This window comes from Lonchura striata, chromosome 32 (assembly GCF_050655825.1).
Source record: "Lonchura striata isolate lonStrDom1 chromosome 32, ASM5065582v1, whole genome shotgun sequence".
Lineage (NCBI taxonomy): Eukaryota > Metazoa > Chordata > Aves > Passeriformes > Estrildidae > Lonchura > Lonchura striata.
The window spans coordinates 2,711,299-2,781,677 of NC_140734.1; the positions used below are offsets into that span (position 1 = coordinate 2,711,299).

At 48.6% G+C, this 70,379-nt stretch overlaps 3 protein-coding genes across 3 annotated transcripts; 1 reads left to right on the plus strand and 2 right to left on the minus strand.

The window, feature by feature from the left end:
- Positions 1-1,649: 1,649 nt before the first annotated feature.
- Positions 1,650-14,680, minus strand: LOC146764613 (EF-hand and coiled-coil domain-containing protein 1-like). Its single transcript, XM_085564054.1, has 6 exons — positions 14,592-14,680; positions 11,546-12,203; positions 11,425-11,514; positions 6,146-6,179; positions 3,629-3,736; positions 1,650-1,750 (listed from the first exon to the last, which is right to left on the minus strand). The coding sequence occupies exons 1-6, from the start codon at positions 14,678-14,680 to the stop codon at positions 1,650-1,652; spliced, it is 1,080 nt and encodes a 359-aa protein (XP_085420180.1).
- Positions 14,681-29,437: 14,757 nt separating this feature from the next.
- Positions 29,438-39,986, minus strand: LOC146764614 (EF-hand and coiled-coil domain-containing protein 1-like). The gene is made up of 5 exons (XM_085564055.1): positions 39,333-39,986; positions 39,212-39,301; positions 33,934-33,967; positions 31,417-31,524; positions 29,438-29,538 (listed from the first exon to the last, which is right to left on the minus strand). The coding sequence occupies exons 1-5, from the start codon at positions 39,984-39,986 to the stop codon at positions 29,438-29,440; spliced, it is 987 nt and encodes a 328-aa protein (XP_085420181.1).
- Positions 39,987-45,370: 5,384 nt separating this feature from the next.
- LOC146764615 (endogenous retrovirus group K member 113 Gag polyprotein-like) lies at positions 45,371-52,300 on the plus strand. The gene has a single exon (XM_085564107.1). It carries the CDS (start codon positions 45,676-45,678, stop codon positions 47,065-47,067), a length of 1,392 nt encoding a protein of 463 aa, XP_085420233.1. The 5' UTR covers positions 45,371-45,675; the 3' UTR covers positions 47,068-52,300.
- Positions 52,301-70,379: the final 18,079 nt, after the last annotated feature.

Here is a 70,379-nt window from a genome sequence, read left to right on the forward strand (position 1 = left end):
AGATGTTCCCCAGCAGAAATCTCTTCTCATGCTTTTCCAGATTTTGTCGGCACGTGTTGAGGTGCCAGCTGCATCTTGGGAGCAATGGGAAGAGTGAGCCATTGCTATGCTGCACTGCTGAGCTGGCAGCACGGTGGATATGGCCAGCACATTCTCCCTCTCTGTTTCCCCCAGAGCTGGGGCCTGCAGGCACCTTGCCGCCTCTTGGCACAGGACTGCTCAGTGCCCAAAGCCCTGAGCCTGCATGCCATAATTCCTCTCTGCTGTGCTCTTCTGCTCCCAGCAATACTTGTCAAAGAGGTGGATAAAGACAAGGAAAATGCCCAGAGTTTTGGAGCTGCTCCAAAACTCCACCCTTCAGTAAACAGCTGCCTCTCTGCATCTCCCCAGAGAGCAGGAAATTGCAGGCATCTAAGGCCCATGGCGCAATTTGAGCTCCTTATCAGCTGGTGCCAAATGCCTTCCTGCAGAGGCTGGGGAGAAGCTGCAGCCAGCCCAGGCTGGTAAACAGCCCTGCAGGTCCTGAGAGCAGCAGCGGGGCAGCAAGGCTGCCATGGATCCGTTCCCACTGTCCCGGGCACGGCCTGTCCAGATGTGCAGGGAAGGGTCCCAGCTGCTGAGTCCAAGGGGAAGGGGGAGGGAAATGCACCCACCATGCTGTCTCTCCAGCCACGCAATTCAGGGTGCGGCTGTAGGGCACAACTGCTCTATGGCACAGGAGCAAAGTGTCAAGAGCAGGGACAAGGAATAAGGAGAGGTCTTCTGTATGATTGCTAACTGCGTTTATTGCCAGGAGAGTCAGTGACAGAAACACACAAATGCAGGCTGCGGGAGGGTTTTTAAACAGGAGAGGGTACAGAGCTTTAACCAACTGGGAGAATCCTGGGGAGGAGCACAAGGCGGGGATTACAATGTTTAAACCAATAGGGAATTAGAGGGGAGGGAAACAATTGAAACAAACCAATGGAGCCTCGAAGGATACAAAAAGGACAGGGAAGTTTCTGGAGAAAGGGGCAATTATGAGAAGGGATTGACATTCAGTGGCACGAGGAACAGGGAACATTCGGCTACAAAGGGCAGGTCTTTGGGAAGTTGGACAACCAGGGCAAAACCAACAACACAAGGGGAAAGGAACAATCCATTAAGGATAAAATATGCTATAGCAACACAAAAGTGGGAGGTTTATAGAACCGAGCATTGAAACAGAATTGCAATTGAAAACACAATAGAAACAACACCTCAAGACCTCAGTGCTCAAGAGAAGAGCTACAGACACCACCACACTGGATATATCTATATCTATATCTATATCTATATCTATATCTATATCTATATCTATATCTATATCTATATCTATATCTATATCTATATCTATATCTATATCTATATCTATATCTATATCTATATCTAATTTATATATCTATATCTGTATCAATCTAATCTATGTCTATAATCAAGTCACTTCAGCTTTAAATAAAATCTCTTCATTTATCCTTTTCCTATGAATTGTGGTTAGAAAGAAGTTTTATTTTATACAGATACATTTAGTAAAGACAGTAAATAACAGATGCTTTTAAGGTGTCTAATACAGGAACTGCAGCAAATTCCTCCCTGATTTCCATTCATGAGTGCCTGCTGTCAGGGAGGGATCAGAAGTTCCTGTCTAGAGGGTGGGAGCAGATGTATGCGCCCTTTTCCAGGATCTGCTTTGCAGCTTTTTTAATGGAGCCATCCAGGTTTTCATCGGCACCTATGGTGAAAGAGATAGAAGTCAACTAAGGCACCGTAAAGAGCTGTTGTAAATCTCTTTCAAGATGTCTTTTTGAATACAAATATAAACGTAATGCCAGGAAGATACTGAACATTCTCTTCTGAAAAAGACTGATTATTACAGAGTGAGCTTCAGAGAGCCAATGTCCAACTGGTCAGTACTTCCCAAAGAGTCCAAATCCCTAATTTCCATCGGTTACTTGTCAGGAATATATACAGAAAAGATAGATTTTATATTCCTCAATAAAGAACCCTGGAAGTTTGCTTCAGCTATGAAGTGAAGAGAGTCTTCTCAACAGGTTCCGAGGCTGCTTCTTCTTTGAACTAAAAGCAGAGCAAAACTCTTCTGTTGGTCACATCAAGCCAACATAAGTTTCATGAGTCTGTGAAAGACATAGGAGTGTAAATATTATTTCATATTATTGTACTTACTGTTTTCTAATTCAGCCATGGGGTAAATAGGCCATAATTCACTTTATCAAATAACTGGAATAAGCTCTGGAAAATAAGGTTTTTTTCAAACTTTCAAGTTTTCAACTTTTTCAAACTTTCAAGTTTTAAAAAAGGGAAGGAATTCCGTAAAGAAAACGATGTAGAAAAAAAGACTGTAATTTAAACTTCTCAGAGCCCTTTGATAATCCAGCCCTAAACCCCCGTCATGTGCAGTGCAGCATTGATGGTCCCTTTGAGCCCAGAACTGCCAAGAGTCAGGGCCGGGATGAGCCTTCACCCCAAACTGGCTCCAAGACTGAGTGGGAATCAATCCAGAACAGAGCTCACACAAAGAGCAAAGCCTCAAGGCCAAAGCCAAACCTTCATCAGGTTGGATTTCTTTAAACACGGAACGGGAACAAATTTACTTGTGCGGTAAAATCACTGTTACCATGAAACTTTACATGAGCTACTAAATAAGCAGTGTCCTCTCCTGAACTGTGTTGCCCAAATACTGTTGAGAACTTGCTGTGCCTCTGCCCTGTGCCCCTGGGGCTGCTCCTGGCCAGGCAGCCTCAGGGGGAGCCAGCACTGGCTGCAGCCCCAGCGGCCCCCCAGGACAAGGCCCAGCAATGAAGAGGCCAAGGAAAGCACTGGGCAGCAGCAGAACCCTCAGCAGAGTTCTTTGCACAGCCATGGACTGGCCACAGCTCCACTGCAGCATGACTACAAGTTCAGTACCAGTGCTATGAGCAGAGTTACAAGAAAACTGTGGAGAAAAATGAACTACTGACTGCTCTCGTACAGCTTCCGAATGCCAAGATAGCAGCCCATCAGCACAAGTGGCACAGTGAACAGTGTCACCACCGTGCCTATCATGCAGGACCTGTGCACATGCTGGGGGCAGACAATTCTTGGGATGCGCACTGGATCCAGGACATATATTCCTGTTTCAGTGATAACGTCTGTGCGAGCAATGGGGAGCGTGAGCCCGCGCTGTGCTGCACTGCTGAGCTGGCAGCACGGTGGATACGGCCAGGACGTTCTCTGTTTGCCCAGAGCTGGGGCCTGCAGGCACCTTGCCGCCCCTTGGCACAGGCTGTGCCCCCCAACAAAGCCCAGCAGGCCGGCAGGAGAGCCCGGGGCCAGCGCAGCTGCTTGGGCCGTCGCTGCTTGGAGGGACAGGGGCCAAACCCATCCCTGAGCAGCCCCTGCCAGCCCTGGCCCTCCCTGCCCTGTGACAGCTCCCCCAGCCCCAGGGGACAGAGTCAGGCCCTGTCAGGACACACTGGAGCCTTGCTCTCCCTCTCCGGCCTTTCCCCATCCTGGGCACCCCGTGCAGCCACTCCCAGGTTTCAGGATGTGGCTCCCACAGAGGGACCCCACCAGGACTGCTCAGGCTGGCTGAGCCTGGCACAGCAATCACCTTCTGTGGCACTGTCTGGCATCTCCCTCATTCGTGCATCGGGGGCTGGCATGGAGCCATTGCTTCCTCCAGAGAGTGCTGCGTTCAGCAAAGCCCTGTGGTCCATCTCTGGAGAAAGGAAAAGGGTCAGCTGGATCAGGTGTAACCATTCCCCACTGGGGAGGTGGCATCCTCAGGATGCAATACTTGTCAAAGACATGGATAAGGGTCAGGAAGAGGCCAAGGCTCTTGGGGCTGCCACAGGACCCACTGTTTTACAAACAGCGCCCTGCCTGAACTGCCTGGAGGCCAGGAAATTGCCGGGGATTGCAAGCCCGTGGTGCAGTTGGGGCTCCCTGTACCAAATGCCTTCCTGCAGAGGCTGGGGAGAAGCTGCAGCCAGCCCAGGCTGGGAAACAGCCCTGCAGGCTGTGAGAGCAGCAGCGGGGCAGCGAGGCTGCCATGGATCCCTTCCCACTGTGCTGGGCAGGGACTGTCCAGATGTGCAGGGAAAGGTCCCAGCTGCTGAGTCCCAGGGAAAGGCTGAGGGAAATGCACCCACCACGGCGTCTCTCCAGATCACTCAGGATTTGTTCCAGATGTTTGGATTCCTCCAGGGACTTACTCTCTCCTGTAGGTTTGTTCTTTCTTCTCAGGGGACCTTAAGAGAAATATTTCCATTTTCCAGGAATGGATTGCACAAAACCAGAGCTCAGCCTGTGGGGTGAGCAAGGACACATTACTCACCCCTGCAATGGGAGCTGGACTTGTGTGCAGCATCCAGCCGTGGAGTAGGGAAAGTCCTCCCTGCAGCCCCACCTGTAATGACCAGGAGCACAAAGCAGGGAGAAATTGATAGATTTTAATTAAGACTGAAAGTAGCTGGATTGGGCTTTGTTGGCTTTTTTTTTTTTGATCACATAGAGTTGATCAGCAACTAATGCTACTTGACCTTTGCCAAATACTGAGGACAAGGAAACAATATCTGGAAAGTAGATTTTAATACCTAGCTATGCATTCACTTTTCAAACTACTCACTATTATGTTATTGCACAAGTTTCTGTATACCTGTAATGTCATCACTATGGTCTGTACTTAGGAGTCAAGAAGTTTGCTGAAAAAGATTTCCAATGAAGTTGTGTTCAGACGAAGAGGGCAGGGAGCAGCTGGGGGTGTTCTGGGGCTCTCCTCTTTGTAGTTTTCATTCTTCCTGGGACCTCAGACTGGTGACTTCATGGCTGCTGCTGATTTCCTTTCCCTTTTTTAGATGCAAATGGTGAAAGTGTCTTTGACCTGCCTTGCTGGACATTGTGAAGAGAACAGTCATCTACTGCAAGTGGAAGTGTCACAGGTGGAGCAGGGTTCTGTGAGTGCTGAGTATCAAATCAGACCTGGTCAGACCTGGTCAGAGCTGCCAGAACAATCGGTTCATGCTGCCCTTCCCTGCTCTGCCTGTTCCACGCTATTTCATGACAGAGTAATGGAACTGCTGTTAAGTGTGTCACTCGAGCCAGGATAGCAGAACCAGCAGAAGCCAGCCCCAGAATTAATGGGGCTCTGCAGAGGAGCCCCAGACTATTAATCAGTCTGCCTGCAGAACTGGCTCCAACTCTGAACTCTTGTGACCACACTCTGAAGAAAACATCCTTCCAATATTTCTTATAGGCACTTCTGACGGAGACACTGCATCTGCTTGTGCAGGTAAGAATCCAAAAGTTCTGACTTCAGGAAAAACCCTGTGGTGGTGCACATCCAGCAAATGCTATCAGCACATCCTGACTGCACATGCAGTAGAAGAAGCAGCAGCATTGTACACGTGGGTTTGTTTAGCTGAGCTCCCCTACACTTTAAATAGAGTGCTATCCATAACTATAGTTAATGGCACACCGGTGCCATACCTTGCTCCTTAAAGCCTCCCTGTAACTCAACTTTATAAAAAAAAGTTAATGCCAAGGCTGAATGAACAACTGCGGTCTCGGTCCAGCAGTGGAGGGGTGACAAACACTGACTGTGAAAAACTGCATTGCCTTGTTTGTTCATCAAGAGTGTGAAATTAGGGTAGAGGAAAAGGGTGGGGGTCAGGGTATAGAACTTGCAGGATTAGGCAAGGCTAGGTAACTGCAAGCAAATACTGTAAAACAATGTGATAACTATATATGGAAACAAAAAAAAATAGATCTTGCAGGACTGGCTGGAACTGATAACCTCAAGTGGAGGAGACCCATCACCCCTCTTGTGAAATCAACTGTTGCCAGCACAACTCAGAGAAGATACGAAACAGAAAAGTATAAAAAGGGACTGAAGAGAAGGAAGGGTGTCAGCCCTTGGCGGAGCGGAGACTCCCCAGCTGCACCCAGCACTGTTTGCTTGCTATTGCTTGCTGTAATTAATAAAATTATTAATTTAACTTAAAAGGCTGAATCAAATTATTCGTCTCAATTTATAACAAATTTGGTGCCGTGACTCGGATCGGAACACCTGGAGAGGGGGCCTCGCTAAGGAGGCGCCCCACTGCCTTTGCTTTAACAGTGGCCTTACGGGGACACTCCTCCCCGGACTCCGACCGATGAACCTAAAATCCGATAGCAAGCAAAGAACTGCCAGCGACCCCCTTAATCTTTGTGCACGAAGCCCCGGGCAAAGACACCGGATGGTGTAAGTATTTTCCGAAGGACCTGGTGTCCGGAGGAGGCCTGTTCTGGGAGAACAGGACCGCCTGGTCGGGGGTCGGGAATCCTGCAGTGTGACGAGTGTGGTGTATGAGAGGGGGGCCGGCAGCTCGGACTCCCCAGGCAAGTGCGGACCTCATAGTAGTGCGGTTCCCATATCCGGCGACGGACTGGGCCACGAATTGAGGGAAGCAAGTGTGTGTGTGTTAGAAGGCACTCCAGAAAATGGGTCAGAGGAAAAGCAAGCCTGCTGAACCCATGGGTGGGGGAATCCCTGTAAAACTTCCCCATATTTCAGAGAATAGTCCATTAGGCTCAATGATTAAATACTGGAATGCCTTTCCTTCTAGGAAGGGAAAAGATAAAGAAAAAATGGCTCATTACTGCATGGAAGTTTGGGGGGGGAAACAAATAAGAGGGGATCAGTTATATTGGCCGATATTTGGGTCTTTTGAGGATTGGATCTGTCAGGCCTTAAATATTTACATTAATTCAAAAGAACCCCTTAATTTAGAAAAAAGTAAATATGCAGTCCTCTAGATAAGAGGATAGACAAGGACAAAATTATTTGCTCTCAATATCAAGAGGAAGAAAAAGAGGCCAAAAGAAATTGAATTACCCCCAGGTATCCCCCCTCCCTATATACCGCCACCACCACCCTCTCTTCCATTGCCACCTCCACCGCCACAACCTTTATACCCCCCGCCCCCGGATCCTTTGCTAGTAGACCACCCGGGTCCCTCGGCACCCACCCAAGAATTATCGGAGGATGAGGGTCCAGAAGGTGAAAGGTTGGAGGAAAGTATCCCTGAGGGTTCTCGGCGAGTAACCCGAAGCCAGACCCGACAAAAGGGAAAGCAAGAATTGGCTATATTTCCCCTTAGGGAGCATGGAATGGGAATGGTGCCTAACCCAAATGCAGCGCAACCAGGACAGCCTGCCCAGATTCTAGGAATAGGGTACATATCCGTCCCATTAAACTCGGGGAATGCTAGGGAATTTAAAAAGGAACTCGGAAATTTGTTAGAAGATCCTTTAGGGGTGGTGGAGCGGTTGGATCATTTTTTGGGACCTAATATTTATACTTGGGAGGAGATGCAATCCATGTTAGGGATTTTGTTTTCTGCAGAAGAAAGGAGAATGATTAGGGAAACGGGCATGAGAATCTGGGATGATGAACATCAGCAGGGACCATTAGCAGATACTAAATGGCCCCTACAGAATCCCCAGTGGAATAATCAAGACCCGTTACACCATACCCATATGGGCGATTTGCGAAATATAATAATACAGGGAATAAGGAAGGCTGTCCCTCATGGACAGAATGTACAAAAGGCATTCAAGGAACAACAGAAAAAGGATGAAGATCAACTGAGTTGTTGGAGAGGCTGAGAAAAGCCTTTCAGTTATATTCAGGAGTGGACCCTAACACTCCTGAAGGGGAGACACTGTTGAAAGTTCATTTTGTGGTAAACTCATGGATGGATATTAGAAAGAAGTTGGAAAAGTTAGAAGGGAGGCAAGCGAGGGGGCTGGATGAGTTACTGCGGGAGGCTCAGAAGGTTTATGTTAGGAGGGAGGATGAGAACTACAAGAAGCAGTCTAAGATTATGTTAGCAGCTGTAAGGGAAGGACAGAGGCAATCTCCCCAAAGAAGGGGTGGTGGCCACCCAGGAGGTTTGAGGGGAGCTGGTCGGCAGGTGAATGAAGGAAGACAAGGTAGAGGAGATAGGATTGTTTGCTTTTACTGGGGGAAAAAGGGACATATGAAGCGGGAATGCCGACAAAGGATGGCTGATGAAGAGCAGTTTAAGGAAGATTAGGGGTGTCAGGGGCTCTATCTGCTGGGGACAAGAGAAAGAACAGAACCCCTGGTAAAATTAAAAATAGGTCCCCAGAAGCAAGAATATGAGTTCCTTGTGGACTCAGGGGCGGAAAGACCGAGTATCCGGACCCTTCCCCAAGGGTGTAAGATTTCATCTGAAATAATACAAGTGATTAGAGCCAAAGGGAAACCCTTTGGAGTACCTGTAATCAAGGATGTCCTTTTAGAAAGTAACTCCAAATTAGTAATTGAGTAATTTTTATTAGTTCCAAAAGCAGATTATAATTTACTGAGAAGAGATTTGATAGTTAAATTTGGGATAGGGATAGAGATTAGCAAGGGAGAACTAACAGTAAAATTGTGTCCTCTCCAGGCTGAGGATGAGAAAAAGATTAATTCAGAGGTTTGGTACTCCCCTAATAGTACAGGAAAATTAAACATTGAACCCTTTGAAGTAACTATTAGGAACCCGGAGATACCTGTCAGAATTAAGCAATATCCTATACCTAAGGAGGGGAGGCAAGGACTGAAACCAAAAAAAAAAAAATTTAGATGGACAGTCCTTCCCCAGAGATTTACAAAATCCCCAAATCTGTTTGGATAAGTTTTAGAACAAATACTGGCAAGTTATTCTTTAGGGGAAGGGACAGTGTTATTACAATATGTGGATGATTTATTAATTGCAAAAAAAAACCCCAAACGAACAAACAAACAAAAAAACCCCAACACATACAACAAAACAAAACAAAACAAAAAAAAAAAACAAAACAGTAGCATATCTCTCCAAACTCCTTGATCCCATTAGCCAGCCACTGCTCTTCTGATAGAGGAAGCTGGGAAGATAACCTTTGGAAGTGAGCTAAAAGTCTTATCTCCCCATAACATTCATGGAGTTTTGCAACAGAAGGCCGACAAATAGATAACGGATGCCAGATTCCTAACGTATGAAGGCATCCTAGTCTCCTCTCCTAAGTTAAGAAACCACGGGCCTGAAAAACCCGGCCCAGTGTTTTTTTATATAAAGAACCAATTACAGAACTAACACATGTTTACCTCCAACAGATAAAGGAACAAACAAAAATAAAGCCAGATCATGAGGAAGAAAAACTAAAAGAAGAAGCTCAATTATATGTAGACAAGTTCTCTCGAGTTCTGAAAAAAAAAAAAATTAAAAAAAAAAAATCGGGTATGCTATAATAGATGAGAAAACATTTAAGACAGTAGAATCTGGTCCCCTTAGCCCCAGCTGGTCAGCCCAAGCATGCAAATTATATGCTGTGCTTAAAGCTCTAAATTTATTGAAAGGAAAAAGTGGGACTATTTTTACTAATTCTAAATATGCCTATGAAGTAGTTCCTACTTTTAGTAAAATCTGAGAAGAAAGAAAACCACAAGAACTGTGATACGGACGGCCGAGAAAGAGTGGACGCATGCCAGTCGAGTTAAAAGTCCAGCCACCATGGATGACCAGTGGAAAGTAGACAGCCAGCCTAGGAATTTGAAGGTTACCATTAAGAAAAATCTAGGAACTCTGTGTGCATCATTTAAGTCGGTTGCAAAGGAGAACAAAAAGGGATATAATTACCTACTTATTAGTAATTTTTTAGTAGTTTATAATAAGGTAGATTATACTTATTATCCTTTTGTGTGTGTTAGTAATTATTTTAATGATTATTTGATAATTTGTAATAAGGTAGATTGTGATTGTTGTCCTTTCAGGTGCTTTGCATGTAAAATTTGCCAAGAACGGTGGCAGGTCCATTGCCAAGGGGGGAGGCCGCCAACTGGGGTCTGAACAGAAATTGTGTTAAAATCAAGAAAATTGAAAAATCAGTAGATTTGTTTCGAGTCTGAGGACTGGTAAAAAATATACACCAAAGGAGTGCATCAGGAAACTTTTGTTTCCATACTAACGAACCCACTCCATTTGTTGCCCAAATTCTAAAAAGGTGTTGTCAGAGGGAACTAAAGGGGGTCCCGTGCGACCCACCCCCGGTCAAAGATAAAAATTGGGAACAGTATGAAGTTAGGCGGGAGCAGGGGAAAGGACGCCCAGGCGAGTACCGCTGCTGCCGAGGAGATAATTCACCTCGCGGCTTGAAGCACCGGAGACAGCGAGCGAGGCAGAGGGGAAAAAGCCAGGTCCCCCCCAAATAGAATAATGCTGAAATGCTCCAACTATTGCCAACCGAGTACTAGGCTCCCCCAGACGACCGGTCTGATTGCCTCTGAAACACCAGAAAGGCAACAAACCCAAGAGGGGAAAACAAGATATTATGCAATAAAAACAAGGTCATAACCCCACCCTTATTGGAAAATAATATGTTAGTGCTTTGTACTGTATACCAAAGAGAGGGTTCCCCAGCTTTGCACCAACCCTTTAAGTAGACAATAACTGGAGTACATAGTAGAGTAATTCAGAGTCAGATAACATCCAGACCCCCTAGATTTACCCCACGATTATGCAAACTAGCCCCTGTAGAGCCCTGTTTTAATAACATAGGATTTTATATGCGTCCAGCATCAAACCCAGGGAAAGGGTATTGCAATTACCCTAGGGAATATTTCTGTAGGTACTGAGAGTGTAAAACAATAGCCTCAGATTGGCAAACAGCAGGAGATAAAATTGGAATAGCAAAAAGAAAATTGAAGGCAGCACACCTGATGCTGATCAAAGCCAAATATGAAACTCTCCCTAGAAATCCTGAAGTAGGAGAGACTTTAATTCTAGCCCACCAAGAAATAAAACGATTTGATGAACAAAATGGTAGAAGAAAAAAAAACGGGGGAATGTGAAAAACTGCATTGCCTTGTTTGTTCATCAAGAGTGTGAAATTAGGGTAGAGGAAAAGGGTGGGGGTCGGGGCATGGAACTTGCAAGATTAGGCAAGGCTAGGTAACCGCAAGCAAATACTGTAAAACAATGTGATAACTATGTATGGAAAAAAAAAGAAAGATCTTGCAGGACTGGCTGGAACTGGCTGGATAACCGCAGCAGAGGAGACCCATCACCCCTCTTGTGAAATCAACTGTTGCCAGCACAACGCAGAGAAGATACGAAAAAGGAAAGTATAAAAAGGGACTGAAGAGAAGGAAGGGTGTCACCCCATGGCAGAGCGCAGACTCCCCAGCTGCACCCAGCGCTGTTTGCTTGCTATCGCTTGCTGTAATTAATAAAATTATTAATTGATCTTAAAAGGCTGAATCAAATGATTCGCCTCAATTTATAGCACTGACTTTCCGAGAGCAGCATCTCTCCTGCAGCACTCGGGCCCGGCCGAGCCGCCCCCGGGAGGCCGGTGCAGAAGCCGGCCCGGACTCACCTGCAGCGCCAGGCACCGCGCCCCGCTGCTCTGCAGGGCGGCGCGCATGTGCTCCAGCAGCTCCTGCAGGTGCCGTTCTCCTCCCGCAGCCTGGCCATGCGCTCCTCGGCCGCTCCAGCGCCACCATCTCCTCGCAGCGCTCTCGGCAGCAGGGCCCCGGCGGCCGCCGCTCGGCGCTGCCCGCGGCTCCGCGGCCGGCGGGGTCGGCGCGGCGGCGGCGGCGGCGGCGGGGGCTGCGCAGGTGGATCTGGGTCTCGATGTGCTCGCTCTCCCGGCCCGGCGGCAGCCGCGGCCCCGCGCGGGTGCTGAAGTGGCCGCAGAGCCGCGCGTGGAACTGGCGGAAGGTGAGCTCGGCCGAGAGCCCGTCCCACAGCCCCGCGCACTCCTCGGGCTCCGCCGCCTCCTCCAGCCCCAGCACCCGGCACAGCGTGCGGCAGTCCTCGCCGGGGATGCGGCACGCCCCGGCGCGGCCCAGGCGCTGCAAGATCTCCTGCAGGTAGCGGTCCAGGCCGGTGGCCAGCACGGCGATCTCGTTCTCCACGCCGCGCTCCAGCCCGTAGTGGGAGGCGAGGGCGCTGACCAGCCACTGCGTGCGCCGGGCCGGCCGCCCGTAGGGGTCCCAGCCCTCCGGCGGCTCCATCGCGCCCGCCCGGCCCGCGGCGCTGCCCGAGCATCCCGAGCGCCCGCCCGGCCGAGCGCTCGGCCCCGGCCCGCGGCGGGGCGGGACGGGCGGGGCGGGGCCGCCGCCGCTCCAGTGCCGCTCGCCGAGCAGCGTCCGCCTTTGTCCGGCACCAAAAGGGATTCCGGCAAAGCGGCCCGGTGCCGCCCTGCTCCGTCTGGCTGCCGAGCCTGCGCCCCAGGTGCGTCTCTCATTTCTTAACTCCTTTCTCCCCTCTGCTTTCTCTTGAACGCAAGCAAGACAGCAGCATCGCACAATCCACTTGGACAAGTAAGGCTCGTGAACGAGTGAGTGCTTCCACTAAATTAAAAACCCAATGTGCTTGAAAGCCGACCTTCTGTTTGCTCAGACCTGCTCACCTCTGTCGATGAGCTGACTTTATGGTGTTGCTGTGTGGCTTTTCAGGGGTCTGGCATAGAGATGAGTAAGCATTAAACTCGCTCAAAGAAGCTGCCCAAAGCAGTGACTTTAGTCTCTCTTTGGCTGGCGAGTAGGACCGGCCTTGTTGAACGCAGTCAGCAGCACAAGCAGGGATCCTCCACCAGCACGGACATGCCACAAACCAGGATGGGCACCAGAGGGGACCGTGGCACCAGAGGGGACCGTGTCACCAGAGGGAACCATGGCACCAGCCGTGCCCCGCTACCATGAGCAGGGTGGCAAAGCCAGGTGCTGCTAACAGGCTGCATTAACAGGCCAGACAAGGCATCATGAGGAACCAGGTTTGAGTACCATCCAAGGAGTCCTGTCAAGAGCAAATAGTTTGAATATTCTCTCTAGGACAAAAAAAGAGCAAACCAAACCAGCTGATATGTGAGGAAAGTGAATTCAAGTTCACTTAAAGCGCTGCTCAATTCAGGGCTGGGTTTCTTTTGAGTGAACTGATGCTAATAAATATTTTCTTTCCTATGGTGGGGTTTCTCTGCAAACAGGCTTTGATGAGAAATTTCTGGCCCCATTTGGTTTTGCTCTTTTAAGATAAATCGAAAACCTGAGTAGCTTTGTTGAGGAATAAAGAATATTTTATAGCTCAGTTTATTCTCAGGAAGAGCCTTACATTTTAGCACAGGAGGAAGGTAAGGCAAAGGTTTAAAAGCTTTCCCCTCCTGGAGTGCCACATTCTCAGAGGAGTCTGTGAGGAGAAGTTCCCTCAACCAAGGCTAGGGCTCTTTGCCTCCTCTGCAGGCTCATTATTCTGGGAGTTCCACAAGCCTCAGCTGCCACTCTATTTTCCTCTGAATATTTCTTGTTGTGCAGTACACAGGGAGAATATTTTGTGCTAGGTTCCCCTCGGCTTTGAGAGAAGTCTCAGTAATTGTGGTGATTTTTATGTCCAGATTAACTTTTTATGAATAGTAAGGAAAAAGGAAGAAGTACTATGGAAAATTAATTGCTCAAAATGTGAGTGGCCCAACCACACTAAAAACAAAGTCTAAACTGAATAATATTTTTTTATTTTTTTCGCCTGATAGGTGGGGTAAAACATGCAATGCTAATAAAGCCTTTAAGAGATGCAGCCAGCAGCCAACTGTATGAAAATCTAAGTGGTAAAGGATGAAACAGAACAGGGAAGAATCTTCAGCCCTTCCTGTTGAAGGTAGAACAGTATGAAAAGTGACTGTGGCTGTTGTGCATAGGTAAGGGTGTTATTTGTAAAGGAGAGCAGGTGCCCCAAGCTGTTGGTGGCCCGTGCCCTGCCGTGGCTGGCCCACTTCCAGTCCTAGATGGACCAGGGCGGGGGGCTCGGGAGGGGAGGAGGTGGGGGGATCTCGGGAAGCTTCTGCATCACAACCGGTCTGGGGGGCCGTGGGGGAGGCACGGAGCGCTGGGGCTCTGCTTTCTTGGGCAGCTGCTGCTGCTGAGGCGATGTCTGAGAGCTGCCAGACCCGACGCTCTCTGGGCTCCCTGGGGGCGAGGGGGAGTCACGCCTTCTCGGCCGGGATGCTGGAGCTGCGGCAGCGCTGCTGTGGAGAGAGCAGTGGCTGAGGCCCCAGCTGCCAGTGGCACACAGGGACCCTCCTGCACAGCAGGGCCCAGAGCTGGCAAGGCTCCCCAGCACGGCTGGAGCGGCTGGCACACCTTGGCCCAGCTGGACAGCTGCCCCTCGAGGCCCCGGCGAGCAGGGGACGGCTCTGGGCAGGCTCCCTGGCCAGGAGCGGGCCCCAGAGCGCCTCTGCCTTTCAGGGGCCATCTCGTCCCCGCTCTTTCTCCTCCCCACCTTGCTGTGCCTCTGCCCTGTGCCCCTGGGGCTGCTCCTGGCCAGGCAGCCTCAGGGGGAGCCAGCACTGGCTGCAGCCCCAGCGGCCCCCCAGGACAAGGCCCAGCAATGAAGAGGCCAAGGAAAGCACTGGGCAGCAGCAGAACCCTCAGCAGAGTTCTTTGCACAGCCATGGACTGGCCACAACTCCACTGCAGCCTCACTGGGAATCTTCCCTGACTATCAGCAGCCTTTGAAGATGCTGGAGGGTAGAAATCCGCAACAACTTACTGTTTTTGTTCCTTCCACCACCGGAAACCGAAACAGAACAGGACCACAGAAAGTGGCACAGTGAACAGTGTCACCACCGTGCCTATCATGCAGGATCTGCGTACATGCTGGGGGCAGAAAACTCTTGGGGTGCTCGGTGGATTCAGGGCATCTGTACTGGACTTGCCAAGCATTTCTGTGGGAGCAATGGGGAGCGTGAGCCCGCGCTGTGCTGCACTGCTGAGCTGGCAGCACGGTGGATACGGCCAGGACGTTCTCTGTTTCCCCAGAGCTGGGGCCTGCAGGCACCTTGCCGCCCCTTGGCACAGGCTGTGCCACCCAACAAAGCCCAGCAGGCCGGCAGGAGAGCCCGGGGCCAGCGCAGCTGCTTGGGCCGTGGCTGCTTGGAGGGACAGGGGCCAAACCCATCCCTGAGCAGCCCCTGCCAGCCCTGGCCCTCCCTGCCCTGTGACAGCTCCCCCAGCCCCAGGGGACAGAGTCAGGCCCTGTCAGGACACACTGGAGCAATTACCTCCTGTGCCAGTGCCTGGAACTGCCTGCCCTCCTGCAGTAAAGGCTGGCACTAGGCCACTGCTTCTTTCTGGAACAGCCACCTTCTGTACAGACTTTTGGTTCATGGCTTGAGAAAGAAAAGGCACAGCTGGATGAGATGGGACTCTTCCCCATCGGGGAGGTGCCATCTTCATGACCCAATGCTGGTCAAAGTCATGGAGAATGATCAGGAAATCAGATGAACTTTTGGAAGTAGAAAGAACCTTCCCTTCTCCAAAACACCACCTCTCCTGATCTGCCTGGAGACCAGGAAATTGCAGGGGATGTCAGGGTGTGCATGGGCCATGGTGCAGTATGGGCTCCATGTCAGCTGGTGCCAAATGTCTTCCTGCAGAGGCTGGGGAGAAGCTGCAGCCAGCCCAGGCTGGGAAACAGCCCTGCAGGCCATGAGAGCAGCAGCGGGGCAGCGAGCTGCCATGGATCCCTTCCCACTGTGCCAGGCACAGCCTGTCCAGATGTGCAGGGAACACCCCTGGCTGCTGAGTCCCAGGGGAAGGGGGAGGGAAATGCACCCACCACGCTGTCTCTCCAGATCACTCAGCATTTGGTCCAGATGTTTGGCAGCCTCCAGGGATTTCCTGTCTCCTCTGCCTTGGTTCTTCTCTCTAGGAGGACCTTAACAGAAAGGTGTGGCACGTCTCCCTCAGGTTGGAGTGGCAGTGAGTGGCCCTGGGTGATTGGTGCCCTCCAAGGCATTCCCTCAGCTCTGCCTTCCACTCAGGAGCAGGGGCAGGGGGACCACGAGCCTGCGGTGGGCCCACACTGGGAAGGAAGGAGCTCCTTGCGGGGCAGTCAGGGGAGAAAGGACTCCCTGGAGCTGCCAGCAGCTCTAAACCCAGCCCCAGTGGAGGCCAGGGCTTGGCAGCAGCAGCAGGAGCAGCTCAGGCTCCCTGGGGCCGGCAAAGGAGCTGTGAAAGGCTCAGCCCCGGGGCACAGCCCGGGGCCTGGCCCCTTCCCTCTCTGCTCTTCTCTGGGGCTGCACAGAGCACACAGAAGGACACACTGACATTGCACATGAGTGGAAGATGGGCAGCTAAATGCTCCTTCCTCCCACTGACAGTGATCCTGTGGAATCACTGTTGGGCTCTAGAAGGGAGCAGGGCAAGTTTTACAGAATCTTTCAGCCCTGAGATAATGTTAAGGTAAATGGATCATGAGTGAGCTCTTGTCAGAATGACATTGATTATTCTTTTAGGAAAGACACACGGAGTACTTGCCTCCACCACGATCTAGATTCTCCAAACCATCATTCACCAGATTTTCCATATAAGCAATCTTATGATACCAATCTAGAAGGGAGCAAAGACCAGAACCAGTTCCTGATGTGCTGGGATCCCTCTCTGCCTGTGGGAACTGGGCACTGCAAGGGGTTCAGGTAAGGCCATTGGATCCAGATGTGAAAAGACACAGCCAAAGCTGCACAGGGGTCTGGGGAACTCAGGGCTGGCTCCTGGCCACTCTCCATTCTCTTTTCAGGCCCTGTGCAACATCCCTGGGAGGGGTGGCATGAGTACCCCAAGGGCCATGGGGCCCTCTCCCTCCCACAGAGGGAAACAACCCTAAAGTCCTGGGGATAAGTGCAGCATGTAGTGCCAGAACCATTCCTTCCCTCCTGCACTCCCTCTCTCCCTCCCTCTGTTGGAACTGCTCCCCCAGCCCAAGGGCTCATACCCAGGCCCTGTCGGGACACACTGGAGCCTTCATCTCCCCCTCTGCCCTTTCCCCACCATGGGCACCCCGTGCAGTCACTCCCGGGTTTTGGGATGTGTCTCCCATGGAGGGACCCCAGCAGGACTGCTCAGTACCCTGACTGCCCTGAGCATAACAATTCCTCTGGGCTGTGCCAGCCTTGTCCAGGTTGTGCCGGCTCTGCCAAGTAGCAGAGAGGGCAGCTCAAGGCTCAGCAGGGCTCAGGCCCAGAGGCACAGCAATTACCTCCTGTGACTGTGCCTGGCAGCACCTCCCTTCCTGCAGCAGAGGCTGCCAGTGAGCCACTGCTTCCTCTGGGAAACTCAGCCTTCAGCACAGCCTCTCCTTCCATTTCTAGAGGAAGGAAAAGGGACAGCTGGATCAGGTGGGGCTGTTCCCCAGTAGGAAGGTGGCATCTTCAGGAGGCAGTGAATGTCAAAGTAATGGTTAAGAATTAGGAAATCTCTAAAAACTATTTGGGTGGCCACAGCTCTCTGCTCTCCAAACAGGTGCCCTTTCTGATCAACCCAGAGAATGGGAAATTGCAGGGCATGTCAGACCCGTGCTGCAGTTTGGGCTCCCTGTCAGCTGGTGGCAAATGCCTTCCTGCAGAGGCTGGGGAGAAGCTGCAGCCAGCCCAGGCTGGGAAACAGCCCTGCAGCCCATGAGAGCAGCAGCGGGGCAGCGAGGCTGCCATGAATCTTTTCCAGCTGTGTCGGGCACAGCCTGTCCAGATGTGCAGGGAATGCCCCTGGCTGCTGAGTCCCAGGGGAAGCCTGAGAGAAATCACCCACCTTGTCCTGCCTGTTCCATTTCCTTCAGCATTTGCCTCATGTTTTCAGATGGCTCATGGTGCTTCTTGTATCCTGGAGCTTTTATGTTCCCTGTTGGAGGACCTTAGTGCAAAACATTTCCATTTCTCAGTGGATTTTACAAAACCAGTGCTCAGCCTGTGGAGTCAGCAGAGACACACTACTCACCCCTGCAATGGGAGCTGGGCTTGCGGGCAGTATCCATAAAAGGAGCTGGAGAAATCCTCCCTGCAGCCACACCTGTAACTCAACAGCCACAGGAGCTTCTGTCATCGCTGCAGATCTGCACAGGCAGCACTGAGCCCCAGGAGCAGTGAGGGGATGGCCCAGGGCCATGGCACACATGTGCATGGTTCTGCCCTGGCACCTGCAGCGATGCCCCCCTGGCCGAGCTCTGGGCTCTGAGCTGGCAGCTCTCGCAGGGGGAAAGGCCTTGACCTACCCTCACCATCTCCCAGAGGCTCAGTGATGGGGATGGGTTGGGAAGCTGCACCACCTTCACCAACTGGTTCAGCTGCAAGAAAGGCAGGACAGAACAGCTCCCGTGGTGCTGCAGGAGATCCTCAGGCTGCACCCAAGGCTCAGCCCCGGGGCACAGCCCTGGGCCCGGCCCCTTCCCTCTCTGCTCTTCTCTGGGGCTGCACAGAGCACACAGAAGGACACTCTGGCATTGCGCACAGGAGGAAGATGGACAGCTAAATGCTCCCTCCTACTGACAGCAATCCTGTGGGATAACTCAGGGCTTGAGAAAGGATCAGGGCAAATTTTCCTGAATCCATCAACCTTCAGAGGAACTTAGGACAGAAGGGAGCTCTTGCCAGATTGACACTGATTATTCTGTCAGGAAAGGTACATTGAGAACTTGCCTTCAGCATCTGGAAAGGTCTTGAAGTCGTCATTTACCAGCATTTCCAAATCACCCAAGTCATAATACCAATCTAGAAGGGAGCACAGATCAGACCCATTTCCATGGTGTGCTGGGATCCCCTTCTGCCTCATGGAACTGGGAACTGACAGGGGATCAGTAAGGCTGTGGGAGCCAGGTGGCAATGGACACAGCCAAAGCTGGAAAGAGACTTGGGAACTCTGGGCTGGCACCTGGTCACTGCCCACCCTCTTTGCAGACGCTGTGCAACATCCCTGGAGGGGTGGCTGGCACAGCCCAGGGCCCAGGGGGGCTCTCTCCCTCTATCAGAGGAAACCCTCCCTAAAGCTCAGGGGAAAACCATCCCCAGCGCTTCCCGGGGAGCAGGGAGCGCTGTCCTGGGAAAGGGCAGCCAGGCTGCCGGCTCACCTGCTCCCCGTGCTTGCAGCGGAGCAGCCTGGGCAGCCCTGGCAGGCAGGGCCACGGCCAGGAGGAGCAGGAGGAGGAGGCGCAGAGCAAGGGCCATGGTGCCTTGCCCTGTGCCAGTCCCACCGCTCTCGCTGCCACCACTGTCCTGAGGCCGCTGTCCCAATGTCAGCACCACTGCTGCCACCGCCGCTGCTGCCGCAGCAGTTGTGCTCCAGGACTGCCTGCTGGGGCCTTGTGGTGCTCTGCAACCACGGGGCTCTGGGACCTCTGTGACCTCAGAGCCTGCTGTGCCCTCAGCCTGCTGTGACCCCAGAGCCTGCTGTGACCTCATGGCCAGGCTGGAGTTGCCTGGGGAGTGGGTTCTGCCTTCTCTGGGAAGGAGCTCATCCTGCCAAGCAGCTCTGCCCAAAAGCTGTGACACAGTCCCAGCCCTGCTGATCTCACAGCTCGAGGCATGAAGGGATGGAGAGCAGCCCGGCCAAGAAGGATTTGGGGCTGCTGCTAGATGAGAGGCTGGACATGTGTCAGCCATGTGTATCCAAAGGAAAATGCCCAGCAGGTTGAAGGAGGTGATTGCACCGCTCTGCTCTGGTGAGACTCCACCTGCACTACTGTGGATGATGTTTTATATTGCTGGCCTGGGGTTTATGTACAAATGAGGAACGGAACAGGACTGCTGAGGAACACGTCTCGAGCTGTTTCTTTTCTAGCATCAGTCTCATTACATCGTTGTGACAATGGGTAGATGCCAGCAACTCACATGCCCGGCAGCAGACAAACAACTTAATTTTATAACATACTTTACAAGATTTTGACCAGTCATACAAAGCAAAAGCATACTGACAATAGATTTATCCAACCACTATAAGCACACATACCTTTTCTTAAAAAAATGCTTGCTTCTTTCCAATACAATACCTACTTGTATTTTAAGCCTTAAAACCCAATGTCCAGAGCTCCATTAGTAAGCTTAGAACTTCCTAATATTTTGCTAGATATACTTTTCTGTAGCTTAGGGAGTCATTCTAGCCACATGTTAATACACAGACCATTGTTCCATTTGTCCTAACTTTTCTGCTTCTTACATAATTTTTCTGCTGACAAATCTTAGTGCTTAGCTTTATTTGCAGTTTTGCTGTCTCTGAGGCCTGCCTTTTGCAGCTTTCCCAAAACCCTCTAATTTTAAAGATTCGCGCAATTTACAGCAACTTTGGTGAGCCAGAGAGAAGTTTGATAAGAGGATCCATGTTTAGCCCAAAAGAATTTTCTACCAAGGGCGTTGATATACAAACCAAGAAAGAAGGATGAATAAGAGAAACCTGCAACTGCCTATTACAATAAGTACTTTGCTTGTCTCTTGTGACCAATGAGTAAAGTGTAAAATTACACGCTTTGTAAGAATGTAGGAAAAGCATGCATGCTAGACTAAAAACAGGCTTTGAAGCCTTCTGGAAATCCATCTCTACCACGACAAGAGTACTGCATCCAGCTCTGGCTCCCAACACATGAAGGACATGGTTCTGTTGGGTCTAGTCCAGAAAAGGGACAAAATGCTGTGAGGGCTGGAGCCCTTCTGCTTTGGAGATAGGCTGGGAGAGCTGGGGCTGTTCCTCCTGGAAGAGAGAAGACTCCAGGGAGACCTGATTGCTGCCTTTCAGTACCTTCAGGGTAAAACTGATGGGACAGAATTTTTAGTAGGGCCCTTTGTGACCAGAGCGAGGGGGATTGGTTTTAATCTAAAAGACAGTCGATTCAGACTAGACAAAAGAAACCCATTCTTTAAAACTGTAGGCTTTGAAACCCTGGCACAGGTTGCCCAGAGAGGTGGACATCAACCCTGCAGACATTCGAGCTCGTGCTCTGAGCAGCCTGACCTAGTTAAAGGTGTCCCTGCTCACTGCAGGGCATGGGACGAGATGGCCTTTAAATGTCCTTTCCAACCCAAGCCATTCTGTGCTCCTGTGCAGCATCAAAGCAGTGCTGGATTAGTGCTGGGCTGATTATGCTGGCACCTGTATTTTGGTAGTTGTGCCATTTAGCAAATGGCCAAGAGAGGATTGATGGGCTGGGCAGTGAAGTCTGCAAATAACACACAGTGTGCTCAAGGAGAAACTGGAGAGGAACACGGTTTCCAGTTCAGACCAATGCCAGCATTTTGCTGCCCATTCCATGTTAAGAAATAAAGGAATGTCCTGAAAATCCCTTTCTTGTGTGGGTGTACTCTTGGCTGTATCAGTACTTGTGTTCTGTAGAACAGGTAAGTTGTTACAGCTTCTTACCCCATTTTATCACTGGATAAAACCCAAATACTGCATTGCTCCCTGTCTACTTTCTTCCAAGTCAAGGCAAATTTTGCTCATTATTGAGTGGGACATAATCATCTGTTCACAAGCAAATTCTTGTTGCCATTCACACCATGTTGATTTGCTCTAATCAGACTCCAACTAAGGCCTAACTCTCACTAGAATTAATGGTGATGCATTGTGAGGCAAAGTGTCAAGTAATTTGTCCTGGTGTCTGGCACTGCAGAGGGTTTTTCTGTACTTGAATGACATTTGGAGACAGCTGTAGTCTACCATACTTCTGGCATCGTAGGATTGAAGAAACAGCCTTTGAAACAAGATTTTATCCTTCCTTCCTCCTCCTCCTCCCAGGAATATTGATCTCTGAGGTCTAAGCTCTTCATCTGCCTCACAAACGTTGTTTTAATTCAGAACAGGCATCCAGGCAGTGAGCCACAAATAAGGACTGTGGTTGTGAATCTTGAAGCAGTACAGGTTTATATCACTAAAAGTAATAATCCGTTTCCAAGGTTAAGCCAAGCACTTCCCAAATAACTCCACCTAACCTCAGGGACGTTTCCACATGGATCACCATAAAAGTTGGCAGTGGAAGTTTCAGAAAGCATCACCCCCTTGTCAAAGCTTGGAGTGGGGAGTGAGTGTGTCATCAAAATTAAAAATGCAGCTTTCTGAGATCTTTATATTCCTAGAAAAATAGAATCAGAATTGTTCATATTTGGAGCATTAATTAATGAATGACAAATTGTCAATATCACTGCTTGGGGAACAAAAAAAAAAACCATAAATAAAAATAAGTTTACATGTAGATAATAAGTAAACCGTAATGCTAAGAGAAAAACCAGACCTGGCAAAACCAAAAGGCTGTTTCATCTGTCTCAATACAAAAAAACCACAATTGACTAGAATCAGAGATCCTCAAGGCCATTACTAGATACAGGAACTTCCAGGTATTGAGAAAAAAATGAAGGAAACGGTAGTGTGCAATTCACAGAGGTAACCTGGAATTTATTGGTGGACTTGTTGGAAAAATTTCTGAGAGCACACTGGAAAACCATAGGGACTGATCAGACAATGTGTAGGCATTTCCAGCAGTGTGAGGGATGTTTCTGGGACCAACTGCAGGGAAGAAAAGCAGCACACAGTTACAGGGACGATTTCTTTTCTGGCTGTAGAATTGATGACGGTCTGTCCCCATTGGGCTGGGGGAGCTGTCACAGGGCAGGGAGGGCCAGGGCTGGCAGGGGCTGCTCAGGGATGGGTTTGGCCCCTGTCCCTCCAAGCAGTGACGGCCCAAGCAGCTGCGCTGGCCCCGGGCTCTCCTGCCGGCCTGCTGGGCTTTGTTGGGTGGCACAGCCTGTGCCAAGGGGCGGCAAGGTGCCTGCAGGCCCCAGCTCTGGGCAAACAGAGAACGTCCTGGCCGTATCCACCGTGCTGCCAGCTCAGCAGTGCAGCACAGCGCGGGCTCACGCTCCCCATTGCTCCCACAGAAATGCTTGGCAAGTCCAGTACAAATGCCCCGAATCCACCGAGCACCCCAGGAATTGTCTGCCCCCAGCATGTGCACAGGTCCTGCATGATAGGCACGGTGGTGACACTGTTCACTGTGCCACTTGTGCTGATGGGCTTCTATCTTGGCATTCGGAAGCTGTACGAGAGCAGATGGTCAGTAGCTGATTTTTCTCTCCACTTTTCTTGTAGCTCTGCTCATAGCACTGGTAGCCTGACTCGTAGTCATGCTGCAGTGGAGCTGTTGCCAGTCCATGGCTGTGCAAAGAACTCTGCTGAGGGTTCTGCTGCTGCCCAGTGCTTTCCTTGGCCTCTTCATTGCTGGGCCTTGTCCTGGGGGGCCGCTGGGGCTGCAGCCAGTGCTGGCTCCCCCTGAGGCTGCCTGGCCAGGAGCAGCCCCAGGGGCACAGGGCAGAGGCACAGCAAGTTCTCAACAGTATTTGGGCAACACACATCAGGACAGGACACTGCTTTTTTAGTAGCTCATGTAAAGTTTCATGGTAACAGTGATGTTACCGCACAAGTAAATTTGTTCCCGTTCCGTGTTTAAAGAAATCCAACCTGATGAAGGTTTGGCTTTGGCCTTGAGATTTTGCTCTTTGTGTGAGCTCTGTTCTGGACTGATTCCCACTTAGTCTTGGAGCCAGTTTTGGGCGAAGGCTCATCCCAGCCCTGACCCTTGGCAGTTCTGGGCTCAAAGGGACCACCAAGGCTGCACTGCACATGACGGGGGTTCAGGGCTCCATTATCCAAGGACTTTGAGAAGTTTAAATAACTCTATTTTTACCACATCATTTTCTTCATGGAATTCCTGCCCTTTTTTGAAATGTAGTTTTAACAATCTTAGTTTTAAATAAACCTCCTTTTCCAGAGCTTATTCCAGTTATTTGATATAGTGAATGATGACCTAATTACTCCGCTGAAATAGAAAATAGTAAGGACAGTAATATGAAATAATATTTACATTCTTATGTCTTTCATAGACTCATGAAACTTATGTTGGTTTGATGTGACCAACAGAAGAGTTTTGCTCTGCTTTTAGTTCCAAGAAGAAGCAGCCCTGGAACCTGTTGACAGGAGTCTCTTCACAGCGAAAGCAAACTGCCAGGGTTATTTTTTTTCCAGCTCTGGGCAGGAAGATAAAAATCCATCAGCAGAAAACACTCAAGTGAAGTGACTGATATGAATGAGGGATTTGGTCTGTTTGCTCCCTAAGCCCGGAGTTCCTCAGAGCTGCAGCTCCCTGCTCTCTTTGCAGACAGAGGCTGGCTGTGGATGACGGTCGCGTGCCTGGCCTGGTGCACACCAGGTGCACACAGGAGCTGAGGGATCATCCCTGCACACCCCATCCTGGAAGAACCCAGTTCATTGATGACTCTGGCACGGTTTTATGGCACGGCAGCAAAAGAAGGCAAAAGCAAGGCTAGAATTGGCACCATTCCAGCCACTTTACATTTTGTCATGTGTAATGGAGATAGGAACTACAAGGTTCCTGTTCATGCACAATTTGCTGTCTGAGAGCACTCAGTTCTCCAATCACAGGGGCTTGCAGGTGTGTGTCTGAGATTCCTTTTAAAAACAAAAACAACCTTTATGTGCAACACCTGTGTATCAAAACTTCACCATACAAATCACAAGGTCATTTCTGCTGTTAAATGGATTAAAAAAAAAACCAAAAAGCAGAAAACAAAAGTAAAACTGTGACCAAATAAAACAGGCAAACAAAACAAGCACCAAGAAAAAAAAAAAAAAAACAACAGCAAAAAAAACCACCAACACAATAATCCCCACAAATGCAGAAAAAGATAAAAACCAGGTGAAGGAGGCAGAGATCCAGAGCAACAAATGGGCAGAGGAACTACAGGAAGGACAGCTAATAAGAGAGATAATAAGTAGCTATTGTTTCAAACTAGCCAGTGGACCTGAGATATTGTTCCCACCCTTCTGAAAACAATCTGACATAAAAATGAACAGCAACATAAATGATGATGATTGTGATAATGGGAGTCTGCATGTTTAGCTTTAATATCTCCATTGCGTGTGAGTTGTGTTTTCCTTGTTACATCACATCATCTGGCAAGGGGTTGTTTCTGTGCAAAGAAAAATACTGCAGTGGAAAAAGAAGCCAGCTTGGAAAACACTGAAAGCACGAGCTAAGAAGAAAGTACCTTTTTTTAATATGTTGTTTGGTTGGATTGCTGTTTGTTCATGGGTTTTTTGTCTGTCTTGGAAAACAGCCCCTCAGATGTTATTGCATGCAGCAAGTCCTTTGTAAAGGGCTGTCTTTGAAATAAAACAGCCAGTTTTGTGATGCAAGACAGAAACAGCTTCCCTTGGGCTACAGCTGGAAGGCTTGGAAATGTGTTCCAGAAAGTCATGACAGGACAGAGTCTGATTAACACAATTGAATGTGATGAAGTGCAAGATGTAAGTTATCCAGTCAAATAATCAGAGTATTCAAATGCCAAGCAGTGGGAAAAGGGCCACGCATTGGAATGATAGGAAACAGACACAGAGGCATGATGGACAAATTTCTCAGCCAAACCAGACCAGAAGCACTGGGAGCACAAAGGGAGACACCCAGGATGTTATAAATAAATTCACTTTCACAGGCGGAGTTATTGATGGTTAATGATAAGTTATTATGGATTGTTAATAATATAATGAGTTGTTATATGATTAATATGGTAAATTATTGAGTTGAATGTACAGTTGTTTAAGTGTATGTATATGGCTACTAAACAGAGAAAGGGGGGTGGTAAGAAGGTGCTAGAGTAAGAATCTTCTAGAAAAGTCACATTCTGGTGTGATGACAGCAACTGGAACTACGACTGGGAAATGAGCCACCCAGTAAGATTGCTGTGTTCCAAAATGATTGGTCAGGACTGCACCATCTTACAGAGCTGTCAGTGACCCAGACAAGGGCCAGTGGGCCAGAGGATCCAAAGCGCACCAACCAAGCACCCCCAGGAGAGTTTAAAAAATCCCTGGGTGCGGAGCCCCCGGGCTCTTTCGAGGGTACCTCGTGTCCACAGGAACACCTTGTTATGCAGCACTGTTAGAGCTACCTCTGGCTTGTCACACAGGCCCTCGGCTTACCCTGAGGCCTCCTCCTCTGTTGTTCTAAGTTTTAATAAACAGGCACATTTTTTTTAAAGCCATCAGCCTCCTTTTAATTTCATTTTGCCTGTTTACCACAAGGAGGCCCAGCAGCTCCTTGCTGAGGGCCCATTTCATGCAAGAACCGGCACTCCGAATATTAAATCAATTCAAAATAAAAGGGTGGGGGGAGATGGCAGTGAAGTGGCCTCACAGGTTCAACTCTGCACTCTGCTTTTTTCACCAACATTAGCCAAGTTCCTGTGCTTGTTTTCCTGGACAATTTGTAGTCAGCAGAGCTTCAGTGCCTTTGATCAAATCAGTCTTAAGAGCAGCTCGAGGCTGTGTCAGTTATTTAGACCTGAGCAAGGACTGGGGTGCAGCCAACAAAAGAACATTAGCTGCAGGCCACCCGTACAACTTTCCCTATTAATGAGCACAAAGCCTTGATTTTTGAAAACAGAGGGATGTTGGGAGGATTTTTGCACCATCAGGCCAACGTACAAGACTCTGGATCCTCCCCATGAACAGGCAGGGCCCAAAGGTTTGCAAGAGGCTTTCTCCCAGCTTTGCAAAACCTTGGCCAAGTGTCCCTTTGCTGTGCTGAGAAGAGGGAAAAAACCCCTCAAGTTTACCCTGCTGCTGCACAGCTCATGAGGGATCCCTGCACACCTTAGGAGAGGCCATAAATACTCCTGAGTGCCTCCTGAGGGATCCCTGCACAGCTCAGGAGAGACCCCACAATATCCCTGAGTGTCTCATGAAGCCCAGGCCCAGATGATCCCACTGAAGGAGATGTGCCCTCAGCCCCGGGACGCTCAGCATGGGCTCCCCCAGCCCCTCGGGGCCCCGCCGCAGGTCACAGCAGCCCCTGCCTGGCTCCTGCCTGCCCTCACCGTGGGCATCCACGGCTGCTCCTGGCCATGGAGCTCAGCCAGGGCTGGTGTTGGCTGGGCTTTGCTGGTGGAAACACCTGGGCATATCTCTGACAACTCTTATCATTTATTTGAACATAAAATGTGGGCCAAGTCCTGCCCTGGCAGAGGGGTCCTGCCAAACTTCAGACATGGTAGGGGAACAGGGCCAGGGGGCTCAGGGGCAGAGGGTCTCGTTGTGGACGGGTGTGTTTTGGGAATGGCTCAAGGTGGTCCAGAAGCTGTGGCAGGGCAGATGGGGACAGATGTGAAGAGCTGGGAACATGGGTCGTGTTCTGTCTGCCTGAGTTGTTAGGCTAGTCTTCTGAAGATGCACAGCAGCAGCACCTTGGGAGAGAGCAGTGGCTGAGGCCCCAGCTGCCAGTGGCACACAGGGACCCTCCTGCACAGCAGGGCCCAGAGCTGGCAAGGCTCCCCAGCACGGCTGGAGCGGCTGGCACACCTTGGCCCAGCTGGACAGCTGCCCCTCGAGGGCCCGGCGAGCAGGGGACGGCTCTGGGCAGGCTCCCTGGCCAGGAGCGGGCCCCAGAGCGCCTCTGCCTTTCAGGGGCCATCTCGTCCCCGCTCTTTCTCCTCCCCACCTTGCTGTGCCTCTGCCCTGTGCCCCTGGGGCTGCTCCTGGCCAGGCAGCCTCAGGGGGAGCCAGCACTGGCTGCAGCCCCAGCGGCCCCCCAGGACAAGGCCCAGCAATGAAGAGGCCAAGGGAAGCACTGGGCAGCAGCAGAACCCTCAGCAGAGGTCTTTGGACAGCCATGGACTGGCCACAACTCCACTGCAGCCTCACTGGGAATCTTCCCTGACTGTCAGCAGCCTTTAAAGGAAGCTCTTGGAGAATGAGATCAGCAAAACACTCACCAATTTCTCATGCAGAAATACCAGATTCCAGCAGAGCACATCATCAGGCCAAGTGCTGCAGCAGCCACAATGGCCATCAACTTCATCAAACAAGATGTTCCCCAGCAGAAATCTCTTCTCATGCTTTTCCAGATTTTGTCAGCATGTGTTGAGGTGCCAGCTGCATCTTGGGAGCAATGGGAAGAGTGAGCCATTGCTATGCTGCACTGCTGAGCTGGCAGCACGGTGGATATGGCCAGCACATTCTCCCTCTCTGTTTCCCCCAGAGCTGGGGCCTGCAGGCACCTTGCCGCCTCTTGGCACAGGACTGCTCAGTGCCCAAAGCCCTGAGCCTGCATGCCATAATTCCTCTCTGCTGTGCTCTTCTGCTCCCAGCAATACTTGTCAAAGAGGTGGATAAAGACAAGGAAAATGCCCAGAGTTTTGGAGCTGCTCCAAAACTCCACCCTTCAGTAAACAGCTGCCTCTCTGCATCTCCCCAGAGAGCAGGAAATTGCAGGCATCTAAGGCCCATGGCGCAAATTTGAGCTCCTTATCAGCTGGTGCCAAATGCCTTCCTGCAGAGGCTGGGGAGAAGCTGCAGCCAGCCCAGGCTGGTAAACAGCCCTGCAGGTCCTGAGAGCAGCAGCGGGGCAGCAAGGCTGCCATGGATCCGTTCCCACTGTCCCGGGCACGGCCTGTCCAGATGTGCAGGGAAGGGTCCCAGCTGCTGAGTCCAAGGGGAAGGGGGAGGGAAATGCACCCACCATGCTGTCTCTCCAGCCACGCAATTCAGGGTGCGGCTGTAGGGCACAACTGCTCTATGGCACAGGAGCAAAGTGTCAAGAGCAGGGACAAGGAATAAGGAGAGGTCTTCTGTATGATTGCTAACTGCGTTTATTGCCAGGAGAGTCAGTGACAGAAACACACAAATGCAGGCTGCGGGAGGGTTTTTAAACAGGAGAGGGTACAGAGCTTTAACCAACTGGGAGAATCCTGGGGAGGAGCACAAGGCGGGGATTACAATGTTTAAACCAATAGGGAATTAGAGGGGAGGGAAACAATTGAAACAAACCAATGGAGCCTCGAAGGATACAAAAAGGACAGGGAAGTTTCTGGAGAAAGGGGCAATTATGAGAAGGGATTGACATTCAGTGGCACGAGGAACAGGGAACATTCGGCTACAAAGGGCAGGTCTTTGGGAAGTTGGACAACCAGGGCAAAACCAACAACACAAGGGGAAAGGAACAATCCATTAAGGATAAAATATGCTATAGCAACACAAAAGTGGGAGGTTTATAGAACCGAGCATTGAAACAGAATTGCAATTGAAAACACAATAGAAACAACACCTCAAGACCTCAGTGCTCAAGAGAAGAGCTACAGACACCACCACACTGGATATATCTATATATATCTATATCTATATCTATATCTATATCTATATCTATATCTATATCTATATCTATATCTATATCTATATCTATATCTATATCTATATCTATATCATCTATATCTATATCTATCTATATCTATATCTATATCTATATCTATATCTATATCTATATCTATATCTATATCTAATTTATATATCTATATCTGTATCAATCTAATCTATGTCTATAATCAAGTCACTTCAGCTTTAAATAAAATCTCTTCATTTATCCTTTTCCTATGAATTGTGGTTAGAAAGAAGTTTTATTTTATACAGATACATTTAGTAAAGACATTAAATAACAGATGCTTTTAAGGTGTCCAATACAGGAACTGCAGCAAATTCGTCCCTGATTTCCATTCATGAGTGCCTGCTGTCAGGGAGGGATCAGAAGTTCCTGTCTAGAGGGTGGGAGCAGATGTATGCGCCCTTTTCCAGGATCTGCTTTGCAGCTTTTTTAATGGAGCCATCCAGGTTTTCATCGGCACCTATGGTGAAAGAGATAGAAATCAACTAAGGCACTGTAAAGAGCTGTTGTAAATCTCTTTCAAGATGTCTTTTTGAATACAAATATAAATGTAATGCCAGGAAGATACTGAACATTCTCTTCTGAAAAAGACTGATTATTACAGAGTGAGCTTCAGAGAGCCAATGTCCAACTGGTCAGTACTTCCCAAAGAGTCCAAATCCCTAATTTCCATCGGTTACTTGTCAGGAATATATACAGAAAAGATAGATTTTATATTCCTCAATAAAGAACCCTGGAAGTTTGCTTCAGCTATGAAGTGAAGAGAGTCTTCTCAACAGGTTCCGAGGCTGCTTCTTCTTTGAACTAAAAGCAGAGCAAAACTCTTCTGTTGGTCACATCAAGCCAACATAAGTTTCATGAGTCTGTGAAAGACATAGGAGTGTAAATATTATTTCATATTATTGTACTTACTGTTTTCTAATTCAGCCATGGGGTAAATAGGCCATAATTCACTTTATCAAATAACTGGAATAAGCTCTGGAAAATAAGGGTTTTTTCAAACTTTCAAGTTTTCAACTTTTTCAAACTTTCAAGTTTTAAAAAAGGGAAGGAATTCCGTAAAGAAAACGATGTAGAAAAAAAGACTGTAATTTAAACTTCTCAGAGCCCTTTGATAATCCAGCCCTAAACCCCCGTCATGTGCAGTGCAGCATTGATGGTCCCTTTGAGCCCAGAACTGCCAAGAGTCAGGGCCGGGATGAGCCTTTACCCCAAACTGGCTCCAAGACTGAGTGGGAATCAATCCAGAACAGGGCTCACACAAAGAGCAAAATCTCAAGGCCAAAGCCAAACCTTCATCAGGTTGGATTTCTTTAAACACGGAACGGGAACAAATTTACTTGTGTGGTAAAATCACTGTTACCATGAAACTTTACATGAGCTACTAAATAAGCAGTGTCCTGTCCTGAACTGTGTTGCCCAAATACTGTTGAGAACTTGCTGTGCCTCTGCCCTGTGCCCCTGGGGCTGCTCCTGGCCAGGCAGCCTCAGGGGGAGCCAGCACTGGCTGCAGCCCCAGCGGCCCCCCAGGACAAGGCCCAGCAATGAAGAGGCCAAGGAAAGCACTGGGCAGCAGCAGAACCCTCAGCAGAGTTCTTTGCACAGCCATGGACTGGCAACAGCTCCACTGCAGCATGACTACAAGTTCGGTACCAGTGCTATGAGCAGAGTTACAAGAAAACTGTGGAGAAAAATGAACTACTGACTGCTCTCGTACAGCTTCCGAATGCCAAGATAGCAGCCCATCAGCACAAGTGGCACAGTGAACAGTGTCACCACCGTGCCTATCATGCAGGACCTGTGCACATGCTGGGGGCAGACAATTCTTGGGATGCGCACTGGATCCAGGACATATATTCCTGTTTCAGTGATAACGTCTGTGCGAGCAATGGGGAGCGTGAGCCCGCGCTGTGCTGCACTGCTGAGCTGGCAGCACGGTGGATACGGCCAGGACGTTCTCTGTTTGCCCAGAGCTGGGGCCTGCAGGCACCTTGCCGCCCCTTGGCACAGGCTGTGCCACCCAACAAAGCCCAGCAGGCCGGCAGGAGAGCCCGGGGCCAGCGCAGCTGCTTGGGCCGTGGCTGCTTGGAGGGACAGGGGCCAAACCCATCCCTGAGCAGCCCCTGCCAGCCCTGGCCCTCCCTGCCCTGTGACAGCTCCCCCAGCCCCAGGGGACAGAGTCAGGCCCTGTCAGGACACACTGGAGCCTTGCTCTCCCTCTCCGGCCTTTCCCCATCCTGGGCACCCCGTGCAGCCACTCCCAGGTTTCAGGATGTGGCTCCCACAGAGGGACCCCACCAGGACTGCTCAGGCTGGCTGAGCCTGGCACAGCAATCACCTTCTGTGGCACTGTCTGGCATCTCCCTCATTCGTGCATCGGGGGCTGGCATGGAGCCATTGCTTCCTCCAGAGAGTGCTGCGTTCAGCAAAGCCCTGTGGTCCATCTCTGGAGAAAGGAAAAGGGTCAGCTGGATCAGGTGTAACCATTCCCCACTGGGGAGGTGGCATCCTCAGGATGCAATACTTGTCAAAGACATGGATAAGGGTCAGGAAGAGGCCAAGGCTCTTGGGGCTGCCACAGGACCCACTGTTTTACAAACAGCGCCCTGCCTGAACTGCCTGGAGGCCAGGAAATTGCCGGGGATTGCAAGCCCGTGGTGCAGTTGGGGCTCCCTGTACCAAATGCCTTCCTGCAGAGGCTGGGGAGAAGCTGCAGCCAGCCCAGGCTGGGAAACAGCCCTGCAGGCCGTGAGAGCAGCAGCGGGGCAGCGAGGCTGCCATGAATCCCTTCCCACTGTGCCGGGCAGGGACTGTCCAGATGTGCAGGGAAAGGTCCCAGCTGCTGAGTCCCAGGGAAAGGCTGAGGGAAATGCACCCACCACGGCGTCTCTCCAGATCACTCAGGATTTGTTCCAGATGTTTGGATTCCTCCAGGGACTTACTCTCTCCTGTAGGTTTGTTCTTTCTTCTCAGGGGACCTTAAGAGAAATATTTCCATTTTCCAGGAATGGATTGCACAAAACCAGAGCTCAGCCTGTGGGGTGAGCAAGGACACATTACTCACCCCTGCAATGGGAGCTGGACTTGTGTGCAGCATCCAGCCGTGGAGTAGGGAAAGTCCTCCCTGCAGCCCCACCTGTAATGACCAGGAGCACAAAGCAGGGAGAAATTGATAGATTTTAATTAAGACTGAAAGTAGCTGGATTGGGCTTTGTTGGCTTTTTTTTTTTTGATCACATAGAGTTGATCAGCAACTAATGCTACTTGACCTTTGCCAAATACTGAGGACAAGGAAACAATATCTGGAAAGTAGATTTTAATACCTAGCTATGCATTCACTTTTCAAACTACTCACTATTATGTTATTGCACAAGTTTCTGTATACCTGTAATGTCATCACTATGGTCTGTACTTAGGAGTCAAGAAGTTTGCTGAAAAAGATTTCCAATGAAGTTGTGTTCAGAAGAAGAGGGCAGGGAGCAGCTGGGGGTGTTCTGGGGCTCTCCTCTTTGTAGTTTTCATTCTTCCTGGGACCTCAGACTGGTGACTTCATGGCTGCTGTTGATTTCCTTTCCCTTTTTTAGATGCAAATGGTGAAAGTGTCTTTGACCTGCCTTGCTGGACATTGTGAAGAGAACAGTCATCTACTGCAAGTGGAAGTGTCACAGGTGGAGCAGGGTTCTGTGAGTGCTGAGTATCAAATCAGACCTGGTCAGACCTGGTCAGAGCTGCCAGAACAATCGGTTCATGCTGCCCTTCCCTGCTCTGCCTGTTCCACGCTATTTCATGACAGAGTAATGGAACTGCTGTTAAGTGTGTCACTCGAGCCAGGATAGCAGAACCAGCAGAAGCCAGCCCCAGAATTAATGGGGCTCTGCAGAGGAGCCCCAGACTATTAATCAGTCTGCCTGCAGAACTGGCTCCAACTCTGAACTCTTGTGACCACACTCTGAAGAAAACATCCTTCCAATATTTCTTATAGGCACTTCTGACGGAGACACTGCATCTGCTTGTGCAGGTAAGAATCCAAAAGTTGTTACTTCAGGAAAAACCCTGTGGTGGTGCACATCCAGCAAATGCTATCAGCACATCCTGACTGCACATGCAGTAGAAGAAGCAGCAGCATTGTACACGTGGGTTTGTTTAGCTGAGCTCCCCTACACTTTAAATAGAGTGCTATCCATAACTATAGTTAATGGCACACCGGTGCCATACCTTGCTCCTTAAAGCCTCCCTGTAACTCAACTTTATAAAAAAAAGTTAATGCCAAGGCTGAATGAACAACTGCGGTCTCGGTCCAGCAGTGGAGGGGTGACAAACACTGACTGTGAAAAAATGCATTTCCTTGTTTGTTCATCAAGAATGTGAAATTAGGGTAGAGGAAAAGGGTGGGGGTCAGGGTATAGAACTTGCAGGATTAGGCAAGGCTAGGTAACCGCAAGCAAATACTGTAAAACAATGTGATAACTATATATGGAAACAAAAAAAAAAAGATCTTGCAGGACTGGCTGGAACTGATAACCTCAAGTGGAGGAGACCCATCACCCCTCTTGTGAAATCAACTGTTGCCAGCACAACTCAGAGAAGATACGAAACAGAAAAGTATAAAAAGGGACTGAAGAGAAGGAAGGGTGTCAGCCCTTGGCGGAGCGGAGACTCCCCAGCTGCACCCAGCACTGTTTGCTTGCTATTGCTTGCTGTAATTAATAAAATTATTAATTTAACTTAAAAGGCTGAATCAAATTATTCGTCTCAATTTATAACAAATTTGGTGCCGTGACTCGGATCGGAACACCTGGAGAGGGGGCCTCGCTAAGGAGGCGCCCCACTGCCTTTGCTTTAACAGTGGCCTTACGGGGACACTCCTCCCCGGACTCCGACCGATGAACCTAAAATCCGATAGCAAGCAAAGAACTGCCGGTGACCCCCTTAATCTTTGTGCACGAAGCCCCGGGCAAAGACACCGGATGGTGTAAGTATTTTCCGAAGGACCTGGTGTCCGGAGGAGGCCTGTTCTGGGAGAACAGGACCGCCTGGTCGGGGGTCGGGAATCCTGCAGTGTGACGAGTGTGGTGTATGAGAGGGGGGCCGGCAGCTCGGACTCCCCAGGCAAGTGCGGACCTCATAGTAGTGCGGTTCCCATATCCGGCGACGGACTGGGCCACGAATTGAGGGAAGCAAGTGTGTGTGTGTTAGAAGGCACTCCAGAAAATGGGTCAGAGGAAAAGCAAGCCTGCTGAACCCATGGGTGGGGGAATCCCTGTAAAACTTCCCCATATTTCAGAGAATAGTCCATTAGGCTCAAAGATTAAATACTGGAATGCCTTTCCTTCTAGGAAGGGAAAAGATAAAGAAAAAATGGCTCATTACTGCATGGAAGTTTGGGGGGGGAAACAATTAAGAGGGGATCAGTTATATTGGCCGATATTTGGGTCTTTTGAGGATTGGATCTGTCAGGCCTTAAATATTTACATTAATTCAAAAGAACCCCTTAATTTAGAAAAAAGTAAATATGCAGTCCTCTAGATAAGAGGATAGACAAGGACAAAATTATCTGCTCTCAATATCGAGAGGAAGAAAAAGAGGCCAAAAGAAATTGAATTACCCCCAGGTATCCCCCCTCCCTATATACTGCCACCACCACCCTCTCTTCCATTGCCACCTCCACCGCCACAACCTTTATACCCCCCGCCCCCGGATCCTTTGCTAGTAGACCACCCGGGTCCCTCAGCACCCACCCAAGAATTATCGGAGGATGAGGGTCCAGAAGGTGAAAGGTTGGAGGAAAGTATCTCTGAGGGTTCTCGGCGAGTAACCCGAAGCCAGACCCGACAAAAGGGAAAGCAAGAATTGGCTATATTTCCCCTTAGGGAGCATGGAATGGGAATGGTGCCTAACCCAAATGCAGCGCAACCAGGACAGCCTGCCCAGATTCTAGGAATAGGGTACATATCCGTCCCATTAAACTCGGGGAATGCTAGGGAATTTAAAAAGGAACTCGGAAATTTGTTAGAAGATCCTTTAGGGGTGGTGGAGCGGTTGGATCATTTTTTGGGACCTAATATTTATACTTGGGAGGAGATGCAATCCATGTTAGGGATTTTGTTTTCTGCAGAAGAAAGGAGAATGATTAGGGAAACGGGCATGAGAATCTGGGATGATGAACATCAGCAGGGACCATTAGCAGATACTAAATGGCCCCTACAGAATCCCCAGTGGAATAATCAAGACCCGTTACACCATACCCATATGGGCGATTTGCGAAATATAATAATACAGGGAATAAGGAAGGCTGTCCCTCATGGACAGAATGTACAAAAGGCATTCAAGGAACAACAGAAAAAGGATGAAGATCAACTGAGTTGTTGGAGAGGCTGAGAAAAGCCTTTCAGTTATATTCAGGAGTGGACCCTAACACTCCTGAAGGGGAGACACTGTTGAAAGTTCATTTTGTGGTAAACTCGTGGATGGATATTAGAAAGAAGTTGGAAAAGTTAGAAGGGAGGCAAGCGAGGGGGCTGGATGAGTTACTGCGGGAGGCTCAGAAGGTTTATGTTAGGAGGGAGGATGAGAACTACAAGAAGCAGTCTAAGATTATGTTAGCAGCTGTAAGGGAAGGACAGAGGCAATCTCCCCAAAGAAGGGGTGGTGGCCACCCAGGAGGTTTGAGGGGAGCTGGTCGGCAGGTGAATGAAGGAAGACAAGGTAGAGGAGATAGGATTGTTTGCTTTTACTGGGGGAAAAAGGGACATATGAAGCGGGAATGCCGACAAAGGATGGCTGATGAAGAGCAGTTTAAGGAAGATTAGGGGTGTCAGGGGCTCTATCTGCTGGGGACAAGAGAAAGAACAGAGCCCCTGGTAAAATTAAAAATAGGTCCCCAGAAGCAAGAATATGAGTTCCTTGTGGACTCAGGGGCGGAAAGACCGAGTGTCCGGACCCTTCCCCAAGGGTGTAAGATTTCATCTGAAATAATACAAGTGATTAGAGCCAAAGGGAAACCCTTTGGAGTACCTGTAATCAAGGATGTCCTTTTAGAAAGTAACTCCAAATTAGTAATTGAGTAATTTTTATTAGTTCCAAAAGCAGATTATAATTTACTGAGAAGAGATTTGATAGTTAAATTTGGGATAGGGATAGAGATTAGCAAGGGAGAACTAACAGTAAAATTGTGTCCTCTCCAGGCTGAGGATGAGAAAAAGATTAATTCAGAGGTTTGGTACTCCCCTAATAGTACAGGAAAATTAAACATTGAACCCTTTGAAGTAACTATTAGGAACCCGGAGATACCTGTCAGAATTAAGCAATATCCTATACCTAAGGAGGGGAGGCAAGGACTGAAACCAAAAAAAAAAAAAATTTAGATGGACAGTCCTTCCCCAGAGATTTACAAAATCCCCAAATCTGTTTGGATAAGTTTTAGAACAAATACTGGCAAGTTATTCTTTAGGGGAAGGGACAGTGTTATTACAATATGTGGATGATTTATTAATTGCAAAAAAAAAAAACCCAAACGAACAAACAAACAAAAAAACCCCAACACATACAACAAAACAAAACAAAACAAACAAAAAAACCAAAACAGTAGCATATCTCTCCAAACTCCTTGATCCCATTAGCCAGCCACTGCTCTTCTGATAGAGGAAGCTGGGAAGATAACCTTTGGAAGTGAGCTAAAAGTCTTATCTCCCCATAACATTCATGGAGTTTTGCAACAGAAGGCCGACAAATAGATAACGGATGCCAGATTCCTAACGTATGAAGGCATCCTAGTCTCCTCTCCTAAGTTAAGAAACCACGGGCCTGAAAAACCCGGCCCAGTGTTTTTTTATATAAAGAACCAATTACAGAACTAACACATGTTTACCTCCAACAGATAAAGGAACAAACAAAAATAAAGCCAGATCATGAGGAAGAAAAACTAAGAAGCTCAATTATATGTAGACAAGTTCTCTCAAGTTCTGAAAAAAAAAAAAAAATTAAAAAAAAAAATCGGGTATGCTATAATAGATGAGAAAACATTTAAGACAGTAGAATCTGGTCCCCTTAGCCCCAGCTGGTCAGCCCAAGCATGCAAATTATATGCTGTGCTTAAAGCTCTAAATTTATTGAAAGGAAAAAGTGGGACTATTTTTACTAATTCTAAATATGCCTATGAAGTAGTTCCTACTTTTAGTAAAATCTGAGAAGAAAGAAAACCACAAGAACTGTGATACGGACGGCCGAGAAAGAGTGGACGCATGCCAGTCGAGTTAAAAGTCCAGCCACCATGGATGACCAGTGGAAAGTAGACAGCCAGCCTAGGAATTTGAAGGTTACCATTAAGAAAAATCTAGGAACTCTGTGTGCATCATTTAAGTCGGTTGCAAAGGAGAACAAAAAGGGATATAATTACCTACTTATTAGTAATTTTTTAGTAGTTTATAATAAGGTAGATTATACTTATTATCCTTTTGTGTGTGTTAGTAATTATTTTAATGATTATTTGATAATTTGTAATAAGGTAGATTGTGATTGTTGTCCTTTCAGGTGCTTTGCATGTAAAATTTGCCAAGAACGGTGGCAGGTCCATTGCCAAGGGGGGAGGCCGCCAACTGGGGTCTGAACAGAAATTGTGTTAAAATCAAGAAAATTGAAAAATCAGTAGATTTGTTTCGAGTCTGAGGACTGGTAAAAAATATACACCAAAGGAGTGCATCAGGAAACTTTTGTTTCCATACTAACGAACCCACTCCATTTGTTGCCCAAATTCTAAAAAGGTGTTGTCAGAGGGAACTAAAGGGGGTCCCGTGCGACCCACCCCCGGTCAAAGATAAAAATTGGGAACAGTATGAAGTTAGGCGGGAGCAGGGGAAAGGACGCCCAGGCGAGTACCGCTGCTGCCGAGGAGATAATTCACCTTGCGGCTTGAAGCACCGGAGACGGCGAGCGAGGCAGAGGGGAAAAAGCCAGGTCCCCCCCAAATAGAATAATGCTGAAATGCTCCAACTATTGCCAACCGAGTACTAGGCTCCCCCAGACGACCGGTCTGATTGCCTCTGAAACACCAGAAAGGCAACAAACCCAAGAGGGGAAAACAAGATATTATGCAATAAAAACAAGGTCATAACCCCACCCTTATTGGAAAATAATATGTTAGTGCTTTGTACTGTATACCAAAGAGAGGGTTCCCCAGCTTTGCACCAACCCTTTAAGTAGACAATAACTGGAGTACATAGTAGAGTAATTCAGAGTCAGATAACATCCAGACCCCCTAGATTTACCCCACGGTTATGCAAACTAGCCCCTGTAGAGCCCTGTTTTAATAACATAGGATTTTATATGCGTCCAGCATCAAACCCAGGGAAAGGGTATTGCAATTACCCTAGGGAATATTTCTGTAGGTACTGAGAGTGTAAAACAATAGCCTCAGATTGGCAAACAGCAGGAGATAAAATTGGAATAGCAAAAAGAAAATTGAAGGCAGCACACCTGATGCTGATCAAAGCCAAATATGAAACTCTCCCTAGAAATCCTGAAGTAGGAGAGACTTTAATTCTAGCCCACCAAGAAATAAAACGATTTGATGAACAAAATGGTAGAAGAAAAAAAAACGGGGGAATGTGAAAAACTGCATTGCCTTGTTTGTTCATCAAGAGTGTGAAATTAGGGTAGAGGAAAAGGGTGGGGGTCGGGGCATGGAACTTGCAAGATTAGGCAAGGCTAGGTAACCGCAAGCAAATACTGTAAAACAATGTGATAACTATGTATGGAAAAAAAAAGAAAGATCTTGCAGGACTGGCTGGAACTGGCTGGATAACCGCAGCAGAGGAGACCCATCACCCCTCTTGTGAAATCAACTGTTGCCAGCACAACGCAGAGAAGATACGAAAAAGGAAAGTATAAAAAGGGACTGAAGAGAAGGAAGGGTGTCACCCCATGGCAGAGCGCAGACTCCCCAGCTGCACCCAGCGCTGTTTGCTTGCTATCGCTTGCTGTAATTAATAAAATTATTAATTGATCTTAAAAGGCTGAATCAAATGATTCGCCTCAATTTATAGCACTGACTTTCCGAGAGCAGCATCTCTCCTGCAGCACTCGGGCCCGGCCGAGCCGCCCCCGGGAGGCCGGTGCAGAAGCCGGCCCGGACTCACCTGCAGCGCCAGGCACCGCGCCCCGCTGCTCTGCAGGGCGGCGCGCATGTGCTCCAGCAGCTCCCGCAGGTGCCGTTCTCCTCCCGCAGCCTGGCCATGCGCTCCTCGGCCGCTCCAGCGCCACCATCTCCTCGCAGCGCTCTCGGCAGCGGGGCCCCGGCGGCCGCCGCTCGGCGCTGCCCGCGGCTCCGCGGCCGGCGGGGTCGGCGCGGCGGCGGCGGCGGCGGCGGGGGCTGCGCAGGCGGATCTGGGTCTCGATGTGCTCGCTCTCCCGGCCCGGCGGCAGCCGCGGCCCCGCGCGGGTGCTGAAGTGGCCGCAGAGCCGCGCGTGGAACTGGCGGAAGGTGAGCTCGGCCGAGAGCCCGTCCCACAGCCCCGCGCACTCCTCGGGCTCCGCCGCCTCCTCCAGCCCCAGCACCCGGCACAGCGTGCGGCAGTCCTCGCCGGGGATGCGGCCCGCCCCGGCATGGCCCAGGCGCTGCAAGATCTCCTGCAGGTAGCGGTCCAGGCCGGTGGCCAGCACGGCGATCTCGTTCTCCACGCTGCGCACCAGCCCATAGTGGGAGGCGAGGGCGCTGACCAGCCACTGCGTGCGCTGGGCCGGCCGCCCGTAGGGGTCCCAGCCCTCCGGCGGCTCCATCGCGCCCGCCCGGCCCGCGGCGCTGCCCGAGCATCCCGAGCGCCCGCCTGGCCGAGCGCTCGGCCCCGGCCCGCGGCGGGGCGGGACGGGCGGGGCGGGGCCGCCGCCGCTCCAGCGCCGCTCGCCGAGCAGCATCCGCCTTTGTCCGGCACCAAAAGGGATTCCGGCAAAGCGGCCCGGTGCCGCCCTGCTCCGTCTGGCTGCCGAGCCTGCGCCCCAGGTGCGTCTCTCATTTCTTAACTCCTTTCTCCCCTCTGCTTTCTCTTGAACGCAAGCAAGACAGCAGCATCGCACAATCCACTTGGACAAGTAAGGCTCGTGAACGAGTGAGTGCTTCCACTAAATTAAAAACCCAATGTGCTTGAAAGCCGACCTTCTGTTTGCTCAGACCTGCTCACCTCTGTCGATGAGCTGACTTTATGGTGTTGCTGTGTGGCTTTTCAGGGGTCTGGCATAGAGATGAGTAAGCATTAAACTCGCTCAAAGAAGCTGCCCAAAGCAGTGACTTTAGTCTCTCTTTGGCTGGCGAGTAGGACCGGCCTTGTTGAACGCAGGCAGCAGCACAAGCAGGGATCCTCCACCAGCAAAGACATGCCACAAGCCAGGACGGGCACCAGAGGGGACCGTGGCACCAGAGGGGACCGTGTCACCAGAGGGAACCATGGCACCAGCCGTGCCCCGCTACCATGAGCAGGGTGGCAAAGCCAGGTGCTGCTAACAGGCTGCATTAACAGGCCAGACAAGGCATCATGAGGAACCAGGTTTGAGTACCATCCAAGGAGTCCTGTCAAGAGCAAATAGTTTGAATATTCTCTCTAGGACAAAAAAAGAGCAAACCAAACCAGCTGATATGTGAGGAAAGTGAATTCAAGTTCACTTAAAGCGCTGCTCAATTCAGGGCTGGGTTTCTTTTGAGTGAACTGATGCTAATAAATATTTTCTTTCCTATGGTGGGGTTTCTCTGCAAACAGGCTTTGATGAGAAATTTCTGGCCCCATTTGGTTTTGCTCTTTTAAGATAAATCGAAAACCTGAGTAGCTTTGTTGAGGAATAAAGAATATTTTATAGCTCAGTTTATTCTCAGGAAGAGCCTTACATTTTAGCACAGGAGGAAGGTAAGGCAAAGGTTTAAAAGCTTTCCCCTCCTGGAGTGCCACATTCTCAGAGGAGTCTGTGAGGAGAAGTTCCCTCAACCAAGGCTAGGGCTCTTTGCCTCCTCTGCAGGCTCATTATTCTGGGAGTTCCACAAGCCTCAGCTGCCACTCTATTTTCCTCTGAATATTTCTTGTTGTGCAGTACACAGGGAGAATATTTTGTGCTAGGTTCCCCTCGGCTTTGAGAGAAGTCTCAGTAATTGTGGTGATTTTTATGTCCAGATTAACTTTTTATGAATAGTAAGGAAAAAGGAAGAAGTACTATGGAAAATTAATTGCTCAAAATGTGAGTGGCCCAACCACACTAAAAACAAAGTCTAAACTGAATAATATTTTTTTATTTTTTTCGCCTGATAGGTGGGGTAAAACATGCAATGCTAATAAAGCCTTTAAGAGATGCAGCCAGCAGCCAACTGTATGAAAATCTAAGTGGTAAAGGATGAAACAGAACAGGGAAGAATCTTCAGCCCTTCCTGTTGAAGGTAGAACAGTATGAAAAGTGACTGTGGCTGTTGTGCATAGGTAAGGGTGTTATTTGTAAAGGAGAGCAGGTGCCCCAAGCTGTTGGTGGCCCGTGCCCTGCCGTGGCTGGCCCACTTCCAGTCCTAGATGGACCAGGGCGGGGGGCTCGGGAGGGGAGGAGGTGGGGGGATCTCGGGAAGCTTCTGCATCACAACCGGTCTGGGGGGCCGTGGGGGAGGCACGGAGCGCTGGGGCTCTGCTTTCTTGGGCAGCTGCTGCTGCTGAGGCGATGTCTGAGAGCTGCCAGACCCGACGCTCTCTGGGCTCCCTGGGGGCGAGGGGGAGTCACGCCTTCTCGGCCGGGATGCTGGAGCTGCGGCAGCGCTGCTGTGGAGAGAGCAGTGGCTGAGGCCCCAGCTGCCAGAGGCACACAGGGACCCTCCTGCACAGCAGGGCCCAGAGCTGGCAAGGCTCCCCAGCACGGCTGGAGCGGCTGGCACACCTTGGCCCAGCTGGACAGCTGCCCCTCGAGGCCCCAGCGAGCAGGGGACGGCTCTGGGCAGGCTCCCTGGCCAGGAGCGGGCCCCAGAGCGCCTCTGCCTTTCAGGGGCCATCTCGTCCCCGCTCTTTCTCCTCCCCACCTTGCTGTGCCTCTGCCCTGTGCCCCTGGGGCTGCTCCTGGCCAGGCAGCCTCAGGGGGAGCCAGCACTGGCTGCAGCCCCAGCGGCCCCCCAGGACAAGGCCCAGCAATGAAGAGGCCAAGGGAAGCACTGAGCAGCAGCAGAACCCTCAGCAGAGTTCTTTGCACAGCCATGGACTGGCCACAACTCCACTGCAGCCTCACTGGGAATCTTCCCTGACTATCAGCAGCCTTTGAAGATGCTGGAGGGTAGAAATCCGCAACAACTTACTGTTTTTGTTCCTTCCACCACCGGAAACCGAAACAGAACAGGACCACAGAAAGTGGCACAGTGAACAGTGTCACCACCGTGCCTATCATGCAGGATCTGCGTACATGCTGGGGGCAGAAAACTCTTGGGGTGCCTTTTCTTTCTCAAGCCATGAACCAAAAGTCTGTACAGAAGGTGGCTGTTCCAGAAAGAAGCAGTGGCCTAGTGCCAGCCTTTACTGCAGGAGGGCAGGAAGTTCCAGGCACTGGCACAGGAGGTAATTGCTCCAGTGTGTCCTGACAGGGCCTGACTGTCCCCTGGGGCTGGGGGAGCTGTCACAGGGCAGGGAGGGCCAGGGCTGGCAGGGGCTGCTCAGGGATGGGTTTGGCCCCTGTCCCTCCAAGCAGCGACAGCCCAAGCAGCTGCGCTGGCCCCGGGCTCTCCTGCCGGCCTGCTGGGCTTTGTTGGGTGGCACAGCCTGTGCCAAGGGGCGGCAAGGTGCCTGCAGGCCCCAGCTCTGGGCAAACAGAGAATGTCCTGGCCGTATCCACCGTGCTGCCAGCTCAGCAGTGCAGCACAGCGCGGGCTCACGCTCCCCATTGCTCCCACAGAAATGCTTGGCAAGTCCAGTACAAATGCCCTGAATCCACCGAGCACCCCAGGAATTGTCTGCCCCCAGCATGTGCACAGGTCCTGCATGATAGGCACGGTGGTGACACTGTTCACTGTGCCACTTGTGCTGATGGGCTGCTATCTTGGCATTCGGAAGCTGTACGAGAGCAGATGGTCAGTAGCTGATTTTTCTCTCCACTTTTCTTGTAGCTCTGCTCATAGCACTGGTAGTCTGACTCATAGTCATGCTGCAGTCGAGCTGTGGCCAGTCCATGGCTGTGCAAAGAACTCTGCTGAGGGTTCTGCTGCTGCCCAGTGCTTTCCTTGGCCTCTTCATTGCTGGACCTTGTCCTGGGGGGCCGCTGGGGCTGCAGCCAGTGCTGGCTCCCCCTGAGGCTGCCTGGCCAGGAGCAGCCCCAGGGGCACAGGGCAGAGGCACAGCAAGTTCTCAACAGTATTTGGGCAACACAGTTCAGGACAGGACACTGCTTATTTAGTAGCTCATGTAAAGTTTCATGGTAACAGTGATGTTACCGCACAAGCAAATTTGTTCCAGTTCCATGTTTAAAGAAATCCAACCTGATGAAGGTCTGGCTTTGGCCTTGAGGCTTTGCTCTTTGTGTGAGCTCTGTTCTGGATTGATTCCCACTCAGTCTTGGAGCCAGTTTGGGGTGAAGGCTCATCCCAGCCCTGACCCTTGGCAGTTCTGGGCTCAAAGGGACCGCCAAGGCTGCAGTGCACATGACGGGGGTTCAGGGCTGTGTTATCCAAGGACTTTGAGAAGTTTAAATAACTCTATTTTTACCACATCGTTTTCTTCATGGAATTCCTTCTCTTTTTTAAAACGTAGTTTTAACAATCTTAGTTTTAAATAAACCTCCTTTTCCAGAGCTTATTCCAGTTATTTGATATAGTGAATGATGACCTAATTACTCCAATGAACTAGAAAACAGTAAGTACAGTATAATAGTGGAGCTATTTTTGGATAAGAAAATAATCCTAGTGACTAGAAAGCTATTACAGCTTCAAAACAGCCTTGGGACTAGAAACACATGAAGGCCCCCACCCCGAGAGACATTACCACTTCAAGTAACATGGTTACTGACAGCTTTGCACCACTACAGAGTAAGCACAACCAAAATCCAATCATTACAGGTTTTTTCTTCTTTCTCGGGCCTCACATGTGGTGCCAAAAATGGCTGGTTTAGGGTAAACTTGGGAGACAACTTTTGCAGTGGTTTTTTTAGAAAGCAGATTTAATTGGCCCATCCCCCAACTGGTATGGGAAAAAAAACTTCTTTGGAGAGAAGTGGCAATAAGAGAAGGAGTTAACAAGAATACAACTTCTTTATTGCTAATGTTCAATACTAAATTCTGTAATCTTAGGCTAACTAATCCTATGCTTTTAAGAAATAATCATCTACTCAATCCTAACTTGAAGAATCCTAAAACCTTAATCTACTTTTAAAATAAAACAGCTCGGATTCATAGATGTGTCCTTGCTGAAGCAGACGACTGGTGCCAGGACTCCATTTGCTGCTTGCCAAATTCAGATACTCATTGCTGAATGTGGGACAGCTTTTTGTAGAGGTACTGGCATCTGCTCTTCATCTCAGAGTAGCTGGGGCTACCCTACGAAGGAGAAATCAAAAGAAAATTAGGGCATGTCAACATTTCTGCAGAGTTTAGAATTTCATGACCTTTTCATTAAAATAGCCTTGAGGCAGACTCAGAGGCTACCAAGCCAGGCCAGTCTGGTTTTATTAATGTAAAAAAATAAAATTACTCTCAGTATGGAGAGTTTTGTGGAAGAATGGCTTCGTGAGAAAGGACATGACTACGTGCAGTTAGTGAAGCAGTAGCTGAAAATTGCACAGTGCAGCAATAGCAGATGTAGCAATAATATCTTATGTCCTTGGTTAAGCTGGTTCTCAACAGTAGAATGTTCAGCAAAAAGATAAATGTAAGGGAAAACAAAGCAAGCTTAGAAAGCTCCAAAGGCGGGGTTGACCTGTTTTTCATACACCAATGATGAGCTTAAATTTTGCAATATGCATGAGCTTCATTATAACGGGTATAACTATACATGTGTGCTTGAAATAAACTGAGACTTGTTGACATTATAGAATGGACTTGTCTCCCGTCATTTTTTCCACAAAATGGTGACCCGATCGACGTGATAGGCGCCACGGTGGAGTGACGAAAAAGGGTTCGGGTCCTGATGCAGCCAGGACGGCAAAAGTGCTGAATTGAAATAGAGTGCACCGTGCCCCAGGTGACTGCAGAGGCAAGCCTGGCCGATACGTGCTGCCGACGACCTCGGAGGGCTGCAACAGCGCTGACAATATAGGTATGGAGAGGCAAGCAGCATATGATTTATTTACTGCGTTCTTGCAGAAAAGGCAGATTAAAGGCATTGATTTGCAAAAAGATCTGCCAGGGTTATTAACATATGGGTATTCTAAGGGGTTCTTTGTAAATCCTCATACAGTACATGAGTTGTCTGAGTGGCGTAAGTTTGGGGATAAACTATGGGAGGAAGTTTTAGATGATGATAAGACAGCTAAAAAGTTGGGAAAGTGGTGGAAGATAGTTCACAATGAATTATTACAACATCAGGCAGAAAAGAAAGCTGCCGAGCAGAGAACTTCAGCACTAGAGAAAAATAGAGGTTTTAGCGGGGAGGATTGGTTGCCTGGTGTTTCCATGCCACCTGCTGTGTCTACAGTGGAGTTACCTCCATTGCGACCTGTGCCTGAAGACACGGAAACAGAGTCACGTTGTGAGCCCACGGCTCCTCCAGCCCCCTCAGAACAGAAATCGACAGTTCGTCAAAGTTTGTCTGCCAGTAAGCCGACCCCTAGGGCAGAGTCTGACCTAACGGAGGCTCTGGCCAGGGAATGGAGGGAAGTTTGGGCGACTTTGGCAAGAGAGGAGCTGGACAAAGGAGATGGGCAGGCTTTGGAACTAGCAACAGAACTGGCTTGTCCTGTAATTTTTCAGCAGCAGGCAGGCGGGGGGTTAACAGCTCAGATTACACCGTTAGATTGGAAGTTGTTGTCACAGTTGCGAGCTACAGTGAGTCAATTTGGAGTTACTAGTGAACCGGCTAGGCAGATATTGGATTATGTTTGGAGTACTAATATATTGCTACCAGGAGATTGTAGAAGTCTTGCTAAGCTTATTTTCTCGCCACATCAGAGGCTTTTGTTTGGTGCACATTGGCAGGCAGAAGTTAATGAAGCTGTAGCTATACAAAGACAGCCTGGAGATCCTCTTCATGGAGTAACTATGGATGAATTGATGGGCTTAGGACCATATTTTCGCACTGAGGCACAAGCTATGCTAGGACCTGAGAAGTGTCGAGAGGCAATGCGACTAGCTCGAAGGGCTATAGATAAGGTGAAAGACCCGGGAGGTTTGCCAGCGTATATGGGAATTAAACAAGGAAGGGATGAGACTTTTGGAGCATTTATTGATAAGGCAGCGGCAGCAATAGAGAGAGCTGGAGTGCCTGAGTTTATGCGTGGATCATTGTTGAAGCAGTGTGCTTTGCAAAATTGTAATGCTTCTACAAGAAGTGTGTTAAACACATTAGGAGCTAATTGGACTATAGAAGATGCATTAGAGAGGATGGCTACTATACCAACGGGGCAGCAGGCATTTTTAGTTGAGGCTATTAAAGAGCTGGGGGAGGGATTAAAAGAGCAGGCAAAAGCTTCACAGACACAAGTGTTAGCTGCTCTTGCACCCCTCCAAGCGTCAGTAGCAACCCAGGGAAATGTTTACGGCAGTCGTATGAGATGTTTCCGATGTGGAGGGACAGGACACGTTCGGCGAGAATGCTCTGCTGCTGGAATATGGTGTCCTAAGTGCAAATCGGATACTCATAACATTGCTGCCTGTAAGAGGAGACCAGGAAATGCCCGAAACAGCGCGAACAAGAGCAGCCGCGCTCTGACACAAATAGCTGCTCCAGCTTGTCCAACAGGACACCTTGCGTCCAGCCACAAGAGGGAGCCTCGGGATGGACTTGGCAGCCGCAGTAGAAGTGACTTTAATGACACCACAGCCGCAGAAGGTCCCCACTGGAGTTAATGGACCTATTATAATCGAGGGCAGGACAATGGGAGCTTTGTTATTGGGAAGATCATCGGCCTCTATGCTTGGATTATTTGTGCTGCCTGGTGTCATTGATGCAGACTATACTGGTGAAATTATGATTATGGTTCATACTCCATTTCCTCCTATTCGGATTAATAAAGGACAAAGGATTGCTCAATTGGTTCCTCTAGAGCAAGTTACTAAGGCTGTATCCTCACGGAAAAGCCGTGGAGGAGATGGATTTGGATCTACAGGAGGTTTGACTCTATTAACTTTGGATCTGAATGACAGACCAAGAAAAGAGGTTTTGTTGGAATATAAGGGACAAAAATGTATGCTTACAGGTTTGCTGGACACGGGTGCTGATTCAAGTATTATTGCACCACAGTGTTGGCCTGCACATTGGCCTTTACAGCCAGCTGCTACAGCAGTAACAGGAGTTGGAGGTTTAACTCTTGCAAGTCGCTCGCCACCTCTTACTGTTTCAATAGATGGTAAAGTCATAAAGGCAATATTTTCTGTTGTTCAGTTACCACCTACGGTGCAATGCCTAATTGGGCGAGACATTTTGACACAGTTAGGGGTTGTCCTGACAAATGAGCACCCTTTGGGATAATAGCCATTGCTTGGACTTTCCCGATTCCCATAATTTGGAAAAGTGATGAGCCTATATGGGTAAAGCAATGGCCTTTAAAAAGGGAAAGTCTGCAACATGCTCATGCCTTGGTCACTGAACAATATCAACAAGGGCATCTGAAATTATCTACAAGTCCTTGGAATACCCCTATCTTTGTGATAAAGAAAAAGTCAGGGAAATATCGCTTGCTACATGACTTGCGGGAGGTTAATAAACAGATGGAGCCAATGGGTGCACTACAGCCAGGTCTGCCTAATCCAGCAATGTTACCTGAAGGATGGCCTCTATTGATAATAGATCTCAAAGATTGCTTTTTCACAATTGCTTTGCATGACAGGGATACAAAGCGCTTTGCATTTACTTTGCCAGCTCTGAACAGAGAAGGTCCAGATCAAAGATTTGAATGGACGGTTTTGCCTCAGGGTATGCGTAACAGCCCTACTTTATGTCAACTTTACGTAGATTCTGCATTACAACCATTGAGGCAACAGTGGCCACAAGCTACCATTTATCACTATATGGATGATATTTTGATTGCTCAGCCTAAGTCATTTACAAGTCAACAGGTTAAACATGTACAAAACTTGCTGGGACGTTTTCAGCTTGTTGTGGCCCCAGAGAAAATACAGTTAACTTCTCCTTGGAAATACTTGGGATGGACATTGTCTCAAAATTTGGTAACACCTCAGAAATTAGAACTGAAAACACAGATTGTTACTTTAAATGATGCTCAGAAATTACTAGGTGATTTACAATGGCTTAAACCTATAGTGGGCCTTCCAAATGAACTGTTGGATTCTCTTAGACCCTTATTGAAGGGCACAGACCCAACAGCACCAGTGACCCTTAATCCTCAGCAGAAAAGGACTCTTCAGCAAATTACAGACTGTGTGGTTCAGGGTCGTGTACATCGGCAAATACTGGGAATCCCGCTTAATCTCACTATATGGTGTGGTGAAAAACATTTGCTGGGAGCTTTAACACAGCTAGAAACAAAAACGGGGGAGATAAGGGTGTTGGAATGGCTATCCCCTCCACTTCAGCAAACAAAAACTTTAATTCAAAAAATTGAACTGTTAGCAGCTTTGATAAAACGGGGTCGTGAGAGAATTTTGCAGGTTGATGGGCGAGAGCCTGAACTAATACAGATTCCTATGAAAAAGGACTCTTTACAATGGTATTTGGTCAATAGTGAAGAATTGCAAGAAGCTCTGCTAGGAATAGGAGGTGCTGTCATAACTGAAAGTATTAAAAATCCTCCATTACAGTGGATTGGAAAATTGAGTTGGATGGTTCGGCCACAGCGAGAAAAGGAGCCGATTCCTGGTGCAATAACGGCATACACAGATGCAGGGAAGAGGTCAAGAACAGCAGCAATTACATGGCAGGAGCAAGGAGTCTGGAATCATGAAATTCTTACTGCAAATGATTCAGATACCCTTCAGACCTTGGAGTTAGCAGCTGTGGTATGGGCTCTAACAGTCCTGAAGGGGCCTTTGAATATTGTTACAGATTCCTTGTATGTAGTTGGTGTCGTGGAAAGAATAGAGGACGCTGCTATCAAGGAAGTACGAAATCAGAGACTATTTGAACTGTTCATACAACTTCAAAAAGCAGTAAAAATCCGAGAACATCCTTATGCTATCATTCATATAAGAAGTCACAAATGGGAAATTGGTTTAGGAGAGGGTAATGCTCGGGCAGATAAGCTCGTCACAGTGACTCAAACTTCTTCTTTATCAGGGCAAATGCTTGCTAGGGAGGCACATTCTATGTTTCATCAGAACGCAAAAGGGTTACAACGGGAGTTTGGAATATCCCATGCAGATGCCACTGCTATAGTGAGAGCTTGTCCTACCTGTAGTCATCATAATGGGGGTCATGGCATGGGATGGGGAGTTAACCCACGAGGTCTTTCATCTAATGAACTCTGGCAGATGGATGTTACTCATGTAAATAGTTTTGGTCGCTTGAAATATGTTCATGTTACTATAGCTACATATAGTAAATACATCTGGGCAACAGCTCAAGCTGGAGAAAAAGCATTACATGTTATAAGGCATTTGTGTAGTTGTTTTGCAGTAATGGGAGTGCCAAAGCAGATTAAGACAGACAATGGTCCTGCATACATTGGTGGCAGGGTGAATAGATTTTTAAAATCATGGGGAATTAAGCACATTACAGGAATAGCACATTCTCCCACTGGACAAGCAATTGTAGAAAGGGCAAATAGAACCTTGAAGAGATATCTGGAAAAACATAGAGAGATTGGAGATGTTCAGGAAAGACTAATGAAAGTGCTCTTTGTTCTTAATCATTTGTGTGTATTTGGGGATTCAGAGGCACCACCTGCAATGGTACATTATGGACAAAAAGAAATGAGAAAAAAGGGCAAAGAAGTATGGGTCAGGTATAGGGACCCTAAAACAGGTATTTGGCAGAACCCAGCAAAGGTCCTATATTGGGGAAGGGGATATCTTTGTGTTTCCACCCCTACAGGTTCACTCTGGGTGCCAGCAAAGTGGACTAAACCAGCTCTGGATGAGTCGTCTCTTAGCTCGCCTGACGGATCAGGACCAGAGGAGAATTGAAGAAAAGCTGATTCGCACAGTGGGACCTATTCTTCAAGAGATAAGAGGACTTTCCCCAGTGACTGATCAATTTTTGCCTTCAGAGTTAACTTTTACAGCAATTGTTACAGCTATTGAGGCTTTACAGACTGTTCATATTCCAGGAACAAAGAATCCTGAGTGTCTTAGTTGTGGGAATTTTAATTGTAACAGTTGGATTGCTTTTGTTTGTGGGGGTTGTAGAAAAACATACTGGGAAGATCAAGTATTTTTAAAACGACATTTTTGGTGTAAACATTGTGACTTTCAAAAACGAGGAGATTCTTGGCAGAGAGATTTAATACGAGACACAGGCTTAGGAGTTGCTATAGCTTTACAGTTATTTGAAGCACCAGAACAAAAAATATTAGCTTTTTATAGGTGGGAAGCAGAACACGCTTGTGATAGATTAATTAAGCAAGCAAATTCAAAAGTTTTATCAACAAGGTGTCAAAAGCAAGTGAAGGTATCTATAAGATCTTATTTAGGAAAACCAGTAGTAGGAAATCCAGACATAGAATTAGATAAGCTTATTAAATATGTGCAGACATTAAAATTAAAATCCAAGCAGAAGAAATCATGAGAGCGATAAGGTGGATAATCTATTTTGTTCTTTTGACTAATCTTTGTCATGGACTAATAGAATTTAATCAGCCCAGAGAAAATATTTGGGTAACCTTGGCTAACATGACTAATCAAAGTTCACTATGCCTTAGCTTGGGAGGAGTGACAAATCCATTTCGTACCTGCCTAACAGGTGTTCCTGTCTGGAGACCAGAGGAATTTTGTGGGTTGATAAGGAATCAGACGCTTTGCAAGAATTTTGCAAAGGTGAAAGGGCCAGACAAGAATATTGGTTATACAGAAGCTCAAAGAGATGGCTATAGGCAATGTTTGTTGATACTGTCACTTAAAGAAACATTGCAATCTCCACCAGAGGAATTAGATCTCTTTGGAAGTGCTAATGCTAGTTTAGGGAATGTTTCAACAGGAGGATGGTTTAGCTTTGTTCCATTGAATTTGCAGAGTGTAAATAACCCAAGAAACAAATGGGCTTCTCTAGACTCTTCACTGGATTCAGGTAGGGTAGCATCACAGTTATATTCCAACTGTGATGGTTCCAAGATAATCAAACCCTTAAGGTTGCCAAAGGGTGTGTTTTTGATTTGTGGAGATAGAGCTTGGAATGGAATTCCGGTAAAACCACAAGGGGGACCCTGTTATCTAGGAAATCTAGCACTGTTCCATCCTAATATATCCTTGCTAATGCAATGGGACAGGCTAGGGAAGACAAGGAAGAGGCGTGATGTGCATGACTTAAAATGTGATCAGGTTGGACAACCTCAATTTTGGAGTACTTTAAAACAGGTTATAGTGGCAACCCTGTTACCAGGAGGAGCTGCCAAAAAGGCTATGGTGTTAGCTGAACAATTGGGATGCTGGACTAAAGATGAACTTAACAAAACATCAGAGATTTTAGCCATGCTTGCTATGGATGTACAAAGTGTAAATCATGCTGTACTGCAGAACAGAGCAGCCATTGATTTTTTGTTGTTAGCCCAGGGACATGGATGTGAGGAATTTGAAGGAATGTGTTGCATGAATCTCTCTGATCATTCTGTATCAATACATGCTAAGATTAAAGAACTACAACAGGGCCTTCATCAATTAAAAGAAGAAGATGGTCTAGGGATAGAAGAATGGCTTAAAAGTTTAGGGATTGGTCCTTGGCTAAGAACTTTTATCATGTATGCAGTAGGAATCTTGATTGTTGTTTTACTACTCTTGCTGATTTTGCCCTGCCTGTTTAACTGTCTTCAGAAGCTGGTGGAACGCATGGTTCAAAAGATGTGGACAACTAACTTAATGGTCCAAAACAAAAACGGGGGAAATATGGAGAGTTTTGTGGAAGAATGGCTTCGTGAGAAAGGACATGACTACATGCAGTTAGTGAAGCAGTAGCTGAAAATTGCACAGTGCAGCAATAGCAGATGTAGCAATAATATCTTATGACCTTGGCTAAGCTGGTTCTCAACAGTAGAATGTTCAGCAAAAAGATAAATGTAAGGGAAAACAAAGCAAGCTTAGAAAGCTCCAAAGGCGGGGTTGACCTGTTTTTCATACACCAATGATGAGCTTAAATTTTGCAATATGCATGAGCTTCATTATAACGGGTATAACTATACATGTGTGCTTGAAATAAACTGAGACTTGTTGACATTATAGAATGGACTTGTCTCCCGTCATTTTTTCCACATCTCAGTTTGACTTTGGACGTATTTTTCTTTGTGAGCCACCATCCTTCTGGGCTGTTGTGTATTACAGACCTAAAAACAAACTCTAGACAAGTCTGAAACCACAACAACAACAACAACATCTCAAAGCACAGCAGCTCCTAAAGAGGGCAAAACTCATTAATGCTTAAAGCCACTGAAGGGAGTCAAACCTTCTTCAATCCCTTCTCCCTCAAATCAACAGGTGTGAGGTTTATCAAGCTCATGATACAAACCCAAGATGAGGTGGCAATGAGAATAATAGATGCCACATCCCAACACTGTCACACCAAAGCTTCTGCTCCTCTGGGACTGAAGATCTGGTTCTCTTTGCAATGACAAAAACTCATTCCACATGGGAATAAACACTTCAAACCATCCTGAGATAAATATTTACAAGGCATAAATCTTTAACAAGTTAAAATTCAGTACAAGGACAGACAACAACATATGCCAGGGATGCATCCCAGGCCAGATGCACCTGACTGGTGTGCAGGATAAGTTTGAAAATAAAACTCCAGATGCCTTTCAACAATTTGAGAGGTTCCCAAGAAGCAGTAGCTTCGTCCACTGGCCTCTGCCCAGTGACATTTGCTAGCAAGAGCCCGAGCACAGGCCTCACTGCACTGCTGCCCTGCAGGGCCAGGCTTGCCCTCAGCCTTCCCCAGAGCATCCCTGGCTGTACCCAGCGGGGCCCAGGGCCCTGCCTGCTCCAAAGGCCACAGCTGCCCCAGAGCCCCAGAGCTGCAGGAGCCTGCCTGCCCTTGCCAACATCACTGCTCTGAGACAAGCTGGGAGCAATTCCCAGTGTTTTATACCACACACACCCACACACATTTCTCCCTCCCCTCCTGCACTGCAAATACGATGAGGGGATGCAGCAGCACTGCTGCAGCTGAGCCTGTGCAGCTGCACTGCAGGAAGGGAGGGCCCATCCGGGCCTAACCCACCTCGGTGTTCATCTCAGCACTTCTCCCCACCTGGCCCATCTCCTCCTTTAGCTTTCTACCTCCTTAGCTGACATTTACTATTAATAATGTCTGTACTATTGACTATGGAATATGGTCTATCTTGCACCTTGATTCATGCAGAGGCTTCTCTAAATCATCAAATCTTTACTCCATCATTATCCACACTGGAGTTAGGAAAAGCTGCACATTGGTACCTTCATTGAGATCCAAGGGACACTACTGCTTCAGCCTCCTGAATTCTCTTCATATCCTTTTTGACATGGTAGTCTTCAAGACACGAGTGCTGTCATTGTGGAACTCAGAAATTTGTGTCCTTCTTGAGCCTAAAGGGTGCAGGGGAAATGGAGCCGACATTTGGAGACAGGTAGAAGTAGGATGGGATGTCACAGCCAGCACCCAAGAAGAAGAGTGGCCACCAGGTGCTGGCTGGAGGTAACTGAGGTACTGCTCAATCCTCCGCTTCTTGCTCATCACAGGACTTCTCAAGCCAGAAGCCCAAGGCCGTCTCTACAACAATAACAAAACAGTTCATTAATCTCTGACCCTGATCAGGTTTTGCTCCCATTCTACAAAAGCAGGATTTGTGAATTGGCAAAGGTTGAAAACACATGTTTTTTAAATAAAAAGACCTGTCAAACATGGAGGACCTCCAGGTAAATATCTGCTCTTTTGCATTTCGGGCTTCTCATCTTAGGACTTAGCAAGTCCTTCTCTCATTGCACTGCTAAAAGGCTTTGGGAAGTAGACACTCCCTTCAGCAGCTCCAGCAAAGCCTCCCCAAAGGGGAGGTCCAGTAAGTTTTATCTAGGTCCCAATTTCTGCTTGCACGTACCAGGAAAAGACTCAGCTTTTGCTGTCAAACATCCACATGATTTACTGAAGAGGCACCTGGCTGTTTTAGAGTTTTATGTGTTAAAAAACAGATTAGTGCTTCACTCTTAGAATCGAGGAGTACAGGGTGCAATGCTTGGTTGTGAATTCTCATCAGGATGAACAAAGACAGCAGCCACATGTCAAGAAACTCTTGTGCTTTTAGGAGCAGCTGTCTTCAATCCAGCAGGCTACCTGCTGTGCAGCCTCAAAAGCTCTTGGCTAACAAGCCCTTGAATTTGTAGGAGAGTGTCACAAGTGGTTACCAACAAGCCCTCACTGTTGCTCAGTGCCCTTCAATCATCTCTCAGCTCCTCCCAAGGACCTTCTCACAGCTGCTGACTCACAAGCCACAACACAGAGCCACAAGCTCCCCACACCCACAGCAAACTTCCAAACTGAGGATGGAGCAGAACAGGACAGCCGTGTGTGCCCAGGCAGAGTGAGGGAGGAGAGAAATAGAGGCAGAGGAGGGACTGAGGAAATATCACCATTCTGTAGCTCCTGTGTTGGTGCAGCCACGTGGATAGTGCAGAGCTGGAGTCAGCAATGAGAGTGACAGACAGACAGAGGGACAAGAGAGTGAGAAGGCCCCATCTGCCCCACCCTGGTGCGGCCTCTTATTTACAGGAGATTTTTCCTGCAGAGCCAGCCCTTTGAGGCCTCCTCCAGGGAATGAGTTGAGGGTGGGGACTGAGCTCAAGTCTTCAGGCAGAGCAGAACTTTGGCTCAGGACAGTGCTGCTCCACCCCTGCAGGATCCTCTCTTCTCATCACAGCCTTCCTGTCACAGCACTTGGAATGTCTGAGGCAAAACATGCTTAGGCCTGGCCCTGCACATTCACATCACCAGCATTTTATACCACCAGCAAGTCTGCTGAAACTTAATACAGAGTACAGAATGTTAAAAATGCACAAAATACCTGAGCAGGTCTTGCTGGAGCATCTCTCTCAGAAGGCCCAGGAGATGTTGCTTGGCTGCTGCTGGTGGGGTTCTGAGATGGAGCTGTTTTTCTGTGAGGATGGTCCAATATTTGAAGTTACAAGGCCTAAATATCAACTGTCATAGTCCTTTGCTTGCAGACCTTCAGTGCCAGGACTCAAGGAAACAGCATGAAGCCGAGTTGAGGGAGCTTTAGGCAGGATATCAGGAAAACATTCGTGCCCTAGAGGGTGCTTGAGCACTGCAACAGGCTCCCCAGGCCATTGGTCCCTGCAGCAAGGCTTCAGGAAGTGTTTGGACAGCACTCTTGGGCACCTGGTGTGATTCTTGTGGTGTCCTGTGCAGGGCCAGGATCCTGGCAGGTCCCTGCTGCCTCAGCATATTCTAAGAACCTAGGCTTCATTTCCCAGAGCTTTCTCCTGAAAAGGCTCTTTTCCTTCCCCAAAAGACTGAACTTACCTAGAAAGTATTAACTTCAATTTCACTCTCTCAGTTTTGCTGTACCCCGACCAATCAGTCTGAAGGGTTTGAAACAGATGTTCCTTCAGACTGAAGGAATTATCCTTTGCATTCAGGTCAGCAACCTACAGGCAGACATTTTGGAAAACAAATGTTCATTACACCTGTGTGTGCAAACTACGGAAACCTAAATGGGTTACTTCAGTTGGGATGGCAAAACGTGGCTCTCATTATATTGTGAATGTCTTCAGGGTGAAAAATCCCTGCCACTGCCCTGGGCAAACACAGCAACAGACCTCACAGGTTCAGGGAATCAGTTCCTTAAAGTCACTGTAGGATCAATTGAAAGTGTATCCATGTTGAATTTGAGTCCTTTGACTAGGTTCTAAAATGCTTTTTCCTAGCTAAAGAGGAAATATTCCTATTTGATATATTAATGCTTGCATTATTCAGCAAAAGACTATGTGGATGGGGAATATTTAAAAAGGAAGGAAGGATCTACTGCATCTTTCAATGGGTGTGCATTTTATGAAAGCTGATGAGAAAGACATCCCAGTGGAACTTAACTCGAAGGAGTATTGGAAAAGTCTCTAATTTAAACAGGTGAGGAAGTAGTAAAATTATGAGCAGCAGAATAGCATGGTGGAAGAAGTGCTGGCACATGCTCCACGATCTCACCTCCTGAAGGATTTTTCCAAGGGAATCCTTGTCCTTTTGCCTGACTCCATCTCTCAGCAGACGAGCAAGTAACTCTGGCTCCTTGTAATCCCTCAGAGCAAGTAAATGAATCACCCTGTCCCTGTAGGGTCGGCCGTAAACAGCAGCGCAACCGCTCCAGTCAATGTCTGCAAGTCTCACAGACATCATCCTCTTCTTCTCAGGCACAGGACCTGAACTGCTTTGTTGGGCTCCTCTGACCTCTGCTTTTTCTCCTAAAGAGAGGGAAAACCAGAAACAAATAGTTCAGACTGGAGGTTTGGAGAAGGCAAGGAAGTTGATTCAAAAGAATGTACCAAGACTTTTGAGCCTCTATTTGCCCATCATTTACAGATCTCCAAGAATACAAACAGTAAAGCATTAAAAAGAAACAGTCATTAAAAGCTGGTAAAGGAGTGATACTGGATGGGAAGTTTTTATGGAAAACTATGTTTATGCATTTTGCTTTTATATGATTTCCCCAGTTGGTAAGCTCAAGCATTCAGCTATGTCTAGAATGACATTAAGTGCACCCTCAGCAAGTGCATCCTCTAGAATGGATTAGGTGCACCCTCAGCAAGTTTGCCCAAACCAGAGGCATGGGATGCCGTCTGGAAGGACCAAGAAGTGGGGTCTTTGGAACCTCATCAGATTCAACAAGGCCAAGTGCAAAGGGCTGCATCTTTGGGTTTGGGACATTCCCTGACACCAAGACAGGCTTGGAGATGAAGGTGGGGAGGACTGGGAGATGCCGGTGGATGGGAGGCTCGATATGACTAAAAAACCATACAGATATCCAGTAAAAAATGAAATGGAAGCATATCTAAAAGTGGTCCATCAGTTTAATACCCTTTGCACTTGGACTGTGTGACTCCTTTTCTGCTTGTGTCCTGCACTCTCTGCTCATCTCTTTGGCGTTGCTCATGGCAAGTATTTTATCGAAATCCAAAGGATGGGATTTTTTCACCCTGTCTAACTCTGTTTTCTCACCTTTGGAATAGGGAATCTTCCCCTGCACCCTGACAGACGCAGGGATTCCAGATGGAATCCGAATTTTATCTTTCTCTTGTAGCTGACGGGTGGATGTGGAAATGGAGCTGACACTTGGAGACAGGTTCAGAGTTGAGCAGGATGTGGAAGGCAGGTCCAAGGAAGAAGGAGAGTGGCCACCAGGTGCTGGCTGGATACCACTGGGCTCTTGGTCAGTCCTCTGCTTCTTGGTCATGACAGGATTGATAAAGGCAGAAGGAAGAGGCCGTTTCTGCAAAGATGATGCCAATTAGTTTTGCTCTGAAAAAGCAGCATTTCTGGCCTGGCAATGGTTGAACACACACCTTTCTTACCTAAAACGGCCTGTCATATAAGGAGGTGCTGCAGCTCAGTATGTTCTCTATTTCATTCCTACTTTCTCACCTGAGTATTCAGCAAGTTCTCCTCCAACTCTGTAGCTAAATGGCTTTGGGAAAAGACATTCCCTTCAGCACCTCTATCAAAGGCTTCCCCAAAATGAGGAGCTCAGGCTGGTTTTATCTTGCTCCCTATTTCTGCTTAGACACACCAGGAACACACTCAACTCTTGCTGTCACACAGCCACACGATTCACTAAAGCGGCCCCAAGAAGCTGCCGGTGCGGTGCTGATCGCAGCGTGTCCAGTGCAGAGATGATAACAACAGAGAGAAGCCCCAGCCTGGCTGCAGGTCTCATTCCTGCTGTTCTCCAGAGGAAAGCCTGGATCACAGCCTCTTCCCTACCAAGCACAAACTGCTCCCACCATCAGCAGCTCAGAGCAGGACTGCCAGACACAGCTCTGTGCCAGCCTGCTGACACAAGTTCTGTAGGCATGGAGGTAGGACATAAGAGGATGCTGGGCCCTGCAGCACTTCCTGCTCTGGCTGGGAAAAGAGCTAGGGAAAACCAGGGCTGTTTAAAGAAAATTCTTTAAGGTACAGAAAATATACCTTGCATGCAGTGTTTTCCAAGATTCTTTCAAAACTTTTTCCTTGCCCTCTTGTATTGGCGTACTCTTGGTGTTAAGCCTGACAAGCCCAAGGTATTCCCTAATGATTCTGAGTCCCCTCCTCTCACATGGGATAGCCTGAATCAAAATGGGAGCCTAAATGCTGCTTAGGACAGAAAAACAAGGTTCCTACAAATGCCTCAGTACTGGAATTTGTCCTTATGCTAGACTTCCCTAAGGTTTCTCTTCAAACAGTAGCACTGGCATTACTATGCATGATTTAGGTACTAGAGCTGCCATATCATCAAGAACCCTGCACAGACACAGCTAGGTACCAAAACCATGTCCATGTCTTGTCCTTAGCAGAGTTTCCTATGCACCATGACAAACAAATCATGGATGCAAGCTTGTTGCAGGCTTTGACATTGTAACCGTCTTGAAAAGTATACAGGAATCCCGTTAGAAGTTACACACTTCAGGTTTATATGATGTACAGACAGCACTACTGCTTCATATCACAGCTTGGACACCAAGAACAAGTGGGATAAAACATCATATATGGTAGAGAATGTTTAAAAATTCACAAAATACCTGAGCAGTTCTCAGTGGAGTATTTCTTTCAGAAGGTCCCAGAGACAGTGACTGGCTGCTGCTGGTGGCATGTGGAGATGAGGCTGTTTTTCTGTAAGGATGGTCCAGCATTTCAGGTTACAAGGCAAAAATATCAACAGTCATTGTTCTTTCCTCAGTGCAAAAACAGACCTTCATTTCCCAGAAGGTTTTTTTGAAATGGTTGTTGTCCTGGCTGAACTTACTGAAAAAGGGTCACCTCCAATGTCTTTCTATCTCTTTCACTGTAGCCAGGCCAATCAACCTGAATGTCTTTGAAGAAATGTTCCTTCAGACTGAAAGAATTGTCATTTGCATCCAGGTTGGCTACCTATGGGCAGACATTTAAAACATCAATATTCATTACACCTAAAGGCAGACTACAGATGTAAAACTGGTAGTACAAAGCTAAAGCAAAGCTGAAAAGAAAATCATGCACCGTTTTTCCAGGACTTTTGTTTGATGTGAAGAACAAAGCAGCTGTCATGTTAGAGGCAGCAATATTAAAGAGGTGTGGTCCATTTGGGCTGTAGAAATTTGGATGTAAGTAAATGCCAAACTGCTGCAAGCATGGAGGAAATGGGCACTATGAAAACCTCTCCCTGCACCAGGGATCCAGGTTTTTGCTCCTTTAACGCAGCTTTGAGAATCAAGGTACACTATGCCAGAACTCTCAGTCTTCACCATTTGAAATACATGGAGAGACCAGGTTTTTCCTTTCTGTTTTCCTTTTCTTTTGAGGAGGACCTGAACAACATCATCTCCATGAGCAAGTCCATATTTTTCCACTCTCCAGAGGACACCTGCTGTGCTCTTCTTTCACCCAGCTACATTGCCATGGCAGAACACAACCTGGACCTGTAACATGGCATGTTTTCATCATCCCATGAAGCACCACAGGATGTTGGCATTTGTCTCTGCAAACAGAACTGCTTTTCTTTCTCAGGTGTCTGCTCAGAGGAAACTACAGCTTCCTATGGAACACTTATAGGAGATAACCTACCTAGAGCTACATTTCAACAGCTTAAAAGTAGAAAAGGTACCCAGAATCAGGAATTCACTTTTTAAAAGCAGAACTAAGGCTGTGTTGGAAGAGAAGGAAGGTTGTGAATAGAAGAGCTCAGCAAGTTCTCCCTACTGGTTTTTCATGTATAGCAAAAAACAACACCACCTCCCTATGAAGTTAAGAGAAATGTGAGTAACAGTTTTCAGGATGTAGTGCTGGTCACACAGCCCTTTCAGAATGCAAACCAGTATCACCAGGCAGTTCACACTGCAAACAAGAAAATACTCCTTCAAAATCTCCTTAAACATCAACAGGAATAAAAAGAAAGGAGACATTTTTTTCATCTCTTACCCTCTAAGGAGCTGAGCTTTGAAATCTTATCATCACCTTTTTCGTAGCTCAAAAGGAAATATTGCTACTTGATATGTTAATGCTTGCATAATTCAGCAACAGCCTACACTGATGGGGAATATTGAAAAAGGAAGGAAACAGCCACTGCATCCTTCAGTCCATGTGAATCATATGAATGGCTGTAATAAAGAAATACCAATGGCACTAAAAGGACAACTGGAAAATTATGAAAAATAATAGGTGCCAAGGAAGTCAAAGACTCAATGCACACAACAGGAATGAAAATCTGTGTTCAAAGTTGGGCCACCATCTTTATCATGTAGGATTTGCCTGGAACACCCTTCCCTGGAAGGCAATCCCCACAGACCCCAGTAGAAGCAAATACCATTGAGAGGCCACCAAGTCCCTTAAAATGAAATACTGCCCTATGCAGCTACCAAAATTCTCTCCTCTGAAACTTGTCCCAGGATATTTTAAGGACCTCAGTGAAGTGTTTCACCCAGTTGAGGGTTTCACCCTTTGAAGTTACTTCATGAAGCAGTTTACCAGTGCAAGGAAAAGAGGGAGGATTAAAATAATGCATGAGAAGCAACAAATTTACAAAGAATTTACATTGTAAGCTATTCTAGAAAAACAGCAACAAGGCCTCCAAAGTTTTGAAGATTTCTTTCTTTTTGTCACATGGACTTGCAGTTGGGTGGAAACTGGGTAAAATGGATGGAAAAATGCAAACAAAGAGCATTTCCTAAACTTCTCATTAGATTCTAATTGAAACCCTGAAGTAAGACTGCTAAGAGTTAGCATTGCTGGCAGCAGCTCCAGGATCTCACCTCCTGAAGGATCTTTCCAAGGGACTCCTTGTCCTTTTCCACAACTCCCTCTCTCTCTAAGCAGGCGAGTAGCTCTGACTTCTTGTAATTCTTCAGAGCCAGTAAATGAATCACCCTGTCTCTGATGGATCGTTGAGAAACAGCACTGAAAAGTCTCCTGATGTATTTTGCAGGGTTCATGGGCATCGTTCTCTTCCTCTCGGGCACAAGATCTGGAGAGCTGTGTGGGGCTCTCCTGAGCTCTGGTATTTTCACTTCAGGAAAGAAAAAAACAGAAAACAAATTGTCAAATGGGGAGTAGGAGGAAGCAAGGTAGTTGATGCAAAAGGATGTACCGAGACTGTTGAAACTCTATTTGTTCAGAATTTATAGATCATTACGAATCCAGACAGTAAAGCACTAGGAAGAAACAGACATTAAAAATACCATGTGAAGGAGTGGTACTGGAGGTGAGGTATTGATGAAAAACTCTTTATATGCATGGTGGTTTTCATTTGATTTCTCCAGATTGTAAGCTCAAGCACTAAGCTATGTCAAGAATGATATGGACAGTGGGATTAAATGCTTCTTTGGCAAGTTTGCCAACACCAGAGGCCTGGGATGCCATCCAGAGGGACATGGAGAACTTTGGCAAGTAGGGCCCTGGGTACCTCATCAGATTCAACAAGGCCAAGTGCAAAGTGCTGCATCTTTGGGGTTGGGACATGCCCTATCCCAGCTGGGCATGGATGCTGGGATGGGATGAGGAGCCTGGGATGAAGGTGGGGAGGACTTGGGGATGCTGGTGGATGAGAGGCTGGGCATGAGCTGGCAGCGTGTGCTGGCTGCCCAGAAAGGCAACGGTGTCCTGGGCTGCATCAGGTGAAGCGTGGCCAGCAGGTCAAGGGAGGGGATATGACACAGCAAGCACTGTTTTGAAACCAGGAACTCCTGCTTAGTGGCTGATGGAGACTTGATGCATATTGGTGAGAAATCTGGGAGCTCTGTCTCTTCCGTCACACACACAGAGACTGACCTTTCTTGACACGCTCCTTCAGTCTTTCAATGTAGCTCAAATTTTTAATGCCCTTCTCCACTTCCTGTTCCTTGGACCATGCCTCTCTGATATTTGTCTGCAAACCTAATTGCACAAACATCACATGCTTCAATTATTTAGAACACGGTGAACATGCCAGTTGTCGAGTGTAGACACTGCTAATGTTCTGAGAAGTTCAATCCAATGTGGATAGAGAAACTTCCCACAGCATTTAAACAAAAAACCTCCTAAAACCATACCCCTGAATGACTTCTAAAGAAAATTACCTGAAGCCATAAGCAAGCATTAAGATGGAAATTAGGTAAGAGGTCTTCACCCAGAGGGTGATCAGGCATTGGGACAGGCTCCCCACAAGACTGCTCATGGTCCCAAGTCCACTAGAGCTCGGAAAACATTTGGACAAGTTCCACAGGCACCTGGTGGGATTCTTGGGGACAGAGCTGCACTTGCAAATGCTTGTGGATCCCTTCCAAGTCTGATTCTGATTCTCTGATTCTGTGACAAAGGCCAGTCCCTAACTGGTACAGCATGGAGCATGTTGCAAAGGCACCCTGTACCGTAGCAGCAACCAGACCTGTCTCACCTAAGTTTCTCTGTGCCAGCCTAAAGCCAAAGCGGTGCCAAGTTCCACAATTGTCTCACTACTGCCAGTCCCTCAGTTACCGAATGCTAAATATTCCCTTAGGATCTGTGCAGAGCACCACCAAGAATCACACAAATCATCATTCACATGCGAAACAGAATGTCCCCAATGAGAAATGTGAAGTTTAGTTTTGTCTCTGCAAAAAGCCACCATGGCACTAGTTTAAAATGCTCTGCAGTAGGCTAAGGCAGAGCAAGAGCTGCACTTGCAGTGGCAGGGAAGTCCCAGCTGGCAGGTGCCTGCAGCCACAGCCAGGTGAGAGCCTGCTTTTCTCAGGGCAGCTGGCTGTACCTGGCTCAGCTCACTGCTGCAGGCAGCACCACTGAGTGCCTGTAAGGGGAATGTGCACCTCGAGTCTGCCTGGAGCCAGGCTCTTTGGGGAAACAGCATGGAGAACAGATTAATAACAAATGACATCACCTAAGCGCATTGTGCTTTAGGGGAAATGATGGAATCCGTGGGGAAGATGACATCAATAACTTCCTTTCAATTTCTTTGAAAAGAACCCAACACAGTGTTGTGGCAACACTCACTTCTTAATTACTGAGAGAAAAAATTAAATCAAGCAAAGTTTATGAAATTCTCTATGCAACATTCTCAAGGTTGCATAGGTTTACCCATTTAAATTTAAAGGATAATGACACTGCCTAGATTCTCCAAAAACAAAACCTTAGCTACCAAGGCTGTGAATTTAGGAGTAGTCTAAACCTTGACCTCAATGTTCCAAGTTGCATCCCATCAACCAATATGCCAACAAGGAAGGACTAGCAGGTTTTCACAGGGCAAAAACAAACCAGTGGCTAAGTGCAGTGACAAGAGACTGCAAGGTTGACCTGAGGGCATCCCAGCTCCAGTTGAGATCTCTGAACACAAGAGATCCCCTGTCCCAAGAATATGCTGCAAAAATGAATTACCAAGTTGAAAATCTTACAGACATTGAGCAAAATGTGAAAGGCAATCATACCTCCAGCTGGGTTATACAAGTTGACATTCTGCGCACTTCCATTGTGCGATGCCTCCCTGGCATTTGGCTAAAAGGAAAAAGATATTTTCTGTAAAAACTTCAGCCTACTCTCCATTACTGCTGATTAACTAGGCCCTTTGTTTTAAACAAGAGCTGTATTTGCAAAGGTTTGCTGTCACATCACTAGAAAGGGCTGCTTTGACACAGTTCTCCCTCTGCAAGCAGCCGGCTACAGAACTGCCCTGAGAGAGCAACCCTCACCTGGCCTCTAATGCAGCCAAGTGTTCAAGTAGCAAGTCACCCTTTCCCATTTCTGGAATTTATAGGCACAGGCTTCCCTTGAAATCAAGCACCTGAGTAGAACTGAACTGGCCAGTGTTCAGCTAACAATCCAGGTGAGAGTGGTTCACAAAAAGATAAGAATTTTGGACACGACCTGATGCTGGGACTTATTTGGTACTAAGGAAGCACATCTTGGAGTCAGCTCCAAGAAGAATTTAATCTGCATAAGGTGAATTTTGACTCTCAATAGGCATGAAAACCCTTGCTCTTGTCCTCAGCTCTAGATGCAATTCTTGGCAGCTGTGAAATGGAAGCAGTTTATCCTAGGTTAATCAGATATAACAAAATTTGTGTTGCTTGGCCGATCTCATAATTTAATACAGATTGTATCACATTCTGCGGGAGGTTAAAAATTACTAAAATGTTCATCAGCCTAAGTACATTTTTTAACGAAAACAACTACTGCCATCCAACTGCTTCATTCTGTAGGCAAAATTGTCTGAGATAAAATCTAAAAAGCTATGATAAATGGACTGAAAGATGTGAATGAATTACCACCAGAAGGGAGACATCAATACCAAAGAGAAGATAGAATATTACTTAATTGAAGAAATTATGTAATTTGGAACCAATGAAGATTAATATTTTGTTTTCAAAAAATGCTGAAATTTCTTTGTTTGGAATAGCTTTGTAAATGGTGTGCATGTGGCTGGAGTTCTCCACTATGCATCACAGCTGAGAATAAAGAAATGGTTATTCGTAATGCTAAAAAATACTGTTAGAGAGTTTCCTTTATCCTGACATGTTTGGTGAGTGCAGTGCAAACATGGAGCAATGAGAAATCCATGCATTTTGACCAAGAGCCATGCCCAGAGCATGAATTTCCTGAGTGTCCCAGCATTGAGAACATCTGACTTTCACTGGCACCTCCTCAGTGTCATCCCTGAGAAACACATCCATCAGAGAACTTCCCTCTTCCACTGGCACCTCTTCCGTGTCATCCCTGTGAGTGGCTTCCCCAGGGCAGCTGCCTCAAAGGGGCCCTTGGAGCACCAGTGGGGCCCCAGCCCTGCCCAACAGGTCCCGCGGGGTCGGCAGCACCTGACACCAACACCATGGCCAAGCCCCCACCCGCTGGCAGCCCGCAGAGCCCGACACCTGCCCCTCACCTCTTGGTCCTGGCACCTCTGGGTCACCCTGACGGGCACGGCAGTGCTGTCGGGGGCCCTGCGGGACGCAGTGCAGACCGGGGCCCTGGGGAACGCTCTGGATCGTGCCCAGGCCCACAGCTCTGCCATCCTGCTCTGCCTCGGCTGCTCCAGCTCCCACACAGCCACTGGTCCTGCTGGAGAATCTGCAAAATGCAAAATGTTTGTAAGGAAAATGTGCTCTTTGATGTTTGTCCTTTGTGGCTTTCAAGGCTCATCAACAAGAAGGGAGATTATTCCCATGAAACAAGAAGTAGCCAAGGAGTGATGGCCAGGCCTTTGAAAGGCAGGTTACTTCTTGGCTGAATTGCCTTGTTGAGGTGTAGGGCTTGACAGGCTTCAGCTGCCTCAGACACCGGGGAGGTTAGCAAGGCTTGGGAAGAAGGATGTACCACTGATGGTGGGCACAAAGAATGCAGAATTTAGGGGCACAAGGACATTTGGCAGAACCCCCAAGGAAAGGAACAAACTGATAAAGCCAATGCAGAAACTGTGCTGAATCACCTCCTGTGAGATAAAAGGCCATTCCAGCAGGGGCAGACCATGGCCATACGCTCAAGAAACCATTGACATAAAAGAAGGGAGAGACTGAGCATGCAGACTAATGAACATGACAAGTGAGAGGATCATTACCCAACAGCAGACAAAATACTAATTATGAAGAGAACTTGGGAACTTGCAGTCAATGAACACTAATTCCTTTCTTTGCTAAAATGTAGAAATACTAAAGACACTGTACTTCTTGTGGTGCTGGCTTGGTCAATTTGTCCCTGAGCCCCCCATTTCTGCACAGAACTGTAAATAATTACCTCCACTCAGTGTGTGGATCAGCCTCTTGACCAACGTGTGCTAGAACCAGCTAAGCTGGACCAACACTCGCTGTCGCTCTGACACCTCCGCTCTCACCGCAGCTGCTGAAGGGTCTGAGCGGTCCTGCTGTGTGCTGGTGACAATGGCCACGTGTCCTTGGAAACGGGGAGTTCCATGTTCCAGGCTGGGCGGGATGTCACTGAGGAGCGGAACGTGACACAGTCGGGGCACAGGGAGTTCAAATGTGCACATGTGGGGAATGCCCTGCCTTAGCCCATGACTGACTCAGCTCATTTCCAAGTGCAGAAAGGGCTGCTCTGGCCACACCAGTTGCTGCAGTAGCTTTGCAAACCAGGGCTAATGAAGTGTTTCTGCACAAAAGTGCTGCACTTGGCTCTCTCTGAGGCAAAGGAGCAACTTAACACCCCTAACCAGGGCAGCAAGGTGCTGTTTCCCCAGCACTGGGCCATCCTGTCATGGGCCAGTCAGTCTGTGAGGCTTCCAGCACATGCACAGTCACTCAAATATCATCTCTTTGACAAAACCCCTGGACCTTTCCTCATCCCAGCCTCCTAAAAGGAAACAAGCCAGCAGCATGCCCAGGCCCCCATGTGCTGTGCAGGAGGAGCTGACAAGGAAAGGCCCACACTGGCCCTGAGCACAATTATAGGCTGATAATTGAGCTGAATGCAGCTGGCCATTGAAATTATAGACACATGTAGATAAACATTTTATACTCAGTTTATGATGGTTTTATTGTCATTCTCCCCCTACCCAAGATTATTCCTGATTTGAGTCAGCTGGCACCAAAAATAAGTGTTGTCCAGTCATTACAGGGAGAGAAAAGAAGAGCTTGTAGTTGAGAATGTTGAATATTACCATCCAAAGCACATTTTCTATGACATCTTGTGTTTGTTTTCAAGACCATGTCTATATCTACCCATGTTTTATCTCCTGGCTGCCCCACTCACAAGGGAAAGAAAGTTTGGGGAAAGAAAGGGAGGAAGCAATTTGTCAAACACCAGAGCCCACATCTGTGTCCCTTTTTGGGAGTGACTGTGTAGTAGATAGGGACAGGCGAACGGAAGATTTCGGGATGTGACGGAAAGAAAGACCCCTTCCCCCTCTCACCCTGCAACATGTTATCCATTACCCCAAAGAATGTAACCACACCTAACCCAGTAGTTTTCCACTCCTGACTAACCCTAGAGACCCTACCAACCCCCCCTGACGTAGCAGAGTCCCCCAAGACTATTTAAACCCATGAGATAAGATAATAAACGCTTTTCGCCCGTCCACCACATTGGTGTCCAGTGCGTGTTCTTAGCCCGAGTGGCCCAGGGGAGACTGGGCTGCCGTGCTGTTCCTTGAAACCAGGTCGCCTTGCCTTCCCCTGAAGGCAACATAACTGGTGCCGAAGCCCGGGAATAATTCGCTCGGGTTGCGGGTGTCACCTGGACAAGAGCAGCGGCCAGACCGGTAAGACCGTGTTCTCGGCAAGGGAGACGTCCCAGGAACCCGCGATCATCATGGACGCCATCGCCAGGGTCGTAAGTGAGGTTCATAAGCAATGGGGAATTGAGTGTAAGCTCAAAGACTTTTATCTTGCTATAGCAAGGCTGCTTGAGCTTGGGGCAATTGAACGCCCTGTGGATGTTTTGCATCCGGAGATATGGGAAAAATGCACAGCCGTGCTGGCCGAGGACACGAAATCCTCAGGCAGCGGCAAATGCCTTAAGGCGTGGGGCAAAGTAGAGAAAGCCCTGCGCAGAGCAATAGAAGAGCAGGAGACATGGAGCGCAGCGCGTACGTGTTTATTGGTTACACCCAAGCTACGGGTAGGAGCGGCAACGCAAACTACCCCTGAGGACGATCCGCCCGGGAGCCTGGATCCGGGGGGAGCCGGCGCGTCGCCCCCCTCCCCGGGCCAAGGCCCGGGACCCCCCGCGGAGCCTTCCCAAAGATCCGCGGCTTCTCCATCCGCCCCGCCACCGCCGGTCAGTGACCCGCTGCCGGAGGTGCAGCAGCGCGCAGAGCTCTGTCGGCGGAGGCTGGCAGGGGAAGCCAGAGGCGCGGGAGCCGCGGCTCGGGGGGAGATCCTGCCCATGCCGCCTCCATACCCCTTTGAATATGGCACCGGCAGCCAAGGGGAGGGGCGGGGCGTGGGCAGTCTCGGCGCGAAGAGCCCAGAGGCACGGAGTTTTGCTAATGCTCGTGTGCGGGAGAAACAGGAGGAGAGCGGCAGAGGGCTCGGAGCCGATCGGCAGCCGCGCCTGACGCCGCTACCATGTAAGGGAGAAACCCTCCCCTGCAGGAGGCAGGGCGAGCCCGGGGGGCGGCAGCGGCGCCACCCCCGGGGGGAGGAGCGGGGTCGGAGCCGCACAAAATGGCACCGAGCCCCGGAAGTGCGCTGGCATTCGACTTCAGACTCTGAGTCCAGCAGCAGCTCCGGCAGCTCAGAAGAGCTGCCAGGAGCCGGCTGGGACTCTAAGACTAAGGGAACAGAGCTAACGCAATTTAAAACAAAACCAAGTAAAGCTTTAAGCCGCACCGAAAAGCAGCCACAATACGAACCAGCCCAGTTTACCGACTGGGGAGAAATAAAAATAGCCTGTGCCAAATGGTCCCCAGCGGCTGCCATCCAAGCCTTCCCAGTGAGGATCACCGGCCCGGAAGGGAACCAGCAGAGGGTATATGCCCCGGTAAACCCAAAAGATGTACAGTCAATTGTCAAAGCCATTGCAGAAAAAGGAATCAATTCGGCCATGGTCTCCACATTAATTGATGGTCTTTTTAGTAATGACGACCTGCTTCCCTTTGATATCGAGCGAATAGGTCGCATGATACTTGATGGTGCGGGAATGATTGTGTTTAGACAAGAATGGGAGGATAATTGTACAAAGCTATTAGCCCAAGCATCTGGCGCGAGACAGCCACTAAACAGATCGACTTTATCCAGGCTTATGGGAAAGCACGATGATATGATCACGCCTCAGCAACAAGCCACGCAGATGCGGGCTGAGGAGGTCAGGGCGACCACTCGGGCTGCTAGGGAGGCTATTCGTGCAGCCTCCCAGGTCGTAGCCAAGCTGTCGCCGTGGTCCACCGTGAGGCAGGCAGAGAGCGAAAGCTTCACGCAGTTCGTAGATCGCCTGCAGGCAGCAATAGACTCCTCTACCCTGCCGGCAGAGGCAAAGGGCCCCGTGGTATCTGACTGCTTGTGCCAGCAGTGCAACTCTGTCACCAAAGATATCTTACGTTCCCTGCCAGCCGGAGCCAGCCTGGCTGACATGATCAGACATGTAGTGAGGGAAGAACACCTGACACCCATTCAGGCAGCCGTCCACACCCTGACCAGTGCCATGGCGTGTTTCAAGTGTGGTGAGGCAGGTCACATCGCGGTGAGCTGTCCCCAGCCAACACGGCAGCCCGCCGCAGCGCCTCCACCCCAAACACGCCCGAGAGGAGCCTGTTGGAGCTGCGGGAGGAAGGGGCACCTCGCTAAGGAATGCAGGTCCCAGCCCCAAGGAAACGGGAGAGGGAGGGGGCGTGCGGGCTGCACTCAGCCTCCTCCCGCTGCGAATGCAAGGCGGCCCATCTATGTCAACCCCCAGTGGGGCGGGGCGCCCTTATACCCCACACCCCCACAGGAGACAGCCAGCTTCGTACCCTCGCCAGCGAATTTCGCAACACAGCCTGCGGTACCTTTGTACCCACTACCACCGCAAGCAGCGCCTGTGCCACAGGGTCAGCAGGGGACGCCCCAGAACGGGACCCCTGGGTGGCCCTGGCCATGAAAATAGGGAAGGAGCCACCGAAGGTGTGGGGGACGTGCCGCCTTTATGGCAGTCAGGACCCCCATGTCATAGGGCTTCAGTTTTGGGCAGACACAGGAGCAGACTGCTCGATTTTTCCCCAAGCACTGTGGCCCCAATACTGGCAATACAAAGAAGTCCCCCCAGTGAACAGAGTGAGAGGGCCGTCCCGGACTTAAAAATCACCAGACTCCATATGGGTCGAGCAGTGGCCCCTGTCAAAGCCTCGAATGGCAGCCTTGCTGGAACTGGTCGACCTCGAGCTACAAAAGGGTCACATAAAACCCTCCACCAGCCCGTGGAACACCCCTGTGTTTATATTCTAGAAGCTACCTTT

What these genes read in the sequence shown, in the direction of transcription:
- LOC146764615 (XM_085564107.1), top strand. Translation starts at nt 45,676, where the DNA reads ATGCCACCTGCTGTGTCTACAGTGGAGTTACCTCCATTGCGACCTGTG.
- LOC146764613 (XM_085564054.1), bottom strand. Translation starts at nt 14,680, where the DNA reads ATGATAGGCACGGTGGTGACACTGTTCACTGTGCCACTTTCTGTGGTC. An exon ending in CGCGGTGCCTGGCGCTGCAG is followed by an intron (nt 6,180 to 11,424) that starts GTGAGTCCGGGC and finishes ATCGGATTTTAG; the next exon opens with GTTCATCGGTCGGAGTCCGG. An exon ending in GCCAGACAGTGCCACAGAAG is followed by an intron (nt 1,751 to 3,628) that starts GTGATTGCTGTG and finishes CTTTCACCATAG; the next exon opens with GTGCCGATGAAAACCTGGAT.
- LOC146764614 (XM_085564055.1), bottom strand. Translation starts at nt 39,986, where the DNA reads ATGCTGCTCGGCGAGCGGCGCTGGAGCGGCGGCGGCCCCGCCCCGCCC. An exon ending in AGCGCTGCGAGGAGATGGTG is followed by an intron (nt 39,302 to 39,332) that starts GCGCTGGAGCGG and finishes GCGCATGGCCAG; the next exon opens with GCTGCGGGAGGAGAACGGCA. An exon ending in GCCAGACAGTGCCACAGAAG is followed by an intron (nt 29,539 to 31,416) that starts GTGATTGCTGTG and finishes CTTTCACCATAG; the next exon opens with GTGCCGATGAAAACCTGGAT.